The following is a 61,625-nucleotide window of genomic DNA, read 5'->3' as shown; positions in this document are numbered from 1 at the left end:
AAAAAAAAATCTTAAGGAAAAAGAAAGAACAAAGCAGTCATCGCACATGGTCTTGATCCAAAGACACCTGGAGAACTTCTGTTTAAGGGGTTTGAGTTTAGATCAGGACCAAATCTGTGCAAATTAGAGATACACAGCATGTACCAAAGGTTGGAGCAATTTCCAGTGTAGAACATCAAGGAGTAGAGCTTGAGGTTTCTAACATCCTTTCATCATCCTTTCTCTTTTCAAATCTGCACCAATAAACTTTGCCTGCCTTTGCCATAAAGCATGAAAAAGATACAAAGATGTAAGACTTGCGATTTAGTCCACAGGCTTTAGAATGGTTCCATCTCCAAAGTCTTAATTTCACTTCCAAGAGATGCACTCAGAGGAGAGTGGACTTAGCCAAATGTAATTGAGAAACACAAAGAATGAAATAAGATAATGTGATTTAAAACAGATTAGTATGGAAGATAAACTGTGTTCTGGGGTCAAAGCCCATGATTTCACAGACAAAGGTGAAATAAGAACTTTGTTGTCTAACTCCATGTGAACATTGACTTCTTCCAATGAGCTGAAAACATGAGGACTCCTTGATGATTGAATAGGTAAAAGCAGTGTGTGGCATTTTGTGGCACCTGTTATGGGAAAAAAAGCTGTCCCTTGACTAGGTAATCCAGCAATATAAACCTGTCACAGTAGAGTGGTGCACCCTTGTTATCTGCATGCTTATGGGCTGAGTCATAGCTTCCGTAAACTGTTTATGTCCATGCAATGTCATATTAATACAATCAGCTTCAGTCTGAGCCCAAATGGCCACCTGGAAGCAGTGAGGAGACACAGGCAAAATTGGGAGATAGCTAACAAATCTCTCGATGCTGGACGCTTCAGAGGTCTATTTATCTGCAGTGCTAAGTGAATAAATATGTGTATTTTAAGTAATAATCAAAACGTCTTGATGTTTTAAAGGATTAAATTCTATGTGAATAAAAATATTATATTTATGTACAGTCTCTTTGGTAGAATCATGCTACAAAGTAAAATCATTATTATGTATCACAAAAGACATTGAGGCAACTGTGGACACAAAAGTAAACAAGAAGCTATGTTGCTTTTTGGAAGTAAAAATTAATTATCTCCTATTGGTTGTTTTATTGTATCTGTGATTGATATAAGCCAAGGACAGAAACCACAATGGAAAAATCTAAGAAATGCTTTCTTCATGATGCCTCCAATACTGATGAATCCACAACAGAAATCACTGCAAAAAAATCTCTGAAATAGCATGCTCTTGTTAATGTAATCAGACAAAATCCTAATTACAAAGGAAGATGTCTTTGTTATTGGACAGTACACTCCATTCATTGTACATCAGTGCTTACCATTTGGTTGAACTGATGTCAGGAGTTAAATGATCATAGTGCATCCTAGGAAATATAACCCAACTCTCAAGTCTGAGAGAGAGGGTATGAAGAAATAAGAGACTTTAAAGGTAACTACCAGGATGCTTGGTAACATGGTAACACTTCAAGGGAAAAGAAATTACTGCTTAGCTAAGCCAAAATTTGATTTTTTGAGTCAACAGGCTAAGAGGAAATATTTTGATTCGGGCATGTCAAAACATTTCCATTTCATCAGATACATGAAAATTAAATTTGCTGAACAAAATATTCTTAACTAATTCCATAGTCTTTTTTTTTTTTTTACTGCAGTTAGCTTTGATAGATACAAGTAGAGAAAGAAACCAAACTTGAATTTCTCAAGCCATAAACCCAGTCTTTTTTACCAATATTCATATTCATTAGAAGGTTCTTTTGTTTGTATTTTGATCAGGTTTATCTTCTTCATTCAGATAAATTTTATCATCTATTTTCATATTTTTGCTATTATTAGCAAATAAAGAAATTGAATCTAAAAATAAGGAAACAAAAGAATTATGCAGAGCTTACTTTCAGCATGAACATGACTGGAATATTGCAAGTAGATATAAAATTATTTTTAGAATGGTAAATGACAAATTTTGATGCAACAGTGGAAAAAAACCCTTAAACTTTCATTCTTCTGCCTGTAAAGAGGAGATGTCTAAATTGCATAATACTCTCATTTTCTCAAGTGCCCATACCCTTAAGCCTCTCAGCATCTATACTGAAAGCATGCTACAGCGATCATTTCTTCTAGCTATAATTTCTGAGTTGTAATTGTTCCTGTGTAGATGTGGGAAATTTACTTGAATACATTGTTAGCTGGAGGACTTTGCTTTTAAGACTCTCTTAAAGAAAAAAAAAAAATAAATGAACTGGAACAGTGACTTATCTACAATATATGCTTAGTCTTCTGCCTTCCGGGGCTCCCAACAACCAAAGTAGAGCATTGTCTGGAGTGCAGTGAGGACCTGAAACTCTCACCTTTGGACCTTTGGCAATTTGCTCTGAGCTTTCTAAACCGTTTGCCTCAGCTGCTTGCTGCACACTATATAAATTGAAGTCCAAGTCAGAAGGCTCATTCTCCCTCTGAGGCTGTAGGGAAGAGGTGAAGAGGGGAGGGAAGGAAAAACAGGGGAAAATAAAAAGCAACAAGAGTGTCCAGGGCTCACCATGGGCCCTGTGCAGCTCTTGCTGCTCTTGCTGCTGCTCAGCAGTGGCGTTCTTACACGTAAGTACTGCTTTTAATGTTAGTGCTTTTTGCTGCTTTATTTATGAACCCATTAAAACAACAATAATGCAAAAATCAGCAGGACAATGGCTTATAGAATTAGGGTAAGTGTGGCAAAGATCTCATCTCTTCCCTTTGTAGGAATGGGAAATCAGGAGGATCACATCAAAAATTCACAAATGTTTTCTGGTATCTTTTTATCAGATTTAATGTATTTTGCAACTTGTAAGGAATTCACATAATTTATTTTGGCCTAATAGCTTTTCGATAATGCTGTCCTTCTAAACCCCCATGAAGATGCTGAAGTTTGGAGGTACCATACAGATTTATCCCAGCTGGTTTTAACCTATTTTGTGGCAAATGTGAAGATAGAGAGCAGTAAAGCAAAATGTCTTTGGCAGGTAATACTGACATTTGAAACACAATTTTGTGTTAAAGGCTCATGGTCATCAGTAGTAGTGGTCGTTAAAGAAGTAAGCCAATAAAAGGTATTTTTCCCCTAAAATCAGAAAAGACAGCCTAGATCAATATGGTGCTGTGGATTGTAAGCTATCCTTCCTTCCCAAGAAGTGGCTGTTTTAGAATATAACACTGTAGTGTAACTGAAGACTTCAGGAAGCTTTAGGAGGAAACTGAGTCTGAGGCCAATGATACAGGTCTGGTTCTATATATAAATTAAATTCACCATAAATACACCTTTGTTGAACTAATATTCTATTGATGAATGATGATACACAATTTTGTTATTAATAGTGTTATTACTCTTAGTATTGTAATAGTAATTGTAGTATAACTATTGCTATTGTTGTTACTGTAGCTAATGAGACACCCTATTTCTATAGTGTGGTCATTCTTAGAATTTCCAGAATGAAAACTTGGAAAGTGTGCAGAGAATATTGTGATAAGTCCTGGCGTTCATGTATGATATCCTAAAGAATGACATAGCATCAAATGAATGCATCAAATTATAGATTTGCTGCATTACAGATTTGCTATATTATATATATGATATACTTTATTTTAAATAGAGTCATATGGGACATATCTAAAACAGATTGGAGCAAATGATTCTACATAATTTGAATAGGCTTCCAATAAGTGTTCTTCTCTTTCAAAGAATAAACTCTAAATATTCAGAAAATATTTAATAGAAAAGTAGTATTAATCTTCACGGTTTTCCTTTTTTAAATGCACAAGAAGCTAAATACAGCCATGTATTCATTATGCAGTACTTTTGTGTGCTCAAATAGGCTAAAATTTTAAAGTAAACCATGTTATATGGCAGATTTCATTTGTCTACCTCTACATCGTTTGTCCGTAATTTATAAATTTTCTATTTCACATAACATAGTGCTTTTAAAAATACTTGTTAACCAAAAAGCTGATACTTCTCAGCTTAAATCAAAATAATTTAATTCAGTGGCTTCAAGACATTATTCTGAGGTCTTAGTTCACAAGGCAACTACTGTAATTCCCTCTGGATTTGACTCTGTACTGGTAAGGGTAGCTTGGTTATTTAAATCAATGTTCAAAAGTTGGTATGAATTTAAAAAGCCTGACAACAAAAATATAGTATTTCTGATTATATTTCCATAGCCCTTGTTTTATAGCTGTAAACTGCTTTTCCAGCTTTTAATTCTTTGGGTTTTTTATTCTTTACAGAAGAAGAAACACCCGAAAGTGGAAATCCAGGATGTTCAAGTAACTGATTTTTTAAATCTGCTTTTGTTATCTTATTTTGCTATATTAACTGAATGCATCTTTCTAAGCCTGACTTTTCCCTAAACCTCTTCCTCCGAAACAGAAGTGATGGTAATATTCTTTATTGCCACTTACTTTAGGTGTTTAATTAGCCACAAAGCTTGGCTCAAAGAATCTCGAAAGTTTCCTAAGAAGTGATTGAGTTTCTAAACTTTTAAAAAGCTGATATTAATAAACTACTTTCCTTTGTTTTGTTGATTTCTTAATTGTCAGGTGCAAATTCCCTAATCTAGAAATCCCTGTTTATTAGATGTGATACTTTAGCAGTGAGGTTATGTATATTAAACCCTACCGTGGGCTGAATTTCTCTTCCCATTTACAACTTCCAGTGACTGCTAAACCCACGGAATTGCACTTGGATATCTAACTAAATACCTGTAGAATAAATCATCAACTCTGTCAACAAGGACAGCAGTTTCTTTAAACAAGTCAAGACTCGGGAAACGCTGACTTTATGCCCTGTCTTTGTAGTGAACTCTGACTAGCCTTGACTGCTTGGTTAGATACATAATGTTCCACCATAGGGTCAAAGTACTGCAGGAGCTGTTTTGTTCTCGTCTTCGGTGTCTTTTTTCCCCCTTGTTTTTTGCTATAGCGCCATCTCCGGGCAACTGGGTTTATTTCAGCTGTTTAAAAGCAGGACGTGGAGGCATAATCAGCCTTTTGGCTTTAACATAGTAAATAATGGTGTTGCGAAAATTTTTGAGGATGTTCAGTTAAACAGTATTATAGATCAGGACAGCCAAAAGTGACAGGGATAATGCTGAATTTTCTTATAGCAGTTAATTTTAGTGTTAATTAGATAATTCAGTTTGCAAATGTTTTTGATGCTGATTACTGCATGATAGTATTAATTGTATTAATTCTGTTTAGGAATTACATGAAAGTAATCTCAATTGAAACATTATTACAGTATGTAAAGTCTATAAAAGTGACAGTCCAAGGAGGAAATATGAGATTTATAGTACTATTCTGTTCTCCTTTTAAATATGTAATTCTGTCACATAAAAAGGTCGTTAACATTGCCATTAGCCTCTGACATGACAAATATTTTATAAAAGAAGAAGAGCAAACTACATTCATGGCACATATAGATAGGCAAAATCATACAGATTTGATGGTGAGCAAGTGGGTTTACACCAAGATACCTTTACCTTTTTTTTTCCTATAAAACCAGATCAGGACTCTAATATTTTGAAACAGTCACAAATAAGTGCAAAGGAGCAATTTAGGAAATTCCTTTTCACTCAGCATCGCAACAATGTCATAATCCCAGTAAGCTGTTCAGTCTAAACAGAAGGAGCAGTAACTTCTGGTTCAGATATACCTAAACTGCTCTGACACAGTCACTTAAAATACCTGATCATCATATGTTCAGCTTAAAAAAAAATCCTGCAGTTATAATGGGAATGAATTGTAATTGAGAACATTGTTAGGCCTACATTATGCATTCCAGACACCAAAGGATCTTATAACCCTATATTTAATACTGAAAAAAATAATCCTTTTCTTTATGTCTCTAAGTTTATTCTTGCTTTTAAGGTTTAGAATTACAGGTGAATTGCCTCTAAAAGCAATGGGAACAGATAAAACACAGGTGAAATTCATCCCTTTGAGGAAGCTCACTAGGTTTTGAGGTTTCCTTTGGCAAAAAAAAAGAAACATCTCTGCAGATACTTCCTCCTGCTTTGTTCTTACTCATATCAGTGATTTTGCCTTGTTCTGGATGCTTTTCATATAACTGATGTCTATCTCCATTAGTAAAATTTTATGATCTAATAAGTGAATTAGAGTAGATCATGTTTTGGGAGAGTCTGGAGCTGAAAGATACTCTGTAGATTTCGGTGAAATGGTATTGAGGTATGCTAGATTTGGTGTTCTGTCTCTTTCTGTGTCTATTTGCTTTCAGTCTCAATCATATGATTTAGATAAAGCATCTCCTTGCGTTTGAATTATGATGGAAAAATCTAAGCTGAAATTAATAATTTTGTTACCAGTTTGAAAACTACCATTTGGCTGATTTAATTTGGAAGCAATAGGGTCATTTGAGCAACCTGGTGTAGTGGAAGGTGTCCTTGTCCATGGCAGGGGTTTGGAACTAGATGATCTGTAATGTCTCTTCCAATCCAAACAATTCTATGATTTTTAAAACTTCCATATCTGAAGTTTTCTCCTGCTTTTTTCAGTAACTTTAATGGGGCATTATTTGAAGGCCAGATGGGGTCATATTGTCAGATCTTATCATACAGAGAAGTGGACCCTAAAAATTATGTTTCCCCCACAAGTTTTGTCTTACTCTTCAGAATGTATCTCTCTGACATTACTTCTTTGTCTGAAAGCTGTTCTGCACAAGGAAATAGTGGGAGGGTCCTCATGCTTCCTTTAAATGTGGCATTCATTTTACTTACACAACACAAGCATGTATTGTAAGGATCTACATATACATATCCTACACAAATCATAAAAGCACTCTTGTTTTCCCAATTTCAGAAGATGCAGCCAGATTTAAACACCTCAGAAAGTATGTTTATTCATATGAAGCAGAAACATCAAATGGGATCACGGGAACAGCAGACTCTCGAAGTGGTTCAAAGATTACTTGCAAGGTAGAGAAAGAGGAGTAAATAAAACTGATTTGGACTGTTATATATCTGTATGGAATAACATGGAAGCTGGAAGCTGGGGAGCATTCTTCAATGTTTTTCCAAACAAGATAATTCTTTTGAAAGGCACATGTTAAGAGTCCTGAAGACTAAGCCCTTCCTGTCCCAGAGAAGGCACTGAGGGTGTCAGAAGTCCTTCATACCACTGTGCCAAATGCATTTCAATCCAGATCTAGCTGTACTTTTACATGAGAGAGGGGAAGATGTGGTATTTCAGTTTTCCTTAGCTCTCAGCCTGAGTTTGCCAATGTCCACAAACAATTCTAGAAGCTGAACTAAAACAGCTTATTGGTGCCATGAAGACCACTTAATTGCTTGTTGATGGTAACAGTCAAGGCAGAACTGGAGCTATAGGAGTAAAAGATCCTGTAGCTCATTAAATTACCCAATGTCCCTCCATTTAACCCCAAACTTTCCCATCATGTGTTTGGTTTGTGGGTTTTTTTTCTGAAATGAATAACTAAGGAAAATATTTTTTTGTTTAGCACACACTGTTAATGACAGATCACTGACAGTGATCAGTGCAATGACTCAAATTTTCATACAGTTCTTCTAGTACCATAAATTTTCAGAACCTAAGCTGATTGCTTAGCATGTATTTAGCATACTCCCTACCATCAAACCAAGCAAAGACCAACTTTTATATCATTTCCCTCAAGTTACCTTAAGTTATTTAGAGTACTTTGGAATGTTTCCCAAAAGTTTCTAGCAGGGTGATTCTGACACTCAGAAAACCCAAGGCATATCATATTTGCAAAACTGTAATGGATGATCCTGGAAAAATTATAATGAAAAAAGGATAAATACATCATATTTGTATTTCCAGGTTGAACTGGAGGTACCACAGCTGTGTCACTTCATCCTGAGGGCAATGCATTGCTCCCTGAGGGAGACATTTGGTGTTGACGCTGAAGGAAGGACAATGCTAAAGAAGTCAAAGAACTCTGAGGACTTTGCAAATGCCATGTCCAGGTAAGCGTTAGCAATTATCATCAGTACTTGTAGCCTTAATATGGAACAGGATTCAATGTTACAGTTCACTCTATGTTTCGCTAGGCATAGAACGTGTTTCACGATAATGTTAGGTTTATAAGCTGGTTCCACAGCAAAATTTTCTAGACCTAACTTGGCAGAGTTCTCAATTGCTAGTAGAGAAGGTTTTTCCCCATCCAGAATTTTCACCTGGAATATTTTTGTCACCTGTATCATCTACATCAAGAAACTGTTGGGTAGTCTCCTAAAAGATTATTACAAGTGGAATGTTTCTTCTTATAAGCAAATCTTAAATGGCTCTGTGCAGCCATTTTAAGATAATTTTCCTCTGTTGACATGGTACAAAGACTGTGCAATAGAAAGGCATTTGAGACTGAAGTCCATGTTTCCTATCCAAATCTTTAATGACCTATGCAACTTATCTTTTCCTTACTTATCTGCTTTTGTAACTTATGGCCGCTACTCCCTCCACCCAGCTAGTCTCTAGTGCTTGTCAGTGCATGTTTTACTCATGCATCCTCATGCTGTTTCAGTGCCTCAGTATCCACTCCCTCTTGTTTCAGAAGCCATAGATCTCAAAACAACTTGAGACAATGTTAAACTATGTTTTTCAGAAAACAAAGTATAATTTAAAGACTGCGACTAGTAGAGAATCCTTCCCATCCTTTTGTAGCCTATTGCTGTAGTTAATAATTACCTCATTCTAAAAACTGACTTTTCTCCTCCCTGAATTTGTGCAATTCCAACTTCCAGCCATTGCTTTTGGTATTTGCTTGTCCTTAGATGATGTAGTCTGATGGTATCAGAATGACCTTGGTTAGAATTTTGCTGCTTTAGTAGTAATATTTTCTAATAGTAACAGTGAATAGTAAATAATGATAGACCAAGATAAACATGTTGCTTCATTCATGCTAGCTATTGCCAGCAGTTTATTGATAACATGTTCTTCACTGGGTGGCTTTGATGTGATTTCACACTAACAATGTGTTTTTTGGGGGGGCAGGCATGAACTAAAATTCAGCATTCAGGATGGAACAAAAGTCAAGCTGTATCCAGAGAAGGATGAACCTCTGAATGTACTGAATCTCAAGAGAGGGATCATCTCAGCTCTACTTGTGCCAACAGAAACAGTAGAAAACATACAAACTGTTTCAATGGTAGGTGTTTTGAAAGTATTCACTTTATTTCCTTAACAAATGGAAGAAACCTTACCTAGTAGAATTACTCCTGAACACCGTTTTCAAGAGACCTCTTAATTCAGATCAAAAAGGGTACCTTTCAGCTAGATCAGAAAATGTCTGACAGCATGAAAAAAAACACTGATTTCTTTCCTGCTTCCAGGATACTGTGTATGGAAAGTGTGACAGTGAAGTTGAATTCAAATCTAGAAAAGGAAATGTTGCAGAAGATATTTCAATTAACAGAGACCTGAAAGCCTGTGACAACTTCAGTCCTATCAGAGATTATGTCAGCCCTATTGCCATTGTAAAGGGACTAGTAAGTATGCCATTAAAAATTATATAAAATTATTCACTACATCACCTAAAATTATAAACAAGTACTACAGCAACTAAATTTTGTATTTATCTTCTAATAGGTTTTCTGCACCCTTGCATTAGGTCAGACTGTGGTTTTGTTGGCAGTCAATAGAGAAACAAAGATGCAGAGAAAGAGTGTAATTATCTTCTTTCATGTTCTTGTCATTATTTTTTTAAAGGAGAACTTCTCTTAGATGGACTTAGTACTATTGATTACATGATAACCTATCAGGTCAAATCCAAATTTTTAGTTTTGTGGGTCAAAATTTTCACCATTCCAATTTCACGGAAAACGTGTTGTTCACCAAAACCCTGATATGTATATGATGTGCAGGAGGAGAGGGCTTTAAATGTTCCCAAGTAGATGGTTTTACATGCTGTTCAGGCTACCTCTTAATCCATAATGATCAAATGCAGTTGCTTGCTTGAGTATCAGCAGATATTTTCCTGGTTTTATGGCATCTGTGCTTTTGAGTGTTTTCCCTCAATTATTAGGAGCTCATATCATGCTAAAACTACATTTTATATTTTCTGCCATTTCTACAGCTTGTAGAAATATGTAAAATTTTTATGATAAGAGTGAAATTAAAAGGAACATCAGCTGTTACAAGGGGCTTGAACTACTCTAAAAATTGCAAACTGGTTTCTATGAAGGAGTCCTTTGTTGTAGACAGCAGGGGATCAATCATGAAGTAACTGCTAAGCCAAACACCTCTATAAGGCCTGAAGGAAAAATTCAGTGGGATTTTTGCCTGTGAAGAGACTCAAGACTAAAAATTGTTACTGTCACAATTTTTGTCTTTGTGTGAGAATGATTACAGTTATGCACCTTGTTTCTAATATGCTGTAACTTAATATTACAGTAAAACTATGGCAGCCTCAAAACTATGTTTGTTTCCCATAATAGGCAGTAAAATGACTGCCAAACTATTTATTTTACAGAACATCCCATTATCTACTCTTCTAAGGAGCACGCAGTTCTGTCATTACAATATTGATGCAAAGAAAAGGCATATAAGAGATGCTGTCTGCAGTGAAAAACACCTGTTTCTGCCTTCCTCATACAAGTGGGTTGCTCACTATTTATCATTACACTTTCTTTGTAAATATTCATTTTAAATGGTGATGTATCACATTCTGCCATGACTGGATCCCCAAATATGCATTTTGTTCTCAAAAAGGGAGGAGACCCTCAGTGGTACTTAGACTCAACTAAAGGACTGAATTTTTCTTTATTTGCTAGAAATCGCTACGGTGTGATGACAGAGGTCAACCAGACACTGAAGCTTGAAGATACCCCAAAGATTAATAACAGAAATTTTGATGGAGGTATAGCTGCAATTCTCAATAATACAAACACAAAATGCAGATTAAATACAAGCATATTAAAGGAAAAAAAAAAAAAAACAACCAAAAAACAACACTGAATTAAATAAAGATGCAGTTGAGGGGACCAAAACAATTCATAATTTTTAATGATTTTTGATGAATTTAACCAGGAAAAAAGGTTGAGGCATAAAATGGAAAAACCAGGAACATTTAAAACCACTGCAATTTTGAATAATCTTTGTATTTTCATTTCAACTTTTAAATATTATTTATAATTAAAAATTAAAAATTTGCTTGGAAAGTAATTTTAATCTTATTGGAAATTACTTTGATTAACCCTTTTTAGCTAACCATAATTTCTTATGAAACTTTTAGCTCCAGCTGCCAAATTTAAACAGTCCATCATTACTATATATTTGGTTCCAAAACATTATTTTCTGATATGCAGTTGGTAATTCTAGTCATAAATAACTCTTCTAAAATATTCTCATTAAAAGTTAAAAAATCAAACTATGCTAACATAAAAGGTGTTAAAGAATCATCTTAATGAAAATTTAAAAGAATTTATGCAAATAAGTGTAATATAGCTTTGGGGGGAATTATATTTAAACTCTACTCCATTATTTTTAGTAACTGTTCAGCTGTTAAACTTCAGCAATTATCATCTAATATAATCCACAGACTTTATGGTAAATGTATGGCGGAAGATAAAAATGAACATAGCTCCTTGAAAAAGACATAAAGAATGTGATTTTTTTAATTGCCAGATGAACTGGAAGAGAAGGGACTTGCCCTAGAAAGTACAGATGCCAAATTTCCCAAGCAGGGGGATGCTGTTCTGAAGATCCTTCAAGAACTTCAGAAACTTACAACCTCCCAGCAGAACCAGCAGAGAGCAAGACTCTTCTACAAATTTGTTTCTGGGCTTAGAAGTTTACATGACACCACTCTTAGCTCTCTTGTGTCAAAGATGATGGAAACCTCAAGGTATGTTACAACAGTTCATTGCACAAGCACAACATATCTCAATGCCACATTCTAAAGTTTTGCTGCAAGTGGTTTTCAGTTAGAGGTTAATTAGATGTAAAGAGTGTCTTTCAGAAAGATTAGTATCATCGGAATTATCTAGAAAGAGAAATAAGGAATTGAGAGTAAAACCTGTGGATTTCACATTTTTTCATCAGAAACACTTGGTTGTTAATTGAAACTTGAATATTAAATATATGAGAACAGTATCAGAATTCAAATAGATCTGAAAGTTCTAGCCTTCTATGAAGAACCCACAAAACCTTCCAAACTTATTGGAGAAGCCAAACTATAAATTAGAATATAATGCAGCCCAGTGCAGGGTTTTTTTGCTCACCACCATCTCATGCATGTATGCCAGACGCAATCCTGTGGCTTTGTTATTATAGCCAAACATATTGAGTTTTGCTCAAGGACAGTGACTGTAAGTTCAAACTCCCAAGCAAAACATACAGTTTTTAAAACGATATTTCTGGATACATGGAAAAGCACAATTCTTTGGTCTGACCATGCCCTCTACTTCCTACCCATACTCTTCTGTCCTAGCTGGCTTCAGTTTACACATACTTAATGACCTCAGTCTGTACAGAGACTAGACCCTCAGTCTAGTTCAACATATTATAATACTTAGAGTTGTGGGAAAACCTCTGGTGAAGAAAAACCAGATATGTCTGTGTAATCATAGTATCACTAATACTTTCTTGTTGTTCACAGCTAATCATGTTATAACTTAAATAATCTCTTTTCCTTTCAGTTCCATCACAGTACAGGGCCTGACTCAGTGTGGGACTCCAGAGTGTAATGGTGCAGTCATTCAAATAATGAGAACTGGAAATGTGAACCCACTTGTGGTAGACCTGGTCACGTATACACTGGGACTATTGCCTTCTCCAACTCCAAAAAGAATACAGGAAATTCTTAATATGGCCCAGTATCAGCCAAGTAGAGCTTCTTTTTATGGCTTGAGTCATTCTGTTACTAAGTAAGTAATGACAGCATGTAATTGGACAAAGTATCCTCAAGAAAACATTAAAATGCTGAGAGTAAACCCTAAAACTAGTCACTTTTTGAGGATTCTTTGTTACTTTTTGTTATTTATTGTTTGGCGTTAAAAAATAGGCATTCCTCATTTTCTCCTTTTTTTCCTAATGTGTTTCTCTGTTTCTTCAGGTTCTACAATGAGAAGATGACTGTGACAGAGGAAATAACAAATGTTGCAGATTTCATGATTTCACTGCTTGGCGCTGATTGTTCTGGGGAAGATGAACTCACGTACCTAGCGCTTCGGGTATTTTTATTTCCTTTTTTCCTTATGCAGCTACTAGTTTGAATTGTAACTCAAATATTACTTTCTTAGTGGAGAAATTGTTTATCATCTTTCTGTGTTTTCATTACTGACAGGCTATTGGAAACATGGGCACAGTAATGGAGAAAGCTAAACCCAACCTGAAGTCTTTTCTTAAGACATGTATGAGAAATGAAGCTGCATCACTTTCAGTTCAGAAAGCAGCCATCCAGGCATTCAGGAAAATGACTGTTACTGAAGAGGTAAATTGGGTCACAAGAACCAGCACAAACTGGTTTTAGTTCATTTTGTTCAGAGAAGTTATTGGATATGCAAAACCATTCCCATTATTCAATAGCTTTGTTATCTCCCTTTTTAGCTGTCTCCTGCATTTTTGGAACTCCTTTAGTTAGTTTCCATACACATACCTGAGAAGTTCTGCAGAGTTCTGACTCAGTGGGTGTTGCTTGTTTGAGATGCAGTTGCTTTGTATCGGTAGTCTCAGTTTAAATGTGAAGTCTGGATCTGTTCCTGTTAATGTCTTAAATGGAGTTCTACTTATTTAAAAGTGGTTTTAACTAACAAAGCACTCCATTTACATTTTATTGTCATTGTTATAAATAGTACTGGTTAGATTTATTATCTAGGTTATTATTACATTACAGTGACATTAAAGCACCTCCTACAGAATGGGTGCCAGCTTAGTATATTGATATAGTTCCAATATCAGTATCAAATTGTTTCAATATCAAAAGATATTGAAAACTGATATCAGTTTCAATATCAAAAGATACGCTTTTGTTTCCTGACGAGGCTTAATGAGACTGGGAACGTGGAAACACCTGGAGTTCATATCCTCAGATTCAGTTTAATTTAAAGATTTTTTTTTTTTAATTCAAAATATGCTTTTTGTTTTCTGCAACAGAAGATTTTTATCAACTTCTCAAACTGAATTATCTTTTTTCCCAAAATTTGACAATTTGTCTGCTGACCAGAACTCTTCTGATTCCAAAAAAGGAAAACAGTATTCTAAACAAAAAAGTAACCTGCCAAATGTAGGATAAGAAAACTAGCTTTAATAAACCCATCCTTTCTATGGCATTTTCTATCAAAAGAAATTTTATCAAAATAGCTTCAATGAAACATTTTTGATCAGTTGTAGAACTAAAGCATAGAAATAGTTATGCAGTCTTGAACACATTACATCCTGGAAATTATTTCACCCTATATATTCCCAAAAGAGTTTAGCAACATCATCTGCTAGCCAGCTCATCAGTGCAAACCTTTCTTATATAGGACCGTTCAGCACTTCTGAAAGCATTCCAAGAAGGGGATGCACCTACAGACAAACGTCTAGCAGCTTATCTCATACTGATGAAAAATCCTTCCCCAAATGATCTTGCCAAGATTTTGAGAGTCCTCACAAAGGAGAAGAACGAGCAAGTGAAAAGCTTCATTGCCTCACATGTTGCCAACATCCTAGACTCTGAAGAAATAGGCATTGAAGAGTAAGTAAAATTTATGTGGTTATGTGCTGGTCTTCTAGGGAGACCAAAGTTCTGACCATAATTGCAGCACTAGTTATTTAGTAATGCCTTTTTTCTCTTTTTTTCTGATTGTTTGGGTTGTTTTCTTTGTTTGTTTTCTTTGTTTGAACAAGCATATCAGGTGAGTAAATCTGTGGCTGTTAGAGCATTGCCAGCTTACAGTCTTATATTTATCTGTGCAGAGAACAGTGCTAGCCATTTGCAATCACCTGAGTCATATGAATGTCTGCAAGTGACACAAGAAATCCCTCAACTAAGATTAAATGACTTTTTGGAATTTATACTAACCATATTTGCATTGCTGTCCTCTTTCCTAGTCTAAAAAAGCAAGTTGAAGAAGCTCTGAAAGGAAACCAGGTTCCAACAGTCAAAGATTTCAGAAAACTCTCACAAAATTACCAGATTTCCAAAAGGGTTTCTGTACCTGGCATTGATCCCCTCTCTGCCAAAGTAGAAGGAAATGTTGTATTTGATCCAAACAGCTATGTTCCTAAAGAGACTATGCTAAAAGCCACCCTGAACATGTATGGATTTGGGTCAAGCGATATCTTTGAGGTACAATTATTAAAAACTTTTGCGAGTATTCAGCTGTTTTCTTTCTCATTTCTGTTTTCTTACAATGACTTTCTCTGAATAATGTATTGTTTGTACAAGCTTTGGGAGAAATCTAAATATCACTATGCTTACAAGGGGACTTTCATTTAATCTCAATAGTTTTTAGAGCAAGCCAGCCATTATGTGATGTCACTTGGCACTGACTGGATGGACGACCTTGTTGGAGTTACTAAAGGCCTCAGCTAGGGTAAAATGAACCCATCTGTAACAAATTGCCTTCATGCTAATGAATCACTACTGCCACACTGACATACTCGTAGATTTTAAGTAAGATCCAGCTTATGTGTAGGTTTTTTGTTAGATCTCACCAGAGAGATAAAATTAGTTGTAATACCTAGTATTCCATATCTTCCCTTAGAAATTGTAGACTTGCAGGATAGCCTTGAAATGCATTGTTTGTTGCCCAGAAAGTCTCTTTGTTGTAAAGCTCTGAAGAAGTGGAGAATCTGTCTGTTACTGCATATCCTATTTGTTACAGCTTGGATTGGATGGAAAGGGGTTTGAACCAACACTGGAAGCTTTGTTTGGAGAGAAGGGATTTTTCCCAGACACTGCAAGCAAGGCCTTGTACTGGGTTGATGGCAGAGTGCCAGAGCCAGTTTCCAAGATGCTTTCTGACTATTTTGGTTACTCCCAGGATGGCAAGCAGGATCAAGTAAGCTTGAAAACATTCTCTGTGCAGCACAGCATTCCTATCTTTACACAACAATTACAGCACTTCCCTCTTTATTGTATATGAGTCTTTTCCTCTTCTGATAAGCTAAACCAGAAATACTTAATGCTATTTAATAATGTTTTTTTCATAATTGTATGAGAGAGGGGCCTTTGAAGGCAAATCTGTGAGAAGTGCATGTGCAGATTAGTTCACATTCACTAAATGACTGTTTTAGATACATGGTCTTACGGATTTCTCATAAATATGTTTTACTTCTTTCAAATTGAATTTTCAGGATGTCATGAAAGGAATCATACTTAACCTTGAAAAACTATTAAAAGAATTGGGCAACAAAGAAGCTCCTGAAGGAAGAGCATATCTGAGAATCCTGGGAGAAGAACTTGGGTACATGAAATTCAATGATTTCAAATTGCTGGGAACCATGATTTTAAAGAGTGTTAAAACTCTTCAGACTATTCCTGAAATGGTATGTTTCTGATGCACTAATGTGTATTATTAATTTGGGGGCTTTCGACAAGATTTTTTTAAAATTTAGGCTGTGTTTATGATGTAAAGAATGTCTATTTGATGCCAACATGAAAATAAAATTATTTAAAATATCCAGGTTTAGTCTGAAGGACTCTGAGAAACCCATGAAGACTCCTCAATATCAAAGTGGAGTCCTCCTGGAAGATGGGTGAAAGGAAAGGAAAAAGGAAAGTTAAGATCTTATTGTATGACTGAATTACCTACTGGAACAATGCCCTAAATCATTTGCTGGCGATTATGCTACACTACTAAATATCTAATTATGAAAATGCATATTAATATTAAGCAACCATTCATCATGTTAAGAAGAAAAGAAGTTGTAGTACAGTTGAAATACAGGAATATTCGGTGAAAGCCTGCTTTCATTGAAGTTCAAAAAAAAAACCTCTTTGCCATTGACTTTGGGGAAGCCAAAATGTTAAATGTTATCTAAACCAATTCACCTTTGTGTGTGTATGTCAGCGTAGATGATCTATGTGTATGAAGGCAGATAATAAAATCCAGTATTCATTTAAAACTGAGATTTTGATGGACAGTCTTTAGTGCATTCTTTTGAAGCAAGTAATCCATAGGAATTAAGATTCTGTACTATCTATGTAACTAATTTTTGGATTATGCAGTTACAGTCATACCATGATCAATTTTTAAAATATGAGATGTACATTTCCAAAGTGTAGATATGTTAGTGTTTATTTCCTTGTTTGCCTCACAGATTGCACAAGCCATTTCAAAAGGTGTTGACAGGGATTTATTCATCCACTATATGTTCATGGACAATGAGTTTGAGCTCCCAACTGGAGCAGGCCTGCAACTGAAGTTTGCCTTGTCTGGAATAGTGACACCTGGGGCCAAAGTAGCTATGAAGCTTCATCAAAAAAGTGTAAGTCTTGACAGCTGTCTATATTTTGTCTCCCAGTAATCTACAATTTCATTCCATGATAAATGTGTAACACCATAAAGACTATAAAATACTCTTGAAATGAAAAAAAAAAAGAACTTATTAGAGGTCTTCAGTTAATTTTTGGATGACATTTACATTGAAGTAAGAAGTAATGCATATAATAAATCAAGTATAAGACATAATAAAATTTATTAAAGTATTTTAATCACCCTTTCAAAAATAATCTTTTTAATCTGTGTTTATTTCTCCCTCTTTCAAATGAGAGTATTACAAATTCCTGTTCAAACCAACCAGTTTATAAAAAATTCTGATGTGACCAATTCAAAGTGAAGCTTTTTAGTTTCAGTTAAAAGAAATAGCAAAAATTGAGTTTAACGGAACATTTTTTGATCACAAAGGAAACATTTTAAAATTATAACAATTAAAGACCATGATACACAAAATTATTTCTCTGGATAAAAGAAAAAAAACAAAGCCAAAAAAACCCAAACAAATATATCTTTTTTTTTTTACAGTTTTAGTAGCTATTTTGCTCTAATTTAGTAAATATTTTATATAAATTTATCAATAATTTCAGTTCACCTAAACTTTTAATACTGATAGCCTTTTAGTTACCTTTGGAATCTTTTCCAGAATTTTTCATTCTGTGCATTCTTTCTGTAATGGCCAAACCAAAATCTTGAAATTAAGCTGTTTTCTGTTAAGAGAATTTAAAATCTTGGATCCATTTTTTTTTTTTGTCAGACAGATTGCTCATTTTTTTTTGAAAATCGCTATTTTTGTTTTTACAATGGAAAACTGGCTGTTGTCTTCAGATTTAAAGTACATGCAAGTAGTCCCATGTACAAAATCTTTCTGAAGCATGAGTGGTTTTTGCATTAAAGTAGGTAAGGTTCCTTAGTGCTATAGTTTTGCTCTATTTGTCACTTTACAGTTGCCATTTATGGGATCCCTCTGCCTGTGTGACTTGGGGATCAAATTTTTTTTAATAGCAAAATCAATTATAGGAAACTTACTTCTAGATTATCAACAATATTAATTTGTTTTATAAAACCAGTAAGTGTATTGGGAAAATAAATACAACATTTTGTCTTTATTAAATAGATGCAAGCAGAACTCCTTGCTAAACCTTCAGTGGCAATTGACTTTGTAACACACCTGGGAATAAACATGCCTGAATTTGCTAGAAGTGGTGTGGAGATTAATTCTAATATATTCCATGAGTCTGGAATTGAAGCACATGTTACTATGAAAGCTGGACAGCTGAAATTCAGCATTCCTGCTCCAAAGACTCCAACAAAACTCCTCAGTATCAGGTAATGAGAACTGAATGAGAACTTTCAGGGCTATGGTCTTCCCTTCTCTTCATTATTTTTATTGTGATGGAATTGAGAGGCTAGGGCTGGCATAGAGAAATTTTCAGTTCAGAAAAAAAAACAGGCATTGTAAAACTGGGTTAACTTCTTTTGTGAGATAAGCAAAAAGCCCAGATAAGTGGTGACTGTGAGTCATGGCTTACAGACTCCTTAATTCACCACTATTTTATGAAATTTTCAACAACACTCTTCTATTTTATAATAGTAATGCCTATTTTTAGATTGAATTTAAATGAACTACTTACATTAATTTTGGAAAGGGTGGCTTAATAAATAGCATTATAATTATCAATAATCATAATAATAAACCACTTTTTCATTTAACCACCAAATGTTATTTCATTAAGCCCCTACCTTAATAAGTGATTTTTTTATTTAGAAAATAAACTTGTTAATAGGTTAACATGTGTCCTGGGAATAAATGGTTCATCTTTCTGTTCCAGCAACACGCTACATTTGGTGTCTCCAACCAAAAATGAAGAGATTCCACCTCTGATAGAGAACCAAAAAACCTGGACTTCATGCAAGCCTTTCATTGCTGGTCTAAATTTCTGCACCAAATTATTGTACTCTAATGCCAGTGCCACAGAGGCAGCTCCATATTATCCCTTGACTGGAGAATCCAGGTAAGTCATATCATCTTTAACTATGTTTATTTCGTGTTAATTAACCTTCTCTTTTAAGATTTAGCATCTACAGTATCTTCTCACATAAAACTAACCTTTAAAAATCTTCAAAATCAGACTAGCAGGAGCAGCTCAGGAGAGCTATTGCGAACTGTATGATTTCTTCTGTTTGTGGTCATGAACAAAATAGTTATTTACAAAACATTTGTCTACTCCTTCTTTAGATTTGAAGTTGAAATAGTGTCCACAGGTGAAGTGAAGGAATACTCTGCAAGTGCAAACTACGCCCTGCAGAGAGAGGGAAATTACCTGATAGACACCTTAAAGTTTGCTATTCAGGCAGAAGGTAAGAGTTTGAAAAAAAAAAGTATAGTTTACCTCAGTTTTGAACTGTGTCATTTAATAGGAAAAAGATCCGTATGAATGAATCAGAATTCTTAACAGTATAAAGTAGAATACCATTTTCACATCCAAACAGGCCAAAACTTTAACTTCATTTCATATATGCAATCCCAGTGCAAGATTTCCAAAATCATAGGCTATTTTTATATCCCCCAAATACTTCCCCAAGTTTTAAATGAAACTGTGATACTGGTGAACAGAAGCAAGGATGAGACATTAATGAATTCTGTATAAGCAAGAGAAAAATACCATTTCTGATAAAATATGGAAGTAAAGCATAAAAAGTGAGAAGAACTGCATAACCAGCAAAATTTTTCAAAGAGACAATCTGTGGGATGGCAAGTTTACATGACAGAAGTAGTGATGGGATTAGTGGATCAGCACATGATGTGTTTAGAAGATGAGATAACAGATGACCTAGTTTCTGATTCAAGCTCATCAAAGGATCTTCAGGGTGATATGGTTTCCAGTTGATCCTTTTTAATTTTCTTTTTAATAAAAGTCCAAACAGATTCCGTATTTGCAAATAACCAAAGTACACTGTATTTTCCAGGTGTAAAGCAGCATGAGGCCACACTGACCTTCAGGTACAACAGAGACAGAAAGATTTTGACCAGTGATGTCCACATTCCTGATGTTGATGTTGACTTTGGAACAAACTTCAGAATTACTGATGAATCCATTCCTGGGAAGAAAGCATATACCTTTGTCTTAGACTTTAACAACAAGAAGATTTCTGAAGTTACTCTTACTGGCCAGATAAGGTAACTCACTTACACCTTTGTATAAGACAGCTGAACATTTTATTGAAGGTAGAAAATTTTATCCCTTTGTGAAGAAATTGCTTGTACAAAAAGACAGAGAAGCTTACCATTCAAACCCTCTTAAAAAAACCTTGAGACATTTTATTTGAAATACGTCATGTATACACCTAATACACCAAGTGATCTTTCCTACTGTATGTATATATATAATTTGTATTACAAGTTCCTTGAGCTAGTTCTTCTATGTTTGCACACACATGACTACAAAAATGACATTGTACTAGTGTTATTGCAGGTGTGATAATCCAAGGATATAAACAAGGCAAGGTTTGTTCAGAGAAGTATTATCTTTTACTCGTTATGTTCAGCTCTACAAAAAGTTATTACATCTCCCCATGAAAAAATCTAATGGCACTCAATGAACAACAAAACCAAAAATAACTGAGAGCTTCCTGTAAATATTCCCACGCTTCATGATGAGAATATTTCCGGGAACATCTACAGGGGAGCTAACAGAAATGTTCAGCCTGCCAGGGTTTCTAAAATTGTCTGCCTCACAAGACCATAGTGAAATGAGCTGATCACATTCTTTAATAAACCTCAATCTTCCATGGAATTCTGTGATCTTGATGGTGCCCCGGGGAGTCTTTGTCTTTGCTGTTCATGCAGAATTGCCTCTGATATCAGTGGGAGCTTTGGACAGATGTCAGGGACCTCAATTCCTTTTCAGTTGCACTAACATGATATTAAAGTTTGCTCAAGTCAACAAAGCTACAGAGATATAAAATAAATGTGAATAAAGGAAAATGAAGCCCAGTGGCATAATATATTTTGTCAAATGTTTTGTTTATATGTGATTCATGGCCACAGTCTGTATCCTTAGTGGAGAATTCAGCTTGAGTAAGGAGTTCAGAATTTAGTTCAGGTACAACTTTACCAAGACAGGTATGTATTTCCATCCATTTTAGTATTATAGAATTAGTACAGAATTATAGTGTGCATCTGCACAAAGCATTATAATAATTTACCACATATTTCCCAAAGTAGCTAGCTAAGCTGAAAACACTAATTGAATTGGGACAGAGTTTACAAATTTTATTTTGTTTTTTTATAACACCTATTCTGCCTTTACTATAGATTTAAATGCTGAAATTGCTCCTGAAACGTAACTGAAAAAGTAGAGTGAAATGTTTTACATTCACAGCTACTTTTTTGCTTTCACAGGTATGCTGGAATGGGAGAGGCAATGTTAAGGGGCACCCTTTCTATTCCTCGCCTGCAAACTGAACTTAGAAGTGAAGCATTGGTTAATTATTCACCAAACAAAGGGTATCTTGAGATGAGCTCAGCTGCAACAACTCATGGAAACTCAATTTCAGAAAGAGTTCTTCTCAGATATGGTAGGGACAAAAGCATGATCCACAAGTGCAACCTATAAATTTAAACGTCTTGTTACATTAGTTTACAGTATATCCCTAAATAGAATAAGAATATTACTAATTTTAACTTTTTCTTTTAAATTGATGATTTTCAGATTCTGAGAAAGTTGAGCTAGAGTGGAATTCAGGCGCCAGTGCTGCTGTGAAAAAAATGTCTTCTGCCTTCCAAATTGACTTTTCAGACTACCCAAAAACTTTAGAGAAGCATGCCAATGAACTACTGGATCAGAAAGTGGCTCATACAGATATGACAATGCGACATATTGTGTCACAATTTATTGTGGTATGTTTTGACCTACAGTAGATATTACAGATTGACCATATAGACCTGGTGAACTGATGCCTCCCCCATGGAAGCCAAAATGGGAACTACTTGTAAAAGCACTCATCAGATTGAATGAGATGTATATTTTCAACTTTGATTGAGCCAGATACTTTATCAGATGCCTAAGGCTCAGTATATGGATAGTTACAAGGGCTTTCAGATTACTTAGTGGAAAGTCTTAAAACTCATTATTTACTTCAAAAAATTTGTCTCTTTATTGCAGGCAACCAACACCTGGCTGCAAAAGGCATCAAAAAATGTCCCCTATGCCCAGACTCTGCAGGACAAACTAAGTGGCCTGCAGGAACTGAACATTCAGAACATTAACCTGCCTGTTATCAGAATTCCTGAAGAACTTTTCCTGAAAAGGTATGGAGAGAAATTAGGACAGTCAGACAGGAAACTGAAAATCAATATTTGTTAATATTTTTGAGATATTTTATCTTACTTTGTTTTATAAAACAGCATGAAATTGCTCTAAACATTAGAATAAAAATGGAATTATGACATCGAATTTTAAGACCACAGAGACAAAATTGTATGGAGGAAATTATGCATGTCTTTAATACAGATTTGATTTTATATCAGTCACTCCTGTATTATCAGAATACATCCTGAAATACTGTATTATATAGTAATGAAAACTAAACAAAACCACAATGTTCATAATCTTTACTCCAAGCTACAGAAGTGATGAAGCCAGGATTCCCCCAGATTTTTGCCTTGTGTCCCTATGCCCTTTGTCTTTGGTCATAGCCCTAATATCTTTACTTTTTTCTGTGCAGTCCTATAGGACAGTTTTTCTCATTCCCTTGCATATACTGCTTGATCGCCACTAGTATAGTACTCTGACCTCTTCCCATGTCTGACTCCATCTGTCACTTGCTCAGAGGCAACATGTGCCATAGTTGTAGACATATGGACTGGATGCTTGCACTAGTTTGGGCCCATCTCGTCCACCTAATGGAGAGTTTCACAGAACTTGCATGAGTTTAGAACCTTGAGGGTTTCACCCTTCTGCCAGATTTAATAGAAATCATCTAATATGTTTAAAATTCCTAAGAAGGGTGTGAAAAACAAAAAGAGAGACTGGAAGGAAGATAAATATATTTATTCTCTTTCTAGGAAATTAGACGGCAAATCAGCCAGAGTAGTTCTAGGCTTTAAAATACTGACGCACCTGCCATAATTTGCTCTCACTGTGTTCTAGCACATATTGTTCTTGCTATTTAGTGTTCATTTCACATTGCTGCTCTGCTTTTGCATAAGAATTTAAGAAACAGTGTTGCTTGGAAGTATCTTCAGAATAAACTTGCAGCTTCCGCTGTGGTAAATAGAAACACATCTGTAGTTTTCCCATAAGCTAGGTAAATATTGATGGCTGAAATGAATGTAAAGGACAACAGTAGTGTAATATTGGATTACAAAAGTGGAGAACAAACTTGCATTTTATCTCTCTTAGCACAGTTTTTCCGTGTACACTGTGGTAATATGAAACTGTAGGCTAATGATGCACATCTCTATGTACATGAAGCACTGCGTTCCTAAGCTAAATATACACAAGGAAAAAGCTGGGTTTTCTCCTATGTTCTTATCAGCAAAGCACATAATAATAATAATAGGAACTTCTACTGCTCTGTCATGTTGATTTTTTAACCATTTGACGGGAAGGAACAAATTTCAAAAATGCTTCATTAATTTCCATCTTAGGATGTGCTCTAAGTGTAGAAAAAAACAGATTTTGTAATATAAAAGACCAGTTAGGCAAACAAGAAACGCATCTTTGCCAGCTTATTATTCATGCATAAATAAGGCTGAGTTTCCTCCTGTTTTGCCTTTTCACAATTATAGAATTCCCTACAAGCTTTTCAGCTGACAATCCATTTCTCCAGTCCTAGCTTCTGCTGAAATGGTTAGACTTTCATTTATTTTTATTCAGAATAAAATAAATGAGGAATATTTGTATGAATCTTTTGAAAAGCTTATAATCAGTAAGATAAATTCTTTATAATTTGGGTTCTTAGAACTTCCAATGCTAACAAGAATTTTCATGGATTTCTGTAAGAATGCATCACTGTTTTTCTAAGAATATAATCACCTTTTTCTGATACTCAGCATGCCATGTTGCACAAGTATTGCAGTGGTTTTGGAGGATTTTTTTCCTACATGACAGCTGTTTTCATTCAGATTCCTTCATTTCAAGGATCATTTTCATGCCAATACATCTTTTCATTGAAGTTCATAAAACAGAGTTGGATTCTCAGAGTAGAAAATCAAACGCAAGAATCATAACAGTTGTGTGGTTAGCCTCTTGAATGACACTTTCCACCTGTGAGCTAAAATTAGTTAAGCTCTGAACAAAGAATCATGAACCTGTGAACTCTAATGCAAGGTCTTACAGAAAGAATGTGTTTCTGGGCTACTTAACCTATGAGTCTCACTGATTATGAAATAAGGGGAAAAAACAATGACAGAATTCATCAATATCAGAAGTGCCTTCACTAAATTCTGATAGAGGAGTGTTTAAAAAAATGATGATAATAATAGATCATCATTACATTTCATTACATTTCTCTCTAAACCTAATGCCAGGACATTGGTATAAGCATGTAAGCAAGCTTAGTATCATGCAAATAATAGGAATTGTGGAAATTTCTGTATATGCTTCATGAATTTACATTTTCTAATAGAGTTTTTGTTTTTTTTTCCAGTGAAGGACGGATCAGATACAGCTTAAATAAAAACAGTTTTATAATTAATATCCCATTGCCATTTGGTGGAAGATCATCCCATGACATAAATGTGCCACAGACTGTTAAAACACCCCCTCTGGTAGTGGAGTCAATGGGAATAAGTGTGCCATCTCAGGAGTACAGAATCCCAACATTTACTGTTCCAGAATCCTATCCACTTCATGTGCCTTTACTTGGTGCTTTAGAGGTCTCTGCTAATGTGTACAGCAACTATTACAACTGGACAGCAGCTTACACTTTGACTAATAGCACGACAGAGAAAACAACAAGCATAATAACTGCTTATACCACAAATGCTGATTCAGTTTTTGAGCTACTTTCCTACAGTGTGAAAGGTAAGAATGTGTGCTAATACTCCAATGTCGGCAAAACTATTTTAAATACTATATTTTCCATGTATCAGTTACATTTTCCTGTTGCTTATTTAAAGAAAGGTGTTGTACAATCTCAAATTCAAATCATATATATATATATAAAGTCATTTATATATGTCCATATACTGCCAAAACTACATAGCAGTTACCCTAAAATTGCAGTTTGAAATCTCAAATTGCAAAAGGACAAGTTAAATTCAGTCTTTTTTAAATGCTCCACCATGATGAAGCATGATAAAGAAAACATTAAAACCAGGAATGTTAAATATGGGTCATTCTTCGGAGTAAATCTTCTTACTTTAAGTTTAAATAATGACATAACTTTGTATTGTTTTACAGAACTATGTCTAGTAGTGTAGAGATTTAATTCATTCATAGTTCAAAACTTTATCCCCAAATTTAAAAATAATACCAATTTTCACAGAAATATTCATGATTTACCAAAACAGTTTTTCCTTTAAAGCAAAATGGTATAATAGCAGTAATTGCAATTCAAGCAATTTTTGGCATCAAAGTCTTAAAGACAAAAAGGTATAAATTATACCATCACTTTTGTCTTCTTTTTTATTTTAGGTTCTGGAGAAGCATCATATAATAGAAATGGATTCACCTGTGCATACGAAAATCACCTGAAGCACAGACTGTTAACATCAGTTTTTAAGGTGGCCAGGACAAAGAGTTATGAACCTAGTCCAGTTGCAAACTACACCATATCACTTATGGCATCCAGTACTCTGGGTCCTCAGCTCTCATTTTCCAGTGATATTATTTCTGAAAAGACAAGTAATGTGAATATCAATAATGTCAAGATGGAAGGGCAGCTGGAAGTGGCTTCTGTCTTTGCAAGAAGCTTTTATACTCTGTCCAGCTCATACAATGAAAAGAGACGGGTTTTAGAAGGAAAATCCAATCTGAAGTTGGATTCTTCTTACCTTCAGGCTACCAATCAGCTATCTGGCAGATACAGTGATGATTTAGTTTCCATTACTTCAGTTTCTGATGTAGAAAGTGGACTATTAAAAAACACAGCTTCACTGAAGTATGAAAACAGCCAGCTAAAAATTACATCTGAAACAAATGGGATGTATCGATATATTGCAGGTGTCAATAAGTTTGATTTGATTTTGTCAAAGAAGATGGCAGCACTTCGATCTGAGTACCAAGCCACTTACAAGCAAACCCAGTGTTATGCCTTATTTGCAGGTTCTCTCAATTCCCAGGATTTTGTTTTCAACACTGATATCTCTATAACTGATCAAAGGAATCGAGCTGCACATAAGTCATCGCTCAATGTAAACCAGTACGGTCTAGCCAGCAGTGCAACCACAAGTGTGCAGTTTAGTCTGCTGACAATGCAGAGTGAAATGAATGCCAAACTTGACACTGCTGGAGGCTCCATGTCACTGTCTTCTTATGGGCGCTATGGTAAAAACAATGCAAAACTCAATCTAGGTGGAAGAGTGAGCCTAACGGAAATAACGCTGGGAAGTGAGTATCAGAGTACACTTCTGGGTATGGACAGCAAACATGTTTTAAACTTCAGAGTTAATAGAGAAGGACTCAAGTTTTCAAATAATTTGCAAGGATCATTCAAAGAGATTAAGTTGGAGTACACGAATGACTTGAATATTCCTGGCTTATCCTTAACATTTGCTTCAAAGTTAGACAACAGCTTCAGCTTTGACAAGTTCCACAAGCATGTTTTTGACCTACAACTGCAGCCTAGCTCACTTGCAGCTAAACTGAGCAATAATATTAAATACACTAAAACAGAGGTTTCCAACAAAGCAGAACTTCTTCTACAGCCTTTGAAGCTGAACTTAGGTGGCAATGTCAGAGGAGCCTATGGAGCAGATGAAATAAGGCATACCTACACCATTACATATGCTGATCTAGCTGCAAACTTTAAAACAGATACAGTCGCGAATGCTCATGGTGCAGCAGTGAGTCACAGAGTTCATCTGAATGTGGCAGGACTTGCTTCCTCAGTGACTATTGACACAAATTGTGATTCCAAATCTCTCCATTTCAGCAATGCTGTGCGTTCCACTATGGCCCCATTTGCTATCTCTGCTGACATACGTACCAATGGCAATGGAAAGCTAATTGCTATGGGTGAACACACAGGAGACCTTTACAGCAAATTCCTGTTTAAAGCAGAGCCTCTTGCTTTCACTTTCTCCCATGATTACAGAGGATCTACCAGTCATAGCTTGAGGTCCAGAGGAAGATACATTACCCTGCTTGATAACAAAGTTCATATGCTTTTTACTCCATCAGAGCAGTCAAGTGTTTGGAAATTGAAAAGTCAGCTAAACAATAACGTGTATTCACAAGATCTCAGTGCTTATAATGATGCAGAAAAGACAGGTGTGGAACTTAGTGGAAGAGCTTTAGCAGATCTCTCTGTAATGGATATGTCAGTCATACCACCATTCGCATCTGAAGAAGTTAATTTAATTGATGCATTGGGCCTCAGGGACAGTGTGTCACAGCCTCAAGAATTCAGCATCTCTGGTTCAGTGAAGTATGACAAAAATAAAGATATGCATGTCATTAACCTACCATTCTTGGAACATTTACCAGTTTACTTTGAACAAGTCAGAGGCACCATTCTATCCACACTGCAGGCCATACAAAGTTACCTGAAGAACATTGACGTAGAACAACATATGAGAAAATACAAAGCAACTTTGGATAAAATCCCGCAGCACATTAATGATTACATGGACAAATTAGATATGAAAGGCAGAGTTAGCAGCATGAAAAATAATTTGGTTGCTTTCACAAAGGACTACAGAATAACATCTGATGACCTGCAAATTATGCTGGAAAAAGTTATGGACAATCTTCAAGAAATACTGTTTCAGTTGCAGGTCTATCTGACACAAATTGAGCAATACATCAAAGATCATTATGGGCATTATGATATTAAAGCACTTATTGTTCAGCTTCTTGACCAAATAGCTGAAACACTGACAGATCTAGATAATAAATATAAATTAAGAATGACTGTAGTTGACACTATTCAAAGAATTCAATTTTTTTTTTACCAGTATCATCCTAGCAAAATCGGAAGCAGTGCTTTGGCTTGGATTAAAAACGTAGATGATGAATATAGGATTACTGCCAGAATACAGGAAAGCCTAGAACAACTCAAGATTCAGATTCAGAATGTTGATGTCAGACACATTGCAGAAAATTTGAAACAGCAGATTAAAACCTTTGACGCTAAAGAAGTTTTAGAAAAATTGAAACTTTCATTACCAATTGAAAAAATTAATGACATTCTTGAACAAATCAAAGACTTTATTCTAAATTGGATGGAAGAGTATGAAGTGTCTGAAAAGATCAGCACTTTTCGAGATAGTATGCACAAACTGATTGTAAAATATGAAATTGATAAGCAGGTATATTTTTTAATGGACAGGATGATAGAACTGTTTAACCAGTACAGAATAAAAGAAACTGTCTATAAACTGACTGTCTACCTGAAAAATATTGATGTGAAGTCATGCTTTGATAAAATTCTTGCTTTTATTGATGATGCTGTCAAGAAAGTGCAAACCTTTGATTATGAAATGATGATAAAGGAAGTCAACAAGTTCCTTGATGTGGTTATTAAAAAGCTCAAGTCTTTCGACTATAACCAGTTTGTTGATGACACAAATAAGAAAATCCAAGAAGTATCTCAGAAAATAAATGAGGAGCTCAGAAATCTTGAGCTCCCACAGAAAGCAGAAGCTCTGAAACAGTATATGAGAGATTTTAGAGCTGTGATTTCAAAATATGTCGAACAACTAAGGGACACCAAGTTTGCAGTAATAATTAACTGGTTCAAGGATCTCATAAACTCAACATTTGCTAACCTTAAAGGCAAGGTAAATGAACATCTGGAAGACCTGCGAGAGAGGATTTCTGAAATGGATATTTCCCAGGAATTCCACTGGTATCTTCAGCAGATAAGCCAGTTGTACAATTCTGTTGTCATATACATTTCTGACCAGTGGAACATAACTTTTAAGAAAATCGTTGCTTGGGCTGAACAGTATGATCTAAAAAATTGGGCTGAAAATTTAAACCAGTTTGCTGAAACAGGATTTAAAGTCCCTGAAATCAGAGCACTTACAGTCACTATACCTGCCTTTGAGGTTAGTCTCCGAAGTCTTCGGAAAGCAGCATTTCTAACACCAGACTTCTTTGTTCCACTGACTGATCTGCATATCCCCTCCTATGAGATAAATATTAAGAGACTAAAGGACATGAAAATCCCAGTGAAATTTGCTACTCCAGAATTTACAGTTCTAAATACCTTTAAAGTTCCTTCCTACACAATTGATTTGAATGAGATTAAATTCCAGATTTTGAGAACAATAGACAAACTCATGTCTGGTGAATTTCATTTGCCAGCAATTGATTTGTATTTTAAAGATCTGAAGATAAGAGATATGCCTTTTTCCGACATTTCTTTCCCGGAAATACAAATGCCATCATTTCAAATACCAGAATTATTGGTTCCAAAGCTAAATCTAAATGAGCTCCAGATTCCTAACATGAAGATACCAGAGTTCCAGCTTCCACGTATCCCACATACTGTGATTGTCCCTACATTTGGCAAATTGTCTGGTGCTTTCAGAGTCGCCTCTCCATTCTTTACACTGTCTGCACAAGCTGAGGTTCATAATACTACAACATCCACAAACAGTCCAGAATTTGTGACCTCTCTTTCAGCTCAAACAACGTCCAAATCAGACTTCCTAGTTTTCAGTGTTATTGCAGATTCACGTCTCTTAGCCCCTGAGATGAAGCAGTTGAACCTTAAAAATTCCATGAAGGTCAACCACAGGTTTCTTAAAGTTGATCACACCAGTGAAGTAGTATTTTTAGGGACTTCTGTAGAAGGTGAAGCTGAAACTAGAGCAAACTTATATACAATGAAAAATTCAATAGAACTACAGAATAATTTAATGGTCAAGCTGCAAAGAAAAATTTGGATCCAGAGTGGAACAGCATATTCCCACAGACTGAATATTCCACAAGCTGATTTCTCCAGCCAGGCTGATTTGGTGAATAATATGACAACAGAGGTAGAAGCAGGACACATAGCTTTTACTTCCACTGGTAAAGGAAACTGGAAATTGGCTTCTCCTAATTTCTCTGATGAAGGCACTCATGATTCTCATGCCACTTTCAGGGCTGAGGGCCCCATTATTACATTTTCTGCCAACAACAGAATAAATGATAAGTACCTGAAAGTCAACCAAGCTATGAGGTATGAATGCGGTGTCCTAAATTATGCAACACTTCAGATTCAGTCTGAAATTGAGTCACAGCGTGTGGGGCGTAGCGTTCTAAATGTAAAAGGCTCAGGACAGGTTGGAGGAATGAAAGTAGAATTAACAGGCTCTCACAATGCTCGGCTCAATGGACAGATTACTGGAACTGTAAATAATGAGTTTTTCTTCTTGGCACAGCCTTTTGAAATTCGTCTATTAACAAACAATGATGGAAATGTGAAAATCAGCTTCCCAATGAAACTGACTGGGAAAATTGACTTCCTGAATAACTATGGTTTTGCACTCAGTTCCTCTGTTCAGCAGGTTAACTGGCAAGCTACTGGCAGGTTCAATCAGTACAGATATTCCCATAATATGTCTGCTGGCAACAATGATGACAGAAGTGAAGCTCATGTTGAAATGAATGGAGATGCCAATCTGGACTTCCTAAATATTCCTCTAACCATTCCTCAGCTTCAGGTTCCCTACACTGGAATCAAAACTCCTCAGCTAAAAGATTATTCACTGTGGGAACAGGTAGGCCTGAAAAATTTATTGAAGACAACAAGACAATCCTTTGATTTAAATTTGAATGCTCGGTATGAGAAAAACAAAGACATGCTTGTAATCCCACTTCCTTTAGCAACAGTGCATGAAGCACTTAATAAATACATCATATTCTTCAACAAGTATTTTGAGAGAGGAAGAAACAGCGCTTTAGATTTTCTCACAAAGTCATATAATGAAGCCAAAACAAAATTTGACAAATACAAAATACAGACTTCACTGAACAAATTACCACGAACCTTCAGGATTCCAGGATACACCATTCCAATTGTGAATATTGAGGTTTCTTCTTTTACTGCTGAGATGCCAGCCTTTGGTTACATGCTCCCAAAAGAAGTAAGTACAACAGGATTCACAATCCCGTTTATTGGCTTTTCGGTACCATCTTACACACTTGTCTTACCTTCTCTGGAGCTTCCAGTCCTTCATGTCCCACAGGATCTACGCACTCTAAAGCTTCCTAGATTCAGAATCAACAGCCCCTCAAACCACATCTTAATTCCTGCCATGGGAAACGTTACTTATGACTTCTCATTTAAATCCAGTGTGATCACTTTAACTGCAAATGCTGGGCTATTCAATCAGTCAGATATTGCTGGGCAACTCAGTGTCTCATCCTCTTCTGTCATTGATGCACTGCAATTTAAGCTGGATGGCTCAACAAGTTTGACAAGAAAAAGGGGGCTGAAGCTGGCCACAGCATTGTCCCTGAGTAATAACAAATTTCTAGGAGGAAATCATGACAGCACTGTTAGTCTCACAAAGAGGAACATGGAAACTTCAGTGGAAACAAATGCAGAAATCAACACACCAGTTTTAAAAATTAACTTCAGCCAAGAACTTTCTGGAAATACTAAGTCTAAACCCACTCTTTCCTCAGAACTAAAATTAATGTATGATTTTAATACTCCTAAATATGGTACCAGTGCTAAGGGAGGAATTGCTCACAAATTTGCTTTAGAGAGCCTTACATCTTACATATCAGTAGAAACTTCTACAAATGGGGATATTGATGGAGCATTTTACACTGGAAGTGCATTTTCTGGACATCTAGACCATGAGGCAAACACCTATCTGAATGCTAATGGGGCTCGGTCATCTCTCAAGCTTGAGGCTCACTCCAAAGCAGATGGACTCTGGAACAATGAAATGAAAGAAATACTTGCAGTTGAAGCATCTACCCGTCGTGTTTATGCTGTCTGGGAGCACAGTGGGAAGAACTATGCACGATATACACCTCTTTTCACAACAAAAGGGGCTCAGAAATGCAAAGCAACCTTAGAGCTGGCTCCTTGGCGCATATCAGCAGATCTTCAGATTCAAGCCAATCAGCCAAATACCTTCCTGGACACAGCCTCAGTTAATCAAGTTGTCACAGTGAAAATCACTACTGCAAACCAGAAAGTTGGCTGGAAGAGTGAAGGCCAAATTCAGTCATTATCTCTTAGTCATGACATGCAGTTATCAAATGAAAACTCAAAGGCAAAGTTTGATATTTCTGGATCTTTGGAAGCGTACATGGATTTCCTCAAAAACATAAAGTGCCCCATTTCAGAAAAGAGCTTATGGGATATCTTGAAATTGGACATCACTACCAGTACTAACAGAAAACAGTACTTAAATGGTTCAGTATCCCTTGTGTACACAAAGAGTGATGATGGTTACTTTTTCCCCATACCTGTGAATAAGCTGACTGATGGCTTCACTTTCAGTATTCCAGAGTTACACCTAAAAGCTCCAAGCCCTGTTATTAGCACTCCAGAGTTCAGAGTTCCTTTCACCACTCTCCAGATCCCAGCGCAAACTATTGACTTGCGCAACTTAAAAGTTCCACAGACTCTAAACACAATGCCGTTTGATGTCAACTTACCCACGTTGCCAAAATTAAGATTCCCCAAAGTGGATGTAGGAACCAATTATATTACATTAGAAGAATACAAAATACCATATATTGAAGTGACAATACCTGAATACCAAATAACTGTGTCTCAATTCACTCTTCCAAAGAGTATTTCTCTTGGCAATTTCCATGTAGATCTGGATGAAGTAGCTAATAAGATTGCAGATTTTGATCTGCCTACAATTACAATTCCTGAACAGAAAATTGAGATACCCCCTCTCAAATTATCCTTGCCTGCTGGAATATACATCCCATCATTTGGTGCCTTGACTGGATCTTTCAAAGTTGCTTCCCCTTTGTACAATGTCACCTGGAGAACAGACTTAACAAACAAAAAAGACTCTTTTGAACAGTCCATTGACTCTACCTGCAGCTCAACATTGCAGTTCCTGGAATATGACTTGAATGGTAAGGCATTAAAATTCAGTAAGCCACAAATTTGGGGGTAATACTTTATACTGGCTTTTTTCAGGGTTGGTGTTTTTTTTTTTAGTGACTTTTTATATGAAGTTGTTGCTGTCTATTTAACACTGACATTAGACTATACTTTTATCAGTAGCAGAATGTTTTCATGAATTGTTATCAGAATCTCAGTCAGTCACCCTGAAGGCTAGTGGCTAGATATCTGAATAATTAATGTCATACTGTGAAAAAAATGGGAAAGATCTCTTTTCTGTGTAGCAGTTTCTTACTTTAAATTGTGAGCAACATAACGTTTCTTCATTACTTACACACAAAGGAGAGAAGGCAGGCTCACTTTTTATCTGATAAAGAAATACCTATGTTTTACCTTAGGCAATAAGCATATTTGATTTCAGAAATGATTTAAAACTCCAAAAACTCTGGAGTTCCATATAGCACTGAGTTCTAGACTTTATAATAATACTAAAAATATGCACCAGAATATTTTTTTAAACACTCGAGAAATTAGAATCCCCATTTATCTTCTGATGAATGCAAAATATTCTATCCATGTTGCTCTAAATATAGAGAGAATTGAATTTTAAAATACTCTGTCTGACCAAATATTTTTGTGTCTTTTTGTTTGGGGCATTATGGGCATTCAGTTTCTTGACGCATAACTTTACATCTTACTGAAACACCCCACAACTGGCTATTTAAGGTACAATTGGATATGTATTTTGCATTGTTTGCTGGTAAGTTCTTGAAATACACACATCTGAAATCTTTTTCACAGTGGATTCAAACTATAAATATGAAGAAGGTGTGTTTGTTATGAAGACAACTGGCAGCTTTTCACATCGTGACATGAGTGCAAACTACAAGGAAGATCTTACTGTTTCAAGAATTAGGTAAAGATTTGCTTTAATAATATAATGTATAATGGACAAAATTGCCAATGAAGTATTGTTGCTTTGCTCTCTAATGGCCCAGAGTGCTTTGTTGTAGTTAATAAGAAAATGTATAGCTACCATGTCATTATTGGCTGTGCATTTTTCCCTCCTGAGATAGCTGGAAAGCTGTTCTCTCTCAGCAGCCCCATTTGAGAAAACTGTTGAGATAATAAACACAGTATTTTATAATCAGATCAGTTCTAGATCTGACCATCAACATAGCTGGGGTTATTTTTCACTGAATCCCTGTCACCACAAGCCATCAAAGAATATTTTTTATTTAGAAGTACCAGTATTAGGGATTACAAACTTGGCCTTTTAACTACCTGTTTTGATCTACAAGTGTCGTGTTGATATATCCAAGGGACAGAGTCTGTGAAGTCAAGTACAAATACAGATAAAAAGTACTGCCTCTAGTGTTGGTTTAAAACAACACAGCTCATACAAAACTGTAGAAAGCTGACAGCAGTACAGCTAAAGGTTTTGTTTGGCTGCCCTAATTTAATAAAAAATCTTAGCAGAGCTCAATATAGTTTTATTTAAGCCAGGAAAATTGGACTGATGTGAAGTTCTAAATATGTTAGGCTAAGAAATATGGATAGTAAACCCCTACATTTTCGTTTGATGACAAAGCCATTGTTTATATGCATATAATAAGTGGTGTTGTATTTAGGCATCCTGCATTGGGCATTTTGCTTTGTGCATTTTTTCATAGCTGTGCATCCATTGTTGTTGCAGCATCACAGAAAACAGTGCATCACTAGACATCATCAGCCCAGCTTTCATAGATATTCATATGCGTTATGAAGAGACAGAGAGCAGGTCATCAGGCTCTGTATCTTCACCCTCTGCTGGGACCTTGGGCTATGTCATTGATTTGGGCAATGACATTCTCACAGCAAAAGTTTACTACCGAACTCAGGTAAGCCTGATATGAGCAAAAGAAAGTAAAAAAGTCTGGTGTGACCAGGGGAAAAGTTCACTTTTAAGGCTTGTATATGTTTATGTTGAGAAAGAAATTAACCACTCTTTCTCCAAAGTATATTATCAGTAATCAAAGTTTTTGTTTCTTACATTGGCCTTTCCAATACCAAAAGTAGCAACTGTCTGAGACTGTTTCAGCTCCTCCATGCAATTAACTTACCCTCTCCCGTGATCAAGAAGACACACCTGTTGAAAGTGAAGAATGTACAAAGCCATTCTTAGATAAGCCACCCATCAGCTTTAATGTATACCCTTCAGGCTACTTGTAATATTATAAAAGTGGCTATTCTAGGAATCAGGCCACTGGAAGAAGTCAAACCATCTATAGACTGTCTTTTTTAATCCATTAATACATCACAATACATTCTGAGAATTAAAAACCTTACTAGATTTACTAACAAAACATTCTGGGTTTTTTTGCATACTACAATAATGTCAAACTTAAAAATCTTACCTTCCACAATGAAATGCTAATTTAGGAATCCCAAGCAACTCATAAATCACTAGTATGAGTGAATTATCACCAAAAAATGGAAAATTTATTTCTGTAAATAGTTTCTCGTTTGAGGATCTTTAATTACTCTAGGTAACTAAACTGTCTCATTGATTTAAATTATTACAAAATTGAATTATTTAGTCTTTTCATATGAAGAAAATGCTTTTTGAATTCACTTTAAGTTGTTTCAAGAATGAGTAGGCTTATTTTCCCAAGTAATTCACATGTCCTATGAGACATGAGAGGCATTTATTACAAAGGAAGGAAGAATCTTATTTGCAGTCAAATTTTAAACATTAACAGACAGTTATGTTCTGGTGCTGCTATTTGAAGAGGCACATAGTAGCTTGATACTGTATATTTTTTTCCAAAATAACTTTTCAAGATGAGAGCAAACACACAGTAAACAAAAAAAATTTAGTGTATTTGTTTTAATATATAATAAAATTAAAGATAGAAGATGAGGATGCTGAAATACAAAGGCTCAAAGGTGGGTGCCAGGAGGATGGTGCCAGATTCTTTACAGTGGTGCCCAGCGGCAGAACAAGGAGGAATGACCATAAACTAAAACACAGAAAGTTTCACTTCAACATGAGAAAGAGTACCAGAACAGGCTGTGGAATCACCCTCTATGGAGACATTCAAAATCTGCCCAGATGTGTTCCTGTGTAACCTACTCTAGGTGGTCATGCCTTGGGAGGGGGGTTGGACTAGATGGCCTCCAGATGTCTCTTCCAACCCTAATGATGCTGTGACTCTGAAATATGCCCATGAATAATTTTGGATTTATTTCATATACAAGCTACCTTTTACTTCTTCTTTTCTGTATTTTCAGTTTGCTCCTCAGAAGGACATTGACATATTAAAAAGTGAGATATCCTCCAACAAAAATGGCCTGATTCAATTAAAATTCAACTGGAAAGAGGATGCTGCCAAAGACTTGCTGTTGGGTCTAAAAGAAAAAGTACCTAAAGTGACAAATGCAGTCTATAAGTATGTTAATCGGTATCATAAGGAACATATGGGACTGGAAATTAGTGCTGCCACCTTAAAGATGAAAAACATCATGCAGAATAATGCTGACAAAGCATACACATTTGCTGTAAAACAAATAGATCTAATAGATGCTCAGCTTCGCACAGCTGCCAATGAGGCCTCTGGCAAATATCAGGAGATGAAGGTCAAAGCTAAACAGCTGTATCAAAAAGCAGCAGATCAAGCTGAACAGTTTGACTATCAAAAAATAAAAGCAAAGCTCTTGGATGCTACAGTTGACATAATAGAAGAGTATCACAAGAGAATAAAACACCTAATTGACTCAGCCATTGAATTCCTGAAGACCACAAAATTCCAGGTCCCTGGGCTGACTGAAAAGTACACTGGTGAAGAAATATACCTTATGACTACAGAAAAGGTAGCAAAAACCACTGATTCATGCCTTTCAAAACTTCAGGAGTATTTTGACGCCTTGATTGCAGCTATCAATGAGCTGGAAGTTAAAGTTCCTGCTTCTGAAACAATTCTGAGAGGTCGTAATGTACTTGACCAAATTAAAGAAATGCTGAAACAGTTGCAGGAAAAAATCAGGCAAACATTTGCTACTCTCCAGGAAGCTGATTTTGCAGGAAGGCTTAAGCAACTGAAACAAATAGTGCAAGAAGTTTTTCAGAAGGCAGAAGAAATGGTGAGAAGCTTGCAATCCAAAAATTTTGAAGACATCAAAGTCCAAACACAGCAGCTGTACAAAGATGCAATGGCTTCAGAGTCTGCACAGAAACTGAGATATTTGGCAGAAGATGTTAAAAAATACATTTCTCAGCTTAAAGATTTTAGCCAGAAGACATTCCAGGACCTTTCAGAAAAGCTGCGCCAGCTGCTCCTTTTTGTAAAGGTTTTGCGGGAGGAATATTTTGATCCAACTACACTTGGATGGTCAGTGAAATACTACGAAGTGGAAGACAAGGTACTAAGATGGCTGAAGAACCTAATAGGTACACTAGTAGATTGGCACAACAAATATGTCAGACATCTTGCTGACTCAGTTACACACCTGACAGACCAAGTTAGAGAACTGCTGGAAAAGTACAGCCAGGAGTATTATGACATTATAACTGATGCTGGAGGAAAAGGAAGACAGAAGGTCATGGAGCTATCATCTGCTGCTCAGGAAAAAATCCGATATTGGTCTGCAGCTGCTAAGAGGAAAATCAATGAACATAACAAGCAAGTCAAAGAAAAATTCCAGGAGATCTATGAGCAGCTTAGTCATTCCCAAGAAAAGCTAGTCAGTGAGGCCAAAAGGTTAATCGATCTAACTATGGAAAATTATTCTGCATTCCTGCAATATATCTCAGAGCTTCTTCGTTGGTTTGAGCAAATAGCAGCTGAGAGCATAAAGCCATATATAGCTGTTCGTCCAGGAGAGCTCAGAATAGGTGCCCAAGCCATTTGATTGGCAGTCCATTTACCAAATGCCACCAGAAAAGCAGAAGCACTCAGAAAAAAAAGTGGAACTAACATGCACACTGATTCAGCAAGGCATTGAGCAAGGCTCTAGAAAATGGGAAGAAATGCAAAGATTCATCGATGAACAACTTGCGACTGAGCAACTGAGTCTTCAGCAGATTATGGAAAATATACAGCAGCACATGAAGACCTGAATGGACCTCCAGAAGAGGAGAAGTAGTAAGTTTGCTCCACAGTGTATTTAAAAATAACAGCAATTAACATACTGGAACTTCAGTTAGATACTGTTCGAATCTGAATTTGTAAATGAAAAGTGAATAATCTACACTAGGTTATTTTAATAAGCTTAATAAGCAAATAAATGAGCTCTTTATTATATTTTTGTCTTATTCATTGCAGCTGCTTTCACTTGGACCATAGGGCTTAATCCAACAATTGTCAAGGTCAATGGGAAGTCTTTTCTTCTATTTCACTGTATGTTGGATCAAGCCAGTAATGTGCAATACATTTTGTAAATAGTCACAAAAGCTATGGAATACATAGAATAAAAAGGTTTTAAGAGAAAGGTCACATTCATAAGCTAGTTGAAGAACAACCTGGAAACATACCTATTTCCCAGCACAGATACCTTCATAGATAAGTTTGGGAAAAAAAAGAAGAGGAAAAATCTACACAAAACCATGAAGATAAAAAATAATGAATTATGGAAATAACATCAGAAAGTGAAAAAAAAACATAGAAATATAAATACATATAGAAATCTGACTCCTGGAAAACTGCAGATAATAATGTCAATGTTCTGTTAAGAAAAATGAATTCATGCATGTACCTGTTTTCAGAGAACTATGCCAAGAATTTTAGATGGGTTTTCTTTCTACTGGCTAATTTATAATACAGAAATACAGGGTTTTCTTACCTGTTTCCCCATGATATTTCTGTTTTCACATCAAATTGTCTAACTTCCAGTTATTGTGAGATTAGTTAACTGTCCAAGTTTCACTGACATGACTGTAAATGATGTGAGTCAAAAAGTTTTCCCTCAGCCTCCTCAGCTGAAACCTAGGCCTCATTTAAATGAATTCTCAATTTAAAGATGAATTTAAATAAAGTTGAAGAATTCACTCAGAAAATAGGATTGCTTTTGAGTGGAAAATATGTGGACCTCTTATGGTTTATTTTCAGTTGTTGGAATACTACATAGACAGTCCTTGAAAAAGGCATACTCAGGCTGAAATAATGTTACCTCTTTGAGAATAAACTCTTTAATAAACAACACTAGAAATTTTGTGTACATGGTTTTTATTCAATCAGTTCACTCTGCAATATTGCTATTGATTGTTCATTACTGGGTAAACAGAGAGTCTGATTTTATCCCATGGAGTGATTGGTTTCATACATGAAGCAATGGAGCACCAGCTTACAAATACCCAAATGAGTTTGGTGTCAGCAGATACATATTTACAGCACAGAGCAGTACCATGTAAAGATGGTAGCTCAGGACCTGGAGATGGGAGATTCCAGTACCTGTGTTGAGTTTATGCGCCAATAATGCTCCCACCTCTATAGCTGATCCGCACCAACATAGCCAGATCTCAGAGCAAGTTGGGCTACAGAATTTCAATATCCCTATTGCCAGTTAATATTATTACCTGAGCAAGTCTGCCAGTAATGATTTTTATCAGACGATCTACATTAACCCTAAAATCAGAACCTGACAAGCACAGTAGTATACACAAATCTGTCTAGCTGTCAGCAGAGTGGGCATCTCTTAGAAAGTAAAGTAAATCCCTTTTCTCTTTAAAGCTTTCATCCATCACAAATACAGCAATAATTCTCAGCTAAAGAGATGGAGTAGTCCCCTGTGAACTGTAAAATAAGGAGTTTTGTGAATAGAATTAATCTGCATATATCACCCTGCCCAGGAAAACCAGAGGTATAAACATCCCTGTTTACTTGTCCTACTGAGTATCCCAGTAAATAAAGATGTTGGCTGCAGAGCCCTTTCACCTTCATTAACAAGGAAACTGAAGCCCATGGGTCATCTGATTTTTATTTGATGTCAGATTGCACAACTCATTTCCCTGAATTTCACAAATGTTTAAGCACAACCAGATTTCTCAGAGACTGTTTGATTCTTGCTTCCCTTCATCATGACAAATAGCCCTGTGAAACAAAGGACAATAGAAAAAAATATAACAGTTATGGGAGAAGAGAGATTTAAAGTTTTGTTTTCTTTTGTTTCCCCCCACATGAGTATTTATTTCTGTCCATCATCTCCCATTTCTTGGGAGGGTTATAAATTCTAAAAAGGATTTACTTATAAGGAATGGGTTAACTGAATAATAAATACACCAAATAGCATAAATACTGGCTCTCTTTGGCAAGAGTGAAGCTTCCCAAGGGCAAACACAATAGTTTGCACACTAAACTGTGGTTAGACGTTAGAGGAGATTTCCAAGTCTCATAGCAGCATTGCAGCCAATTGGATTAAAGCTCTTAATCCTGTAATTGACGTGACAGCCATCTTGCAGTCATCCCACAAGTTGGTTTTGGGAGGGACTGGAAGCACAGCATTGCTCTCAAAAATAAGATCTTGCTGGAATTTAGCTGCTGTTAAATCCCCACACCAGAGAGGTCACCTGAAGCACCCCTTTGAAACTCTGGCATTCTGACACAGGAAGGAGTTGTGCATCTTTATATGTGTGCATAGGTACTTCCCACAAGCATATGCAACCAGGTGTAACTTTAATTTCCATGACTTTCCCTGTTGTTTGTTGTTTTCTTTTTATTTCAGCTTCTAGAAAGTCTTAACCTTATTTTACATGTTACAGAAATGTATACAAAAACTCAATTATCCAAATTTTGCTGCAATTCACTTATGAAACTTTTGCAATATTTGAAATATTATTAGTTCTATGTTGGCTTCTTTTTTCAGTCTAGTTCAATATTTCTGTTTCTATATTTCATTAAATTGAATTGTGTGGGAGATAACGGGATCAGCAACTATCTGGGCTCAGTGACACTGTTTCTTTTCTTCTTTTATTTTTTTTTCTATAGTCTTCATCATCAAATTCTCATAAATGCCAGAGGGGTTTTTCTTTATAATTTACAGCAAGTGTCAGACATAGAGCAGAACTGGTTGTAAAAGTTTAATTAAGTGAAAAATTTTAACAAGAAATTCAGAGAACAATATGCCCTGCTCTAAGTGATTGTAGAAATAACATTGACAAGAAACGTGTGTGTTCCTAAATGAAAAACTTTTGCAGACATAATACAGCAAAAATGTTCCAGAATTTTAGATTATGCAACTAACTAGAGCTGATTTTTTATTAAGTGATTTAAAAATACATCTATCATTTGCTGCATAGACAGAGATTCTACACACGCATCCACGCACACCATACAGTGCATCATCCACCTCTGGGTCTAAATTACTGATACTTCTAGAGCAACTGTCATTATGGCCTTACTGATACCTTACAAAGTTAATATTGAAACATTTAGTTGTTCAGTAAGTGACACCAAATTTTGTACTACTCTTCTGCTGGCAGATTTATTGCTCAGGTGGGGAACCAGAATTTATTAAAGGCCATACAGACATACAGAATTCCTTGTATTCCATTTCTATACAGCCAAATCCTGGGCCAAATGAAATCAATGGCAAAATGTCTTTTGGCCTCATCAGGAGTAGGCTTTGGCCAGTTAGGTGTATAACTTGAGAAGCACTTTGGGATCCTGTAGGACAAAGGCTATATTATTATCTATAAAAATCTACACAAAAATATCTTTGAAAAACCATGCAGACAGGAAAATTAATCACTAACAAATTCAACACAGGCTAGAATGAAGGTTACTTGCACAGCACCAACCAGAGTCCCTTTACATATTTTTACCCAGTTTTACCTAGTATCACAGAGAAAGTCTGCCAGTGCCAAGAATCCTGTGTTCTGGTCCCATGCCTTAAACATGGAAACATCCATATACCTCTCATCACCCTCTCCCTAATTTCATTACCCATTCAAGGCATTATGGGAAACTGAGACCTTGTAGAACAAAAGCATATGTTGGAGGTTTGCAAGACCCTGCTTTCAAAGTCTTAAGCAACCCAGTCTGAGTTGAAGGTTGCCCCTGCTTTGAGCAGGAGGTTGCACTAGAGACCTCCCAAAGTTACTCTAACCTGAGTTACTCTGTGACTCTTTGTGACTAAACTGATACGGCTTTATTTTACCTTACTTAATGCCGTACTTGCCTTTGGTAAATGGTTTGTGAGAAATTGGCTCCATCATTATTCTAATATATCATTATACAAAGTTTTATAGTATCCCTGCAAATAAATGCATTATCATCCTGACTGAGACCATGAGACATAGGCCCAAATACCCCAGTACCACTCAGAGGCAACTCCTTATAAAGCCTTTAAAATTCTTAAATTTTAAACCAGTGACTGGCTTGAGAGGCAGTTAGTGTACAAAACCAATAACAAGATGCTAGTAGACCCCTATGCTAAGGCAATCAAATCAAGATTCTGCATTTAGCCATAAAACACCCATTTACCAGGTTTATGCTTACTCCCTCACACTTCACACTCCCATGGAGTCTGTATCACATTATACTGCAAAAAAGGAAGAAAAAGGGAGCCATAGTATCGCTGTCTCTCAAATTCAGCATAGGTATCAGCATAGGTGTTAGTTTAATTTATTTCAAGAAAACTACCTTTGAATGTTCTCAGAAACATTAATAAAAAAAAAGGTCTCACAAACACCTACTACATTTCTGCTATGTGACACTTCAGACAGACGTTTTTATTGTTAGCAAGCTGTTTGTCTCTCCATAATGGTGTTTTTTGATTGTTATTATGTTTGTTTCTTTAATAAACTTTTGTTTTTCTCTATGGTAATGACTGGCTTACAACTACTTAAAAACAAAATGGAAAGTTATACAAAAACATTTAATTTTAAAGTTGCAGAACAGAAAACCAGCCAAATTTGAAGGAACACACATCCTTCACACATATCCCATATACACAAAGCTATGAAGTCAAAGCCATTACAGCAGTACAAACCCCACCTCGTCTCTCTCTCAGATGCATCTGTCTACATGTGCACACATGCATGCAAACACACGCACATGTACAATGTACATTACTGTCAAATTAAAAGCCTAAACCTTATCCTTAATCCTTAGGTCATCCCCTTCATTTTAGCACATTGAGCCAGGCAACTCTTCCCAACATGCCTGTCAACAGTTGGGTGACATAACTCTTCACACTCAGGTCCCATTAATTCAGTAGCTTCACCAGGGTGTTCCACCAAGTTCATCATCTAAAGCTTCAATTTTTGTTTGAATACAAAAGCAATAAGTTTTAATTTTTAGATGTTGCAGTAAGGCAGACTGACTTAATTTTGGTCTTCCAGTGCAAATACTCTGATGAATTTGATGTACAATTTTGTGGAAATATGGTTCATCTTATTCAACATTGGCCAGTTCCTCTACAAAAAGATTTGAACTGAAGATTTCCAATTCTTTTAGAACAACATTTTTGTTTTTGAAAAGGTTTGTTGATATTTTGGTAGCCCAGTAATGATCTGGTAACTTGCTTGGGGCCATGTGTGTGCGTGTGTCATCTGGACTTCTATGTCTTCCCTCTTCAAGTTTCTACTGAATGTCACTATCCTGCTTTTTACAAATCTTCCTAATATATACCCCATGTCTGATTACCCATACAACATATTATGGAGACAGGATTTAATTTTAATAGCTCACATTCTGGATTAGGGTTCAGTTCTTGGCCAGTTTGGGATCAACTGTATGATTCAGTCACCTCATTTTCTGATATACTAGCTTCCCATAAGTAAAATCAGAATTATACTTCTCTACTTTTCAGTGGAATTGTCTGAATAAAACAAATTTATTACCTGGAGGTAATCTAATAAATCTAATGGTACTGAAGATCATGAAGTTGATAGGCACACTGTAATAGCAACAAGAAATCAAGATACATGTAATGACTTCTTTCTCCCATCATCATGTTTATTGTTTTAGAAACTTGGAGTTGATTTCATGTGCTAAATCACTCAGAAACACTCTAGTCCACCCCAAAACCATCATACATAGCAGGCATCAAACATATAACACTCTCATACAGATAAATGATCTGAGGAATGGACTCAATGGCTGCTAGCAGTTAATTTATATCATGGTTCCACCATAAACTTTTAACTTTGGAAATAATCTGTCACCCGTTTCAATTTTTGGCTGCCACATAATGCACCTTTGTGAAGTCACTTCTATGTCTAATAGAGATGTTTCTTTTTATGGATGAACATTTGTTTAAAAATAACAAATAGTTATCTCATTTACCATTCACAAAAAGTGTGCCACTTAACTGTCTGTAACCAAGCCCCATTTCATCTAGTTTAATGTTTAGCAAGGCATGCAAAATAATCAATATTACAGGAAGATGATTTATTTAATAAAATTACATGACTTTTTTCCATTAAAAAAAAGCCAACAAATAATTGCAACAAAAAGTGTTTAAAGTAGAAAAGCATAGCCTGCAAAGACTGATAGCAAAAAGTCAGCACATATTGGAAAGTCTGATGCTAAGCTCAGCTGCTCCTTCATCCTGTCTCCACTTCTGCTCTGTATCTGGTGTGCAGCCAGTCTCCATTTCTGAAGTCAAGTACTCCCATAGTGATTACTGATATCCACCATAATGTAGTTAGCAGATACCCCATTTGTTCCACTGTGGATAAGGTTGCAACAGAACTTCTTTAAACACACTTTTTTCCACTGGGGACAATAAAGTTTAGGATATATATAGACATAGAGTGTAATATGCCATGTATAATATATACATTTACATGTTATATCTATGATCTACTTATCTGTGTTCTCCTTGTGGACAAGAAATTGAACAGGAGTCAGCAGTATGGTGTTTTGCCCAAGAAGGCCAGCTGCATATTGTGCAGTTGTAGCTAGCAGGTCAGGGAAGAGATCCTTCTCCTTTATTTGGCATTTGTGAGACCACATCTGGATTACTGTGTCTGGTTTGGGGATCCCCAGTGAAAGACATGGACATACCAGAGTGAGTTAAGCAGTGGCCAACAGCCTAGTCAGGGAGCTGAAGCGTACAGTGTGTGAACAAGGGGGAGATAGATGGATGGATAGATAGATAGATAGATAGGTCTATTGAGTCTTAAGAGGAAAATGCTAAGGGGAGACATTATTTCTGTCTTCCATGACCTGTTGCACAGTTATAGAGAAGAGAGAGTCAAGCTCTTCTTAGAGCAAAAGTCTTTTCACAAAAAGCAATAGATAAAAGACACAGGAAGGAAAGGAAAATAGTCACCATGTGAGTGATCAAACACCATCGTAGATCCCAGACAGGTTGTGGATACATTCACACCTCTTTAATGGCAGAGATTCCTCAAAGGAAAGCTTAGTTATAGGTGACCCAACCACAGGAAAATCTTAAAGTGCAACTCATGATCAATCATGCAATCCAAATGTATATTAAACCTGGCTTCAGTACTTCTTGTGCTCCCAAAACTATTTAGTGTAATGTAAGCGGAGGAAGTTCACATTCCCCACTCACACTGGAAGCCCCAAAAAATTGCCCTACACAACATTTTGTGGTCATAGACTCCCTGCTTTGCTGCTGTGTTTATCTTCAACTGATGGAAAAACTGGTTTGGGGAAACTACAGGCAAATAAATGCGACCTTTTGTTTAGATGTAACGCATTCCTTTTACTCATTGGATGCCTTTTTGAGATTAATCTGAGATTGTTGCTCTTGCAGTCAACCAGATAAGGCTTTTTTTTTTTCAGAGAAGGCAAGGGTGGGATGTCTACAATTTTTTTGGCTAAACTTTATGCAGTTCAGCCTTTGTTCTTAAATACATAAACTTGGCTTAAAATAAAAAGTAGCAGAATTTGTTTGTTATTAGAATGCACTTGTAGTTAGCAGAACCATTAACCATTAACCAGCAGCTGTCCTTTCGCACTGTGTGAGAGGACCACACTTTCCCCACATATTCTGAAGGCCAAGAATGGCAGGTACTACAATGTTAAGGATGTCAGAAATATTGAGGATGCCTTTTAAAATACATTAACTGCCTGTGTTTCTCCAGCTAAGGAGGTACTGTGAGAAGGCAAGGAGACTGAACAAGACCAGCAGTTTATGCCTGATTAATTTTATCTCTGAGCTCGTCTTCTAATACCACATTGTTACTGTTATCCCAAACAGTTTGTTTGGGATAGTGCTGTCTAGGGAAAATAAAACAACCAAACAACCAAACAAACAAAAAATCACAAAAAAGACCATTCATGCACATCTTTCTAAGGAGTGTCTGTAAAGTCTACACCAACTCAAACATGTACACCAGGGTTTGAGAACCTTTTTAAGTGGGCTGCAATTGCTTCAATCCCTTCTATTGAAAGTTGTTTATGCCCTTTCCATGTCCCTTCAGGTACTGCCCTAGAAGTGACTGGTAGAAAGCTAGGAGGGATTTCTCTGTATTCTATCTTTTCTTTAACCCATTGATCTGGCTGCCAAAAGGCATAGTGAGTGCTTGTCAGACCATGCCCTTTTTTGTTATATACTTTCACAGAATCAGACTCACAGACTGGTAGAGGTTGGAAGAGGTCATCTTGTCCAAACCCTTTAACCAAGAGGCCCATCATGAGCCAGCTGCCCAGCACCATGTCCAAAACGGCTTTTGAATGTCTCAAAGGAGATAGACTTCATAATCCGCTTGGGCAGCCTGGGCTGGTGCTCAGCCACCCCCTGATATTAGAAGGAACCACCTGTGTTTCAGTTATGCTCATTTCTTCTGGTCATGTAGTTAAAGAGCATGCAACACTTTCACAGTGAACCAATGAGGTGAAATATTACCTTCAGTCAATCCGATAAGCATTTTTCTTCCAGAATTTAACCTCCAAATCTTCAAATCCAAATAGCAAGCAGCAACACAAGCCTTTCATTCCCCTTCCCAGCATTATAAGTTGTTGTTTATTCTTATTAGTTGATTGTTTCTTCTCACATGAGTGGTAGAAGATAATGCATGTCACAGTGATGCATCAGCCCTGGTGAAGTCATGGCCATGTCACAGCAGGCAGAACATGGTGGTGGCCCTGTCACAGGTGGATTGGTGACAAAGCCAGCTCCGGTGGCTACAAAGAGGGCTTTGCCAACTCAGGCTGGCCAACAAGTTGGAGGTGGCTGGATGAGCAAGGGCAGGAAGCAGAAGGTAGGGCAAAGCAGCGGCTGCTACACCTTTGTTGCTTTTCCTATGTATTACAGCCTCTGGCACTCAGCCAAAGAGCATTGCAACTTTCTAAATGGAAAATGACCTAAGACACAAGGAAATACACAGAGCCCCAGTCACTACCATGTCATAGTCCTACCAGCAGCTGGGGATTCCTCACTGCTATGGACAACGGAGCACAAATCACCTACCATCTCTGAACCCCACCGTAGTCCTAAAGGCAGCTGAAAGCTCTGTTCACAATAAATCTGTGTTGCATAAAAGAACAAGCATTAAACTGTTTAAAGCTAAAAGCAAGTGTGATTGCAATTGGGGAAAACTACAGAATGCAAAACTTGTGCAATACCAGTCAGAAAAGCAGAAATTCAGGAAAAGCAGTGCAGCCCATGGAAGCCAAATAGTATCTATAAGAAGGAGGTACCATCCAGAAGGTCACTCGTGATTAAGGGTATCCTGTGCTGAAGAGTGAGAAAACAATGGCTCCGGTGAGAGCCCTGGCTTTAGCTAAGGCCTTATTAATACACGGATGCAAGAGGAGGAGAAAGAATCTTCTTAAACCAGGCTGTTCCCCATATTTGGTGCATACACAGACCTCACATTGTGGCTTCACCTTCACTGGTCTAAAACACTTGAAGTACATAACTTTTGGCAGCTCTACAGTGGGATCAGCAACCTCCAGCAAGAGCCAGTAACAAAGAGCTCAGGTGCAATAACATCTTAAATCACCACAGCTGCTTGTTTGGCATATGTGCGTCATGGATCCAAGTGGATGAGTATAAAATCCTAAAGGTTACATCTATAGTAGTAAACTAAACAGTGTCAGAGCCATCAAGCCATCTGGAACAATCTGATCACACCCATAATAAAAAACTCTCTTAACCTCTAGAACAGGACAGCCTCCTGCATGTTGCCTGCTGGCAATGGTCCCTGGCCTGTGCTAACTCACAAACCATACCTAGAAATTGTTTGGGAGACTGTTAGTCAACCTGGGCCAAAACCACACCAAGAACTTTTCTAACAATTGAATAGCGTGGATGAGTAAGTTCCAGTGCCTGTGCCCATGTCTTGACACTGTTTAAGTTACTAGAATACATGTACTCATAGTTTTACAAACGTGTCACTAATCCTTCTGCTGTCCCTACATTTTTTGTCTCTGAATTTAGATATGTAAAACACATGGAGCCTGACAGTACCTCTTTACTCTGCATACTCCTAACTGGTGTGTTGACATGCTGCACCCAAATTTTCCTCCATAAATATGCTTTTTTTTTATGACTGCAAATTAACACATACTTGGAATAAACCCCCCCATGTTTGGTCAAGCCAAGCATACTTTCAGAACTGGAGCAGTGTGGAATGCACATCTGCAATGTACGACTGCTTTAAGGGATCGTGAATACCAGAAGAGTAACAAGTTGGGCTTCTGAAGCTCAGCACTTACTGTATTTGTTGCAAAGGATTTGACTTTCTCTGGTTGTCAAGCCTCTGCAGTCACTACTGTGGTGTGAAGTGTCTTGGTGGTTTTTAACCCATCAAGTTTTCACAGAATTCAGCAGACTCTGGTTCTGGTTCTAGAGATATATGCCAAAGGTAGGCTTCTTGTACAACACCTCTCCCAGAAATATAAGGTAATTTCTGCAATCATCATAAATGCGAAACCATTCTTAGAAACTTCTGAAAGTGTATGCCCAAGCAGGTTGCATATGCTCCTACCTACTCAGACGCCTGTTAGATGTTTCAGCCTTCTGTGATAGCTCTTTAAAAATATACAAGGTTGTATACACCTCAGTGCCTCCTGTATATTACAGCTGTTGCCCAAGACAAAAAAAAAGGCAATGGGTCTTCACATCCTCTCTTTTCCCAGTGTGTTGCTCATGCTCCCAGCCTCAGGCTGGAGAGAAGGAATTTTGGCCTTCAGGCCAGGGAGGGTCCTCAGCACAGATAATGTGATTATCAAAGTTCTTCCTTCCCCACCTCCACACCAGAAGTACTGATGGAAGATATACCATCAGGATTAATCCTTTCCAGGACTCAGTGGTGACCTTGGTGGCCCTACAAACCAAATGTGATCGTGGAAAAAGAAAATTCAATTTTTTTCAGATAATCACAACACCACAGAAGTGTTTTGAACAAAGATTTTTGCGTTTACTACCAAAACCACTACTGGTTTGAGCACTGCCTGTTCTATGCCTCACTGCTTTTAATTTTCCCATGGACAAAGAAAACAGGGGGTTATAACATAGCGGCAGTAAATGCAAAAACCTGACAATATGTGAAACAAGCCCAAAACATAACTTTCTCCCTGTAAGTTGTTGGCTTCTTTGCTTTAACCTGCTTTTCTTCCAAATAAGTTTTTTATTTCTGAACATTAACATTCAACATGCTTTGTTATCCTTTAGTTATTTCATTTTTTATTACAGATCCCTAAACAGTTCTTTATATAAGAAAAAAATCAGTTTGCACAAAAGACATGAGCCACAGATCACTCCCTACCTCCCAGGAATAAAGTTTTGGGAGCAGGAATATTCTACCGCTGTAAAAAGTGTTTTTCCCAGTTGTTTTGACAACAATTGTTTTAAATATGGTGTCAACAAATCCATTAAGATTTGGAAATATTTTGGCTTGAATAAACAACAATTTTTTTTACAATAACCTTTCCCCTGTATATATACCAATAAACAGGGTCATGTTTTACTCAATAGTAATTATGAGGTGACCCTATAAATTATTGTCCAGTGATTCATGTTATTCTATAGACTTTAGGTCATACAGGTCATTCCAGACTGAAAGTGCTGCAAAGGATATATTAGGCTCTGGGGGAAACAGGGAAAGAATATAGTGTACACTTCACATTGGTATCATGGGAGACCTGGCTGTGAGAAAGCACTTTGCAACAAAACATCCTGAAATTAGTGCAACAAACCTGAGCTAAAGAGGTAACTGGAATGCATGTTTTCCTACTAACTAGAGAGAGGGAAGACCCCCGCTTGTCAGAAGAAGCAATGACTAGAATTAAATTTCCATAAGTTCTTTCTCTGTTCAGTGCTAGAAGATTAGGTGTAATAACATTAACATGGTTTTGCTTCACTACACTATTTATGATGATTTGACACTATAAGAGTCTATGTACTTCCTTCTCTCACAAAATTTTCTTCAATCTACCTCAAAACACTTTTTGTAGGAAGCAAATGGACCTTAATTTTAGATGTGGAAAACAAGCATGAGCAACTAAAAGTGAACTAAGGGTCCCTCAACCACTTAGAAGCCCAGAAACTCAACTGAGAGCATGTGGGCCAAGGCACATACCACACCTTTTTGATTTCCTGAGCCATTTGTTTCTGTTCCCAACCTGTGTGTCTCTTAGAGAAATCAGCTCCTGAAGAAGCTAGACAACCTCCTTCTGCTCAGTTGACTCTGACAAAAATAAACAAACTAACCTCTTTGAAAATCAATCAAAGCTGGCAGAAGGAGGAAGGGAACCCTTCACTAAACTGGGAAACCTATTTTCCCTGTCCTGATTTGTTCGATTTTGTAGTTTAGTGATTCTGTATTTTGCCTTTGTTTTTAATAAGCAGAGAGGAGACTCTTGCTACAGGAAAATGCATCTCTATTACTGAAGATGAACAGATGTCTCCACAATTGACTGTCTCTCCACAAACACTGAGCACAACAAACCCTTCTTTGCTTCCCAAACTCACAACATTAAAAATGAGCCTTTTTTCCATGCCAATTCCATCTAGCCAGTCCTGTCTGTGAGCTGCCCAGGTGCTGCTGGAGAAATTGGCTGCAAATCAGATCCAGAGCTGTAGCAGGATCACTTTGCCCCAGCTGGTATCTTCCTGGCTATCCTGGCTATCTCACACCTCATGTCACATCAGCAATGTGCTGGTATCCAATATATGTCATGGAAAGGACTGAAAAGCCACCTGAGGATGGCAGCTGAAGTGGGCTGCTCCAGCCAGGGTAGTTCATCCAGTCTAACCCTGCTTCCCAACCTACAGCTTCCAGAGTTCAGGAGAGTTGAGCTGCACAACTTACCCTGCAACAGCATCCTACTCTCAGGGATTTCCCAGACACTGTCAGAGGTTTATACAGCAGGAAGGTGCATTTGCTATATAATTCATGTGCATGAATGGTAATACATCTCATTTAGATTGGGTTAAAAACACAAACTCAGATTGGTTTTACTGCACATGTGGCCCACATTGCCACCATCCCTGGAGGTATTTAAAAGACATGTAGATGTGGTGCTTAAGGACATGGTTTAGTGGTGGACTTGGCAGTGCTAGGTTAATGGTTGGAATCAGTGATCTTAAGGGTCTTTTCCAACCTAGATGATTCAGTGATTCTATGATTCAATTCTAGATTTACTTTTCCCTCTCCAGAGTTTAGGGCAGGTGTGAGAGCTGCTGCACAAAGCTGCCAAAGGGTTATATAGTACACCTTTCAGTAGGTGGTCCCACCAAATATTTTTGCGTGCCCTAAACCAGTTTCCAAAATAAGGTCAAGCGAATGCATTGGAAACTGCTACTGCCATCATTCAAGGAGCAAACAGCATCAAAACATTGAAACTGTGGAGTAAAATGTACCATATGTTACTGCTGTAACTGCATCCAGCTTTACCTCTGCAGCTTTATCAGCCCATAAGACCCAGGCGGCACGCAAAATGCTTTGGCTGAAATGCTCCGCTCAGTCAGATGATGGCACTACAGACTCAGGTCCACCGGCTGCCTTCTGCGCTCATTAAAACGTCTGCTCGACCGTTCATTATTCTGGTTTCATTCTCCATCCCGGTTTTCCCCTGGTTACCTGGTTGGAAACTGTACCCCCTGATAATTCATATGCTGGTGCAGACAGCTCATGGCAAACGTTGCTAAGAGAAGGACTGCCACCTGTTAAGAATCCGTGGTTTGGGGATGCAGTGAAGTGTGCTCCTTTCCCACACTAGTATTTTAAAAGGTTATAGATCATGTGTGCATAATAGGCAGAACATTAGGTCACTTGTCTCACTTACAACAATAATCCATTTTGATATGGGTCAGGTTGACACAAAGGGTCCACCCATACCAGATCTATTGACAAACCTGATCCCTTTCCCTCAAACTAATGAAATTTTCAACTAATGGGTACTTAAGTTAATAAAGTGTGCCACACATCTGCTAGAACCCATTTGTAAAATAAAGCACTGGAGTTCAATTTTGAGATCATTGACATAATGTTTGAGTGGCATCCCACAGTGACCCAGCATGGCACCAAATTAAGGAGAGTAACACAATAAACATGTGAGAAATAATGTTAGTGTATAAACAGTAAGTAGGAGCTTCTCTTTCTTTCAAGGAAGCGTAATACTACTTGGGGTTCATACCATCACTAATGAATTGCATGGGACAAATCCTGATCTCCCCTTGCAGCCAATGAGCATTTGGACAATGACTTCAATAGGACCAGGATTTAACTTGGGTCATTATTTTGATGGAAATTGGCAACAAGCTGGTTCTTATAGCTAAAAAGTATCTTTTCACTGAACTTGTGTGTGGCTAAAATTACCCACTCTGCTCTATTTTGTCCTTTCTTTTGTTGTGGAAGGGGAATAACATTTCAGCAGAGCCTGAGAGATTTATTTTTTAATTCCTTAATTTACCTGATAATTTCAAGCTAAATATCTCTTAGCAGTTACAAAGCTCGTCTTTTCCACAGCCCTTGAGGATTAGACAGAGGAGTTATTTGCGAATATCAGCTGAATTTTAATAGTCTGCTTTCCTATGCCACTCACTACAAACCAAGGAACAGTGTGGAATACCAGTGGCTGTTTAGCATTTCTAGTGGCCTTGCTTTTTTAAAAAAAAACATACTTTTAAAGAATTTCATTCTTACAGTTAGACAACATTTTTGGATTAAAAACATTTTCCATTTAAAAAATGGAAAACAAGGAAGTTTTGACAGCATTTTTCATAATCAATTTTCTTTTCAAAAAGGTAAAGCAAACATCTGAAAAAACAAATTTTTTTTTAACAAAGAAAAATCATTTTACTTTTTGTGGTACTTCTGTCTGATTTTGAAGAGGAAAATTAGAAAAAATGCTACATTAGTAAAACTAAATTTTGAATTAAAAAAACTGAGAAGGATTTAGAGCTCTGTTTACCAGTTAATCTTTTTACATAGAGGAAAGATATATTGGCTTTATAAGCAAGATCTTTAAATCCCCTCAACATATTCCTAAAGCAGTTTTTCAGTGGCAGTAGCAACACAAGCTTATGTGAAAAGTTTATACTGAAGAATCAGCAGAACTCATGCCTTATTTACTGTCTCATTGCAGATGGGATGAAACCTGGTGGTAGACAAGAGCTCCAGGCCTGCCTCTGCTCTGCAGGTTTTGCAGTACAACCCTTCAAAATGCTGTTAAACTGGGATTGCACTTACAACGAATACTGGAAACAATTCAGTCCATATTTTTTTCCTAATAAAGCCCCAGTAATTTTAACCTGCTTCATTCATACCCCACTTAGATTAAACTGTAAACATGCTTCCTCCCCTCTTTTCAATCAGCTGTCCCCTGTTTCAGCTTTTAGCTTTGGAAAACAGGAAACAAGTCCAAGTTCCTGTGTTGAGCCTAAATCTGGCCTTAATCTAAATGTGGTTGAAGACCCCTTAACTACGCCACACTGGCACACGTTCCATCTCAACCCTCAGTACATACATGTGCTGTTCCAAGAATAATGTTTCTCGCAATATATCTAAGCTTTCAGTGCTGAGTCCAATCGTCTTTACAGTACATATACAGGGGGTGGGAATAGCTGGGGATGTGCAGAGGAAGATCCCACTTGAACATCACTGCTGAGGCTGTTTTTTCCAAGCTGGTTCACTCCAGGGTACGTTCATGCAACAACGTCATTTCCCAAAGCAGACCATTTCTGTGTTCATCATCCTGTATAACACAAATATATGGGGGCTTTCTGAGCAACTGCAGTAGGTTTGAAGCACGTCTTTCTTTTTTTGATAAAAATAACTCCAGTGGAGTCAGTGTCTGTGCAGCCTTCTGCAGTGACCTGCAGCTCAGTATGTGCATGCATGGACTCAGAATGAAGTTTGACTTTGGTGAAGGAAACGTCCACACTCACTTGGGTTCACTCAGCTGCCAGCCTTACTTTTTTTACCCTGCTGTCAAATATCACCCAATGGCTTTGCCTGTCCAGGCCTGAGTGGATATCAGTGCAAAGTGCTAAATACTTGTTTTACTGAACTCCCCAGCATCTGAATTTGCAATATAGAGTTGTCTGGCTCTGCCATCCTGAACAGCTGTCCTGGGTTCAGCAGTAGCAGTCATTTTTCTCCTTCGTGGTAGCTGGTGAAGTGCTGTGTTTTGACTTCCAGCCTGGGAACACTGCTGGTGATACTGATGTTTTCGGTTGTTGCTAAGTGATGTTTACCCTGACCAAGGACTCTGTGAGGCTCATGCTCTGCCAGGGAGGAGGGGAAGCTGTGAGGAAGCAGAGACGGGGCGCCTGACCCAGGCTAGCCAAAGAGGTATTCCATACCACAGCACGTCATGCCCGGGGTGGGGGGGTAACTGGGAGTTACCCGGAAGGACACGGGCTTCCGGGTGGGACTCGTTTCTTGGCCGGTGGTATCGTATTCTCTTCCCTTGTTATTTTCTCTTATCATTGTTGTCATTGGTGGTAGTGGTGGTGATTTGTGTTGTACATTGGTTGCTGGACTGTTCTTGTCTCAACCCGTAGGAGTTGCACTCTTTCAATCCTCCTCCCTGTTCCTCCGGGAGTAGGGAAGGGGAGAGCCCCAGTGGGGGGGGGGGGGGGGGGTGTCTCGATTGTTGTCAGCCCGGCACCACTCACTGGGAGTGAGTGAACAAGCTGTCTGGCTAGGGTTTAAACCATGACAACAGTGTGGGCTATTAGGAAGGGTCAAATCTGGAAGTTGTGGCAGCCCCTTCAGTGTTCAAAGCTAGGTTGGATAGGGCTTTGAGCAACATGGTTTAGTAGAAGATGTTTCTGCCTGAGGCAGGAAGGATTTTTAAGATCCCTTCCAACCCAAACCATTCTAGGATTCCATGATTCTATGAACTCCAGCTCCCATTTACTCCCATTTCACATCCAGACCTCCACTGACTTGAGATGGTTTATACCATTACAAATGAGAGAAGCCACCCTAAAGGTTATAGTTCTGCACTCTCTACCAAGGTATGACTTCAGCTGGTGTCTTTGGGGAGGAAGCTGCTGTAACTCATGACATTGTGGGACTGCTCTTTACCTATGCGGAGAGATCCTACACCTGAGGCAATGGAAAATAATCTCCCCTACCAGGTTGCAGAGTCAGCCTGTTAAGTTTTAGCAAAATCTTCTTGAAATTGCCAAGTAGAGCTGATAAAAAAAACAAAATAAAATAAAACAACAAAACAAAACAAACCAAGCTACCAAGCTTCTCTATGTCAAATGTTTTCATTTTTAAGTATTTCTCTTTGCTATTTTTTTGACTCCTCCCTGTGTTTCTAATTCAAAAAGCATTATGGGAATAGCCACCAACATTTTTCATTTGTCAAATACAGGGAGCTTGACACATGATATATTTTAACATAAATTTCCTTATGCTTTCTATAAAAATGTATTTAAATAATACTGGGGTGATCAGAAATTATTTCCTGGTCAAAACTCATGCCAAAAGTCTGTTTGCTCATTCTATCTTTTGGAGAGAAGGAATTACCATCATATCTACTATCAATTCTTCCTTTTTAGGGAAACACCTGCATAATTTGCATAGGGAAATCTGGCAGAACTCCATTTCACCCTCCTTATGTCTGTGTTACTATTACAGCCTGAGGTTAAATTCTGCTGGCACACACATTTATGTTCTGGAAGCAATTTTTTGTTAACACCTATGGTAGCTCTTAGCGTCAAGTTGCTTAACATGACAATTATTAGAAATTACAGCAGTTGTGCTCTTTTTATGCCAAATGTCTACCAAGAAACCAAAAAGGGAATTAGCTACATCAAATGAAGAGAAGAAACACCATCTGAGCATCATTTGGCATGAGGAAAATAGTGTCAGACTACATGAATCCTGTTATAAATGTATTTGGGCTGTTGATTTTGTGCTAGTAATGTTTAGACATTATATACACTCTATATGTGTCAGTGCCTGTTTTAAAACTGAACAAAATCTTCTCTTTAGTCCTTCCTTTCTCCAAGATAGAGTAAGATTTTGTGTATTTGCAACTTTGACTTGGTACCTACATCCTTACACTCTTTTTCTTCTAAAAAGCCACATTTTCCCAAAGAACATTTGTTATGAGCTTAGCAAAAGAACCTTAAGTGCTTCCTAACTGATACTGATGTTTTCAAATTCAGCTCTCACCTCTCTTGACAAATAAGCATGGACGTCAGACAACAAAAAGTGATTAAGATACTGCACTTCAGAATTTGTCCCCTGCACATCAAACCAAATGGAGTTTCAGTGTCCTAACTGTACATACTAATAGCATATACTGCAGAGCTCTGGAGTAGTGTCAATTAGTGCATTGTGAACACAAGGTGAAATTCCCTCTGCAAACCTGTTCCATACACCTAGCACATCATTTTAGAGTAAAAAGCTGGCTGAGGTGACTCCACTTCAAAGTGGCCGTGATGTACTGCTGCACAGAGGCAACAAAGGAATCCACATAGCCTTTTGAGGAGTAAGTTTCAGCCTTAAATTATCAGTCTATTTATGTGGTTGTAGATACGAGAAAATTGGAAGTGGGCAAGAAGATGGTATTGGTATGTGGACCCCATAAGGCAATCACAGCCTTGACCCTCAAACACATATTGGTACCTAAATGCCTTCGTAAATTTTTATCTCAGCATCAACATAAGAAGGCAGCATCTATGCTCCAAAGAAGATTAATTTATATATTTCCTATTTAGACATGCATATCACTGAAGAGAAATCACAAATGTCTTAGAGAAGAGGATAGGGACAGACACAGTCTGCTGCAGGGGAACTGGAATCAGATTGTGCAAGCACCATCAGCAAACTCCATCTGTAGTTGTCATGTCCTTGGTGGGCCACACCATCAAGCATCTCCAAGGCCTATCATGGTCTCTTTTCTCTGTGGTGAATAAGGATATTCATCAAAAAGATCCAGGTTCTCAGCTCTCACACATGGGTGGCTCCACTTGGGAGTGAAAGGATACAACTGCATTGAAAATAGCCATTATAAATGCAGCAAAGGAAGGGATTTTGTAATAAACAGGGAATATCAGAGACAAACAAGAAATAAAAAAGTAAAGAGCCCCTCCAGTGTCACCATATATGTGATTAATGAGACTTAAGGAATTTGCCAACAGACTCCAAGCAACTGAGTTTTCTTTCAATGGTATGCAGTGAGGTTGTATTTGTATTCAGAAATCCCAGCTGTACTTGATACCCAGGACTATTCCATATATGTGAAAAGAATTACATGCAACTCAGCTAAGGAAAAAAGGAATCACCATTCAAACACAGGATTTAAGGCCAGGATATTGCTATGGGCATTTTTGCTATCTAGCAGTTTCACCCTCCTTAAGTTGAATGCAGAGAAATTGAAAAGAGATGAAGTTATTAAAAGTTAAGTTTATAGTGCTTTTCAGAAGAGTTCAGTTTGGATGGTACAAAATGAAAAGAACAAAGTGAAAGAACAAAATACGAATACAATGCAGTGAAAAACTAAAATAATGAGGTTCTGTCTGCCTGACTTTTGCCTTGTTATCTAACTTGCATGCTTAGATTTTCCTTGAACCTGATCTCACAGTCACTAGAAAGAAGACACACTTTCCCCAGGTACGTTATTTTTCAGACTGCTGGCTTCAGATCTGAAAAGTCCCCAGTGCATCCTGCACATTGGTCATCTTTCCATGTGTTGGAGGCCACACACTGGGTCTTTGAGATTGTAGCAGTAAAACTGAAGACTAATCGACTTTACATCTGTACAAAACTTAAGGAGAGAAACCTGAATAAATATTTCAAGGGGCAGATAAAGTAGCATTTATACAATTCTGGTCCATTTCTAATACTCACTGAGATCCCTGACTGTTTCAGTGTGAAGCCAGAAGTAAACCACAGCTGAGCCCCTTTCCCATTCATAGTTGTTCGGTCTGTATGTAAAAACAGTATTTTAAAACATATGGTCTCTCTATAAACAGTTTAAAAATGTATTGAAGCTCCTTGTAAATTGATAATATGATCTGATGATAGTATCTTGATACTATAAACTAGGAATAATACCTAGCCTAAAACCCAAGAATCCACATGCTAGGACAATCTAGAAAGGTCTATCTATGGTGATTGCATGTGGTTTGCATGGAATGCTCTACGAGGAAAGATTATGTTTAGTCTGGCAAGGATTCACTTGAAAAGTGGTTTAATCATAGTATACAAAACACAGACAACTGAATTTTGGACAAAAGACAGAGGTATTAGAGAATCTAATTTCTTCAAATACTGTAAGATGATTAAAGTGAAAAAACTAAACAGATCTTATTCTAATAGACAACTGCTGGTCTTGTGTAGCCCTTTAGCCTTTTAAAAATAACCAGGAGAATTGCAGAACAATTAGTAGAACAAATATTTGTTCTTACAAAAAGCATATTGAATAGATTTGGAACACAGGATGCAAGTAATTATTAGAATCAAAATAGGCTAATGTTCTCCCGATGCTATTTGTAAAGCAATTTGAGTTTCATTATTAGAATGTGTATTTAACATATCATTTTGAATCTCATTACATGCTATTTGGGCTAAACTTAATAGGATTATTATTTTTGGCATTCACGGTCATGCAGTATCTATAAACAATGTTTCTGAACCCTTTAATACAAGAAACAGACATATGGTGTCAAGAAGTGAGTAGACCTTTTTGCGTTTTTAACAGCACACTTATAACATGCCTTTCATTCCTATATTTCTAGGAATATTTGTAAATGTGTCACAGTTAAAGCATTACTTGTCCATCTCTGCTTACCTACTCTGTCTCTTATGGATCAGAAAAATTAAAAACCTTATTACATTATTTATTGCCCCTGGTTATGGTTCATTTTGTTGTTATTTGGGGTTTTTTTTCCTAGCACATTACTGAAGAATTACTTAATGCTTATGAGGTGATAGAGAAAAAACATTAGCACTCATCTTGTTCTAAAAGTACAAGGAAAAGAAACAACATGAAACTTACTACTCAAATATGAGAACTCAGATTGTCTCCACCTTATATCTAGCGTATTTTCTAATATACACTGCAAAGACCCCACAACTGTCAGTGGGCTGCACTACAGTGTCTGCACAATGACACAATATCAACAGAAACATTTGAGGTCAACCCTGAGTAGCCCAACACCTGAAAAAGGTGAAAACTGCCCTGCCCTTCAGATAGGAAACCACCATGCAGATATCAACAAAGCTTAGTGTTGTTCCTCTTTATCCACTGGTGAACATACCCGTTGCTTCTTCCAAGCTACAGGCCAGAAAAGAAGGAAGCATAGAGCTAGAAAGCAGGAGCAAGAACCAAGCGACTGTTTCCTGTGCTTGAAGTCTGTGGCACTTGTGAGATCAATCACAGCAGGAAAGTTGTGACAAAATGAACTCACATGAAAATTGGGCATTGCTCCCATTTAGGATGCATGTCCATCATGTGCTGATGTTACAAATGGTCAGTGAGTTTCGGAATGAACATTCACGAACAGATACGTAGGCATAAAATCACAGAATGACAGAATGGTCTTGTTTGGAAGGGACTTTTAAAGACCACCTGTTCCAACCCCACTGCCATGAACAGGGTAATCTTTCATCAGATCATTGCTCAAAGCCCCATCCAACCTGACCTTGAATATTTCCAAGCATGGGACATCCACAGCTCCTCTGGGCAACCCGTTCCATTGTCTCACTACCCATACTATAAATTTTTTTTCCTTATGTGCAATCTAAACCTACCTTATTTCAATTCAAAACCATTGCCACTTGTCCTCCCACCACAAGACCATAGTAAAAAGTCTCTCCATCTTCTTTATAAGTCACCTTCATATAATGAAAGGCCACAATAAGGTGTTCCTCAAGCCTTTTCCAAAACTTTAAAAGCTGTTTTCTCCACACCCCACCAATCTCTGCTTGCTTTCCATCATCCATTCCATAGCACCTCTTTTGGGAAAGGCTGAAAAACAACTTCTGTCACTTGCTTCTGCATCACTGCAAGTATCTTAACTCGGCCAGCTGGTAATTTGCCATGCTCCACTGGAAATGCCAAAGAAGAACACAGCACTTGGAAAGAACAGAACTTTTGCAATATGTCAGCAAGAAATGTTTAGTGGTTTGATCCCTGAAAGTCAGTCATGATTGTCCTGATAATTTGTGCTGAAGGGAGGGAATGAATCTTCTGACAGGACATCAGACAGAGCCCTCTTTACAAGGTTGTATTTTTGCCTGGTTTATCCGTATTATTTAACTCCTTGTGATGTCTGTGGTATTCGCAAACAACTGTGAATGGATTTTGCGTGGGAGAAGGAAATAAAAAAGAAAATGCATGAGAATATGGTGATTTTAGCCATTAATATGGACTCAGGAAGAAGTTCAGAAGAAGAACTGGAAACACCTACATAAATAGTTGGTGCTGGCTGACATAATGTATATCAAACCCATTCAAGTGATGTGATTCTGAGTTTTTTTCCCTTTAATATTTCCTTGACTGACTCTTTGTGCTAAATTACAGGCTTTTTTGTAGAAGGACTGTGCAAATGTTTAAG

The 61,625-nt window shown here is 37.1% G+C and overlaps 1 protein-coding gene across 1 annotated transcript; it reads left to right on the top strand.

The window, feature by feature from the left end:
* Positions 1-2,472: 2,472 nt before the first annotated feature.
* APOB (apolipoprotein B) lies at positions 2,473-39,881 on the top strand. Its single transcript, XM_061460886.1, is given in 30 exon segments — positions 2,473-2,634; positions 4,297-4,335; positions 6,886-7,001; positions 7,885-8,030; positions 9,055-9,208; positions 9,393-9,548; positions 10,532-10,656; positions 10,833-10,918; positions 11,686-11,905; positions 12,699-12,926; positions 13,115-13,232; positions 13,346-13,492; positions 14,526-14,737; positions 15,094-15,331; positions 15,870-16,046; positions 16,342-16,533; positions 17,308-17,475; positions 18,601-18,812; positions 19,316-19,498; positions 19,723-19,844; positions 20,454-20,664; positions 21,889-22,064; positions 22,199-22,386; positions 22,652-22,797; positions 25,140-25,516; positions 26,129-33,706; positions 34,497-34,611; positions 35,392-35,575; positions 36,969-38,576; positions 38,578-39,881. Coding segments are annotated over 30 exon segments (13,896 nt in total). The 5' UTR covers positions 2,473-2,576; the 3' UTR covers positions 38,794-39,881.
* The last annotated feature ends 21,744 nt before the right edge of the window (positions 39,882-61,625 follow it).

Source organism: Pezoporus flaviventris, unplaced genomic scaffold, assembly GCF_033815535.1.
Source record: "Pezoporus flaviventris isolate CSIRO_AGI_PZ_B2104156 unplaced genomic scaffold, CSIRO_AGI_Pfla_v1 ptg000031l, whole genome shotgun sequence".
NCBI classification, from domain to species: domain Eukaryota; kingdom Metazoa; phylum Chordata; class Aves; order Psittaciformes; family Psittacidae; genus Pezoporus; species Pezoporus flaviventris.
Note: the sequence above shows the minus strand (reverse complement) of the source record. Positions and strands in the feature narration are given on the sequence as shown.